The sequence below is a fragment of the Glandiceps talaboti genome, chromosome 7 (assembly GCF_964340395.1).
Source record: "Glandiceps talaboti chromosome 7, keGlaTala1.1, whole genome shotgun sequence".
NCBI lineage: Eukaryota > Metazoa > Hemichordata > Enteropneusta > Spengelidae > Glandiceps > Glandiceps talaboti.
Window position 1 is genome coordinate 5,594,622 of NC_135555.1, and position 72,089 is coordinate 5,666,710.

The 72,089-nt window shown below is 33.6% G+C and overlaps 3 protein-coding genes across 3 annotated transcripts; 1 reads left to right on the forward strand and 2 right to left on the reverse strand.

Annotated features, from left to right (window-relative positions):
• Positions 1–200: 200 nt before the first annotated feature.
• LOC144437426 (transmembrane protein 276-like) lies at positions 201–887 on the forward strand. Its single transcript, XM_078126367.1, has one exon. It carries the CDS (start codon positions 201–203, stop codon positions 885–887), a length of 687 nt encoding a protein of 228 aa, XP_077982493.1.
• A 1,391-nt stretch (positions 888–2,278) lies between these two features.
• On the reverse strand, positions 2,279–31,893 carry LOC144437141 (zinc finger TRAF-type-containing protein 1-B-like). The gene is made up of 4 exons (XM_078126002.1): positions 31,687–31,893; positions 29,538–29,776; positions 17,697–17,908; positions 2,279–6,466 (listed from the first exon to the last, which is right to left on the reverse strand). The coding sequence occupies exons 1-4, from the start codon at positions 31,891–31,893 to the stop codon at positions 6,069–6,071; spliced, it is 1,056 nt and encodes a 351-aa protein (XP_077982128.1). The 3' UTR covers positions 2,279–6,068.
• Positions 31,894–33,961: 2,068 nt separating this feature from the next.
• Positions 33,962–42,911, reverse strand: LOC144437641 (translocon-associated protein subunit alpha-like). Its single transcript, XM_078126626.1, has 8 exons — positions 42,728–42,911; positions 40,567–40,818; positions 39,691–39,818; positions 38,903–39,034; positions 38,181–38,260; positions 36,881–36,959; positions 36,274–36,370; positions 33,962–35,787 (listed from the first exon to the last, which is right to left on the reverse strand). Exons 1-8 carry the CDS (start codon positions 42,798–42,800, stop codon positions 35,723–35,725), a joined length of 906 nt encoding a protein of 301 aa, XP_077982752.1. The 5' UTR covers positions 42,801–42,911; the 3' UTR covers positions 33,962–35,722.
• Positions 42,912–72,089: the final 29,178 nt, after the last annotated feature.

Genomic DNA, 72,089 nt, shown 5'->3' on the forward strand with positions numbered 1-72,089 from the left:
ATAGTTTATTATTACCCGCCTAAGGGAGCCTATTTAGGTCAAGGTTCGATCAAAATGGTCAAAGTATGGTGTCAAAGTCTTTCTGTTAACCGTCTTTTCAGTCATAGTTTGATCGTTTTACCCCGTTTTAGATGATACCAAGGAAGAGTAAACTCCTTATTGCTGTCCTATCCATTTTTATGATACTTAATGTAGCAAAGATGGACAGCAATGCACATAAATTCACGTCGGAAGAGGGGCATACAGCGGACGAACAGTCAACGCGTTCGGACAGCGATGTCGACAAGAAGTTGAGTGAACGACAGCTAAGTGTGGCGATTTCTGACTTTGCACTTGCTGTTACATCGTTAAATGCAGCATTCGTTATTCTGAGCGTAACGAAACTTGGATCTTTCGGATTTTTGTTAATTGGTACGGCGGCATCATGTGGTGTTGTACGGTTCGCCTCCTCTTCGCCACCACAGCATTTGATCGGGTTACATGCCATGTTTTCATGGCTTGCTGGTACAGTTGGACTATCATGCATAGCATCGGCTTTGTACAGGTCACACGGTCAATACATGGTCTCCAGTGCGCACTTGGCTGCTTCTTTGGCACTTACAGCAGTTACAAGGATTCTTGCACCAGAAGTACAAGATGTAGCAAGTCAGGCTGTTAGTGGGGCTGCCGTCATCTCAATCTTGATGTTCAGTTTATTCAAATTTAACCCGTATGGTCTTGTTGGTGCATCAATGTACGTGTTGTCTGGTATTGTAGGAACTAAAGGTTTGCTACTTGGTATAAAATGTGTGGATTGGTTTCACTACATCCTGGCATTTGCCAACGTGGCGTTGATGAAAGCATTGCAGAAATATGAACCGTTGGTATTCTACAGACCTAAAACATAATACAGGTGTTGTCATGGTGATTAGAACTGGATGAACAAGGATATCGACATTCCATCATTACCAAGAATGTATGGAACAGTAACAAATATGGTATGAATGACTAAATCACAAGCAGACAAAATCAGTCTCCCAACAAAAACTTTCAGACAGTGACCAGTGGAACATGAACCATATCAAACAGTGGCAGAACTGAAGGGTAATTGTACAAAGTGCAAGGAATGGGATATGTATATATTACGAAGAAAAGTGTGACATCATTGGCCTGGAAATATTGTAAACTGCATCCACCAATATGTGCCTGACAATAATAAGTAGGAAGAAAATAGTACTATATAAACTTCATAATTTATGGCCACAGGAAACATGAAATTAGATTTACATGTATAACATGTGGGTTAAGTGTGCTGATTATTAGGATCTGTGAATCTTCATAAATTCACTCCAGTGGCTTGGCTAAACCACAATCCCCTGACACAGGATAATTTATATGAAATATGCTGACTTTGACAAATCAAGGGCATAACAGCAGTATACTGGGACCATTATGAACTCTAGTGTGTATCCTCTGGTACAAACACCTTCATGTCACAAGACTTATGACCAAAGTGTGGCTTTTGATCACCATTTCCAATATCACATACAAGAATAGTGAATACTATCATGTTTGTATATGATAGTGAAACATACGTTTGTATACAATGTAGAAGGAAATATACCAGTATATTTGTAGAAATGTAGGAATTATCAGAAAATGAATGTGTAGACAGGGTTGGACAATATAATGACAACAGCTACAGTAGGTAATGAAGAGAACTGTTTGTTAAACAACTATCATGTAGAGACCATTTCTGGTGGAAATCGGGACTTGGTTTAGTGTAGTATAGGGAGTATCACAAAGTGAAGTTACAAGTGTCACCCAACAAAGATACCAGAGAACATGTGATATCACAAAGTACATTGTAAATCATAATCTTGGAAAAATTGGACCAATACAGTTGTAACAATGAGTAAATGACCAAAACTGGGACATTATCAATATCGCACTAACACCTTTTGTGTAAAGGAATGATACTGTGGATGATGGAACTGTGATAACATATAAATACTGATAGAATTAGATGCAACAAACAATGCTTCAACTGATGAAATAAGTCTTTCTACCTTTGAAGGCAATACAGCCTGTCGTGTTCCATGTACAGGACTTTAGGTACACTGAACTTTGTGAGTTGTAATTTGACAGTAAAAGTTAGTGTGTTTTCTTGTATACTGTGTATGTGTATGTGTATCATGTATATGGTCGGGTAACAACTTTGGTATGTAATTGTGTGGTACGGTACAAATCAACAGAGGAAGGCAACGAAGTTGATTATAATAATGCTTTTTATTCAGCAATTTAATCAAATATCATGCCTAACATGCAAATTGCAAATTATGTTGTGGAATTTTCTCAATGGCAAGTAAACTGGACTTGGGGGTCACCATGCAGTGTTGGACTTCTGAATAATGTTGTCAATGGTATTACGTACAGTCAAACTTACAAATCAAACTGTGCACAATGATATTATCCAATCATGTCAATGCATTGTGTTATCCAATCATATTACTGTATAAGATCACCATAGCAACATTTGGTGTCCATAACATCATTTTGACATAAATCGTAAACTAGTATATCGATAGCCTGCCATGTACTGCTACTGATACAAGCATTCAAAATACAATCAACTGGTAATCATTCATATTATTCCCTAATACATTCCTACAGTTTCTCAATCTATTTCTACAACAGCCAACTTAGACTGTAAGATACACCATATCGTTCCGCCCTCACTGGCTGGAGGAGTTGACTGATGTGTGAGGGCGCCCCATACCTTACAGACTACAGCCAACTTTATTTACCGTACAATTTCTCTGCATGGCTGTTGAACTTTGCATATATTTTCAGAATGAAAACAAAAATAGCAAGATAAAGTAGATGTAATCAAAGCAACATTTATGTGGAAAAAGTGTTGAAAGAAAAGATTAATACAATATTTTTTATTGTATTATGTATGACAAATAAAGGAAAGGAAACTGACAGCAATACTAGTAATAGAATGGTCTAATAAGGTAGAGAATTAAAATTGAAAAACATTTTTAGAAGGTTTAAATTTGAAAATAGTCAAACGTTGTATCAGTGACAAAATTCACTTGCTACAAATTACTAAGCATTGGAAAAGTCAAAACCAGGAAAATTATTGAATCGATACTCATGGACAAACATTTCCTGAAATGCATTTAAATACTTGTATCAGTGTGTTTTTATGCTCATCACTGTAAAAGGATGAAGACAGGCTGAATATCAGGTTGTCTGACAAAACTGTCATTTTACTTTGTGGATTGGCTAGCAATAGAATTTGCTAAAACTTCTTATTAGCCTCATGAGGCTTTTATTCTTACGTGAGAGAAGTGAAATTCCAAACTTGTCGTTGAATCAGTGACTTAACAGTACAAGTTTAGAATGACAACTTCCTGTTTGCATGAAACTATTTCTAATGCTTTAACAATACATTTTTAATGACAAATATCTGTTTGCATGGACTTATTTTCACTTTTTCCTGACAGTGGAGTGTTGTTATAAATTGTCTACATTTCCGTATGGAATGTGATTTGTGAATAAAATATTCTTAAATACTTTTAACAACTTACAAAGATATAACAATAAAATATTCAAACTTTCAGTTGGTGTAAAAATTAACATGCGCAAAAGAAAACACTAGCTAAAACCCTAAAATTCTCTATAAAATATGATTCCTCAGAAAGCTACGCATACAAAGTCCAAATTGACCAACCTATAAATGGTTAATTTAGCAATAAAAAATAATAAACAACATACACTGGCCAAAGTTTGAAGTTTCTAAAATAAAATACATTTTTTTTGTAACCTGCTACATAATTTGAAACATCATTCATAACTTATTTACCTCTTTAAAAATAAATAGTGCCAATGGCTCTGAAGCTCAACTGATCAGAATGCGATACTTTCTTTGTTATGTAATGAATACAATTATGTACATATGTAGAGATAAGTTCAAAGTCGTTTCAACTAAGTACAACTACATAATAATCTGTATTTCTTACGATACATATCACTATACAGTGGTTCACAGATGTGTTCATAGGTGTTTTGTACCAAGCCCCATATGTAGACTTAATTTCATTTACATATCACACACATACTGCAATACAGACAGACAATTATATACCACTGTTCATCAGCTGTGCTAACAATTTGATAAACTTTTTTTTATCTTTTACAAAGTGCTACACAAAATAAACTGGAGGTTAGAGCGATAATTATATACTTCTTTTGTTGTGTTCGAGAATATATAAGATACATAGTTTGGGAGATGTGCTTTGAAGACGATGTTGCTTATGACACGAAAATGTCAATGAAATGAACATACATATCTATCACAACTGACTCAGGGCTGTCAACACATCACAAGACAGACTGTAAGTTACTTCATGCCGCTCTGCCCTCACCGGCCTACTGAAGTGGTTGACTGATGTGTGAGGGCGCCCTGTCATGGCTTACCTTACAGACTTAAATCAGAAGTGTTTTCAATGATAATATTCACATTGTTATTTGTTCAAAAGTAGCACAAATGAGCGTTAGTAGGGACACACATATTAAGAATTAAACTTCACAATTAATACAAATACCGTTCAAATAATTTTTGTACAATCAGTATGTAAATATATTATTGATAAATATTACTCTCAGTATGCTGACAAGTAGTTTTGAAAATATAATCTAACACTTCTTTGTCTTGTATCGCTAGTCATCCATAGATGTATATGTCCATAATGGAATAGGGAAAATGCCCATCTAATCTCTGCAGTACACATTTCAATTGCAACCCTGTGCGTTATTTTGAGGTTTAGAATCCATGTAAAAGTTTTAATGAAACTAGCATTATCTTGTTCTTTCAAAACTGATATATAGAAACGACTATCCCCATAAACTACTTTCAAAAGTCATTTCAGTTTGAATAGTATGGCAAGTTTTGGATGTGTTTGTAATCTTTAACGTTTCAATGGACATCATACGCTGACATTTATAAATGATATTTCTGGAGAGATTCTACAACTTTTACAGCATTTCTGTCATAATTAATAGATTATATCATGTTGTCTGCTAAATGACTATAGCAGTCACTGCTTTGTAATATGTTGCCTCATTATAACAGCTTGGCGACCAAACTCTCCATGGAAAGACCTTGCGTCATGAAATGGAATATGGTCCCAGACTATCACTATGGCAACATCACAACAAAAACAAATATACATACAATTACTAGGACTTTCAAGCTATCACTACTGGTACATGCTAAAATATGTTCTAACTAATTCTGTACACTTTGCAATTAATTGTAAATGTTTTAACACACCATCTCAGGAACTTATGTGTAAGTGTCAATATGATATATTTATGCTGTTTCAATAAATCAATTTCACTCACATCAAATGTCCTGCAGTATTGAGAAGCTAAAATAATAAATGAATTATTGAGATTTTCCAATTTTGAAATTTTGAATTTTGATTTCAGTACCATGATGTACTTGTATTTTAAGTATCCTTCTTTTGAACACAAGAAAAAGCTTTTTCCATTGATTCATTTTCTTCTTTTTTTAGTAAAGATTCTCAGGGACAACTTTCATGCCTTTTTAATTTGCCAAAGTTTTCAGTAATTTATTTTTTTTTCTTGAAGGTTCATGACAGACTTCACTGATACTGATGACAGACCATTATTTCAAAATAAGCATTTTCTTTCCAGATTTAAACATTTATATCTCCTATCCCAACTATTTTCAGTTACAGAGACTTCTGAAATCACCCCGATAAAAAAGTTTCTTGAAGACTTTGACAACACGACCAAAACATAATTCTATTGAGAATAATGATTGTGTCATATGTCTCCATTACAATTTTTCAATTTAATGGTTCCATACTTTTCTGACTAAACTACAGACACTTAAATGATGTATACATATCATATGGGCATTTAGTCATTTTTAATAACATATATCTCTGTACGATGTACATTTTATAACAAGTTATTAGAAACCATAAATTTGCTAATACAACATGACAGAACAATTTTGAGGTTACATGTGAACTAAAAAAGCCAAGCTAACATTATTTCTGAACGAGAAATAAAATGATACGCAAGTTGATGGTTTTGGCTGCTAACAACTTGTTGGCTTCACCGTAGCTGACCAATGGAAGCTCTTGGTAGTCACTCTCATAGTTGTCGTTGTTGAACTCGTAGCGATAGATCTTGGGATCCACTTTCATCTCACCAAACGGACCCTTCAAGACGATGAAATGAATATCAAGACTACTGGTGGTGGTCAATCTACTCTTCAACACCAGCTGGTAACTCAATGATCGACTGTAGCTCTGAGTGGGGTCACGTTGGTTGTCATTGACTCGTGCCTTCACAACCCACTGCTGGTCTAAGGCAGAGAATCGAGAGGTCTCATGGTAGAGTCGTGGAATGAAGTCATCGGATCGGTATGGTCTCATCTGTAAATCTGTAAACAGAAAGTAACCATCAGAAGTGTACATACATGTAATGGACTTCTTTGGTTTGTTGACATGAATTTCAGATCCTCGCTGCAAACATTTTCCCCAGGGAAGTTACATCCTTTATTGGCAATAACATGGTTTCCCCCACCCCCTCCCCTCTCCTCCTCCCCCTGCTGTCTATTTTCACAGCCATTTGGTCTAAAGGGGGATACGATTTTTAAAAGTGTCATAATTTTCACCAAAGCATTTCTCTGGCAGGTTTGCAGCTTGGAATTCTTAATTTTTCTTTGGTACCTCACAATAAATTTGGGATTGATCATAGAACCCTTCAGTCTAAAATTTTGGCATATACATTTTGTTGTAGGAGATATGTAAAATTGGGTTTGCTATTTTGGCTACACATCCCACTACATCATTTGGCATCATTGGTATTTTTAGGAAATCTGTCCACTTGATAAAATGTTATACACAAACCTTTTACATTAAGTTTTTACTACTTGATACATTACATCATATAGATGGCATTAAGTACTGCTTCCCACAAGCTAATCAATGATTCTAGTTTTGCCATTTCATTAGGGCAATATCCTAGGATGGGGATAAACACTGCCATTGAAAAACTACACAGATGTGTACCACCCAATGAGGTCTCTACTACTTTGTGAGTGTACCCAAGTCTGAAATGAGGTGTGTTTCTGCATTTGTTTGGTCTGACAGGGGGTTCCATTAAAGAGGTTCATAGCTTCTTATTGTTTTTGCATCTTGATTCATATATAACTGCAACAACAGCCTGAATCCTGTCTGAAAATAGGTTGCAATTTGGATATGCAGATATTTTCCCATTGAAAAATTACAGTAACAAAGGCATGTGCCACCTAAAGGCATCTACTTTTTGGGTGTCCCTGAGTCTGAACTGGGTGTGTTTCTGCATTTGTGTTGCTTGAAAGGGATCCCATGATATGAAATAGGTTTATATTGAAGAATCTTATTATTGTTGTATGCTGAATCATAACTATAACAATTACCTTATTCTCGTATGACAAGATGTTGGAAATTTGTTATCATTCATATCTGAAAGGGGTAAAGACCCCCCCCCCCCCCCATCACTTTCCTAAGCGAGTACCCCTAACCCCCTGGGAGCATAAGTATACATAGCCAAAATGTCAGAATCAATCAATACTTATAAAGTACCAATAGCTGATTATTAATAATTGAAGTCTATAAGATATAGTATGGGTAGCTAACACTGGGATGCAGGCAAAATATCCATGATATTGACAATTATTTGATAAGGCAATACCCAATACCCAACTATTTTTTTCTTCTTTTTTTATCAATTTAACTTACCTTGCATAATTTATTTCACAACACATCTCAGAATTATATATGATCATGACAATATTTTATAATTCAAATATTTCAATATTGACAGTTTGTTATAGTTATTTCAACTATCAAATTTCATACTTCTATAGTTTTTATTGTCTTATAAAAAAAGTATCATGAATCAATACCACATATATCAGTGTACAAATATGAATGCATACAATGTTATAAATAAAAAATTGAGACATTAGAAAGTGAAGTAAAATTGTAGCAATATAGTAAACATGATTGTGAATGCAGCAGAGTTTTTTGTTTGAAAGAAGACAAACTCCAACCAAAACCAGGCAAAAGATGGCCAGTATCTTGTATTTATACCGGCAAATATTTTAAGACAATATCAGTTATAATGCAGCACATCTCCTGATTTAAACACTTACTTTAAATCTTTAAATAAGAACAATCAAGAATTTACCTTTTACTTTGGATGTCTTTTAGTTATTATGATTATTATTATTGTTGTTGTTTCATTTATTTCCTAAAAGTTATAATTTTATTTGTTTAAAATGTATCATTGAATTAGTCAAAATTTATCATATGATTCTATGGTATATGTTATACATTATGAACTGCCATGGCATGCAAAGTGTGAATGTACTGTACCGTTCAACATGTCAAATATATATAGATAGAACTTAGAACCAATTTTCACCCAACAGAAACTGTTATTTCAATGTTTCAGGGATGGTCAATCTTTCTCACCTATGCGCAACATTATATTATACTAATTTTGAAAATAGGTTGGTTTTTGACACAAATATTGGTACTCATTCTTTTTGCCTATGATTTCATTCAGGGAATGTAAGCACATTTCTGTTTGTGATCGTGGCCAAAGTTCAATATGCCAAAAAAAAAAATTAAATTTGTTTTTATTTTTATTTATTTAAATTGAAATAACAACAGTGTTTTCCCCTACAGAATTTAAGTCCATATGTTTTGTAAGTGTTGATAACCATTGAAACCTCGAGATGACAAGTTTCTGTTAGTGCTGATGGTCTAGGAACTTTGAGTAAAACAACTTTGATTTTGTGTGAATTGTTATATTGTTGATACAACATAATCTGATACAGTATATTCACATTTTGTTATCACAAGACATCTTTACATGTTGTCTAAGTGTTGGTGTGATTTTAGTTAGTGATGATATATATAGGTAACATTTTGATTTTAAAAGGCATATCTTTTATCACATTTAATTTCTACAATTATTCTTTATCAGTCTGAATAAACAACAGACAGAATCATCAAATAGGAATCATACAATGATAAGTTCAATAAGAACTGATTCTCTTTCCAAGAACAAATCAACAAAACTTAAATTATTGCAGTGTTTGGGAAAGCAACATTTCGAACTTAAAAAATTCCAATTCATTTATCTTACACTTGAACTGGCCATTTTTAGGAAAGCAATATTTGAACTTAAAGAAATGTCAAAGTCAGGTCTTAAACTTGAACTGACCATTTTTAGCTTAAATACTGTTAGGACATAAAAGTCAACTACAAAATGTACTAATATACAGGCATACACGAATCTCAAGAATTAAAGGTTTTCATGAAACGTTAGTAGGGACTTTATTCTTTGTAATAAGTAGTTCTAAATATTTACTGGCAATCTTTATTCATAGTGTTTTCACATTTGTTATATTGGAAATATGGATGAGTATACAATATTTGTTTTTATTATAAAAAGTACCATGGTTTATAAGGAGCAAAAGTGTGAATACTGAGTTCTAGAATTTCAACACAGAATGAGTTAGGGTGCCATGTCCGTCAGACAAGATCAGCCCTCAATGGTACACTTCACACTACTTTTGTTTTTACTCCTGCATGGCTAGCAAACATGCAAATGAATAGGGATTACACCATCTGGGACATAAATTTGTAAATTCAATTTTTAGTGTAAAGTTGCTTGTTTGCTGAATTTCCTTGCTGATAGGCAATCATTGATAATATGCCTACCATCTTCTTGTCCACTCCTTACAGAGTGAAGGCATATGTTCATTGTTCAAGAACGAAACATTAAAGTCAAACTGAGATGTTTTTGAAATTGATACAACTTACAGTAAAAGGAAAGGTGACATTTTTAACATACAAATGTATCACAATTACTTTGTTGTACAAACTCTACAAATCCATAGAAAAACTGTATTTGTTTCTATTGATCCATTAGCAATGGCATATAAAACTCATCACATGTATTATGCAAATGAGAGCTGCTTTAGAGTTGGTATACAATCATTCTCTGTATAGAGATACAGTGGTGTAACTTTGCTACTGACAACCATGGTACTTGAGGTCATGCTATCTTCATTTTGTACCATGATGATTCATCGTGACAATCAGACAGTGTTCTCTCAATCTGATCTGAATACAAGAGTTCATGAACTGTGAAAGGGCATTCACTTCTACAGTTCAGTCAACAATTTTCAGCTCTTGATTTTTTAGAAAGAATTGTATATATAATACATTTTAAATACATTCCAGGAAAATATATACAGTGGTCAAAATTATATTCTCATCCATATTGTACATTGGACTTTTTGGACTGGACTAGGGGTGGGGTTGAGATGGGGTGGGGGGTTATAAAATATCCATTCTATTGATGTAGACGTATTTGTATCAAGTAAACAAGTGTTGGGGACTTGTGGCATTTTCATCATTGCCTAATTGTTGACATGAATGAGTTTTGTGTTTTGCTTGCATATATGCATATGGCATATCTTATTGAGTTTTATTTTATGTTGTTTCATTCATTTATTTATACTAACTAAATTTAAAATAGAACAAGTTACAAAATCAAAATTTCATTTAATTTGATAAGTACAACAAATAGTTCATTCAATATAATCCATATCTGTTAGACATTGTCTTTTTACATCTGTTTTCAGTTTATCTATAATTTTGTTATTTATGTACACAGAAATTTACTTATATTTACCCTGGTATAACATTTTTGTGGGAGCCACTTATACAGGTGAATTTCTAAATATCAAGAATTAGCAATGACTGAGAAAAATCCTGCACTTGTTTTAATATTTCAATTATTCAGAGTGAATACTTTTTAAAGAAATCAGAAACAAATAGCAAGTGATATTTGGTATCAATAGCAAATTACTAACTTGCTAAATGTGATTCTGGTCAGTTCATTTATCCGTAATATTGCTTTCCAAAACCGCATTTTCTTTCCTACACATAAACTATGATATTGTATGGGTTTTGTGGTTCATTTTTGTTCTTTTTGACCATGGCATGATTCCATTTTGATCACTCAGTTATGTGTTAACCTATATCATCAGTGACCTCTCTATTATCAATGTTACCTATATCAACAATTTACTTTTGATATTATAATTTATACAACATTACTCCAAACATCTGTACCATTCTGAAACAGTAGACACCAACATTTTAGAATGTTAATTCTGCATGGGAAAAAAGTATACTTATTACATTATTAATCTATCTACAACTGCACAGATAAGGATTATTCTGGGTTTGCACAAATATATTACGTGTGAAACATGATTGGCATACAGGTTGAAAATTCTCTTCTTAAATGTATCAATCTAAACATGTACCAGGTTTACACTGAAATTTACATGGTATGGGAATATTGACTAGACAGCAGATGGGAACAAATAACAGCTTGTCGATAATTACTCTAATCCTAACACTGTGACATACTATTTCATTCAGAATTTATTTTCAGTGGCATGGTTTTTGTCTCTACTATAATAAATTCTCATGGAAGATTCTTTTCATTCATAGTAACCATGCAGACCTTCCTAAATCATTGAAAATTTGGTCCAAGAAAAATAACCAATTTCTCCTTTCAATGAAAATTAAATCTCTTGACAAAATAGTATTCCACAGTTTACCCTAAAATTCAGACTTCTGTTTTATTGTGTGTGACAAAAAAGATGCTGAAATTCAATATGGCAGCCAGTAGTCACTCACATGATGTACTTTATTTACTTTTTATTTTTTCATGTTTATTATATTCTGAGTTCTAATTGTTACAATGGTGGGAACCTTAAATTATGACTGTGTTCTTGTCCTACAGTTACAATAAACCTAGGCAAGTGTGAATGTGAACTGTCCTGTTTTGTATGTTATTCTAAATTGACAAAACAGAATGGTTGATAGGTTACAACATAGACAGTGGTTTCTTCTCCACTGTCTATGGTTATATGTATAATTTATTTACAGCTGGCAAATGGACAATTATGTCATAGAAAATTCCTACCCTAATTTTCTGCTACAGTAGGTGGCAAGTAGGTGAGTATAGGTCTAAATTTACATCTAACAAAAAGACAAATGTCTTAGAAATATCATACTTCAATATTTCTTTATGTACATATTAGTATACACTTAGCGACTTCTTCATTGCTTGTCAATTTAAAGTAAACTCTATCACACTTTTTGTAAACAGAAATTAATTTTCAAAAAAGTTATATTTGAAGGAAAACAAAAGTCACTTTGAACGCATCTTGCATTTTAATTTCTATAGAAATACCAAATAAAAGGGAACTAAAAATCTCTCTGTGTAACTATTATCATTATTTATTATACACCATGACAATTATCTAACTTGAACATTTATGCAAATGATGTAATCAGTATAATAATCAGTCACTATATGAAAAGATTGTAAACCAGTTTTCTTGTTGCCTTACACCAGCCAGAATGGACATTAAAATGAAGTTACTAGTTAAAAGTGTATTATGTCACCCTAAATTCATTGTTAGGTGTATTATGTATGTATCCATGATAGTTATGAAAATAACTTTCCACTTTTGACAACAAATTACCTTATTGGTTTTCATAGTTAAATTTCATAGTTAAATTACCTCAATTATTAATTAGTAATATGTAAATGACAATGACCATCAATCATTTTATTGGTTTCAATATACATGTATATATGCAAATTACTTTGTAGTAAATAAATGCTAACTCATAAAAATCCAAAATTATGCAAATGACTATACAAGTATGGTAAGTTTATGAAAATAACAATTGAGCATATGCTGACATCCCATTTTACGTTAACATATCAAAAAAAAACCAAATGTTAATAAAGGGACTAAAGAACAAGAAAAGCAAATGAGTTTGCTACTGTAGCAGCGAGAGTTTATTAATAAAATCAGCATTAGGTTTGTTAAAAATGTTGAACTTATCACTGACTGCTTATTTTCAGCTCAGCTTAAATGTCAAAGCACCTTCTTTTGTCAATTATTGGCTTTATCATAAAGGTCATAGACTTCTTTGAATCATTGATAATTACATGGCTGTGTTGTACAATTGGGCAGTGGTGTCACCTGCAGTCTCAATATTTCTAATCCCTAAAGATTATTTTAGAAATTGATCATTATGGACCAATCTATATTAAACTCTTACACAATAATTTAGATAATTTTTAAATTATGCCTCACATAAGCTGCTTCTTGTTCCCTTACTGCTTGTTGCCATCTGATAATGCAGGGTAATACACATATATATCTGCCATATATGGGTATACATATTGTACCATATATGGGTATACACATTGTGCCATATATGGGTATACACATAAAGCAACCCCAGACTAATACAAATCATTGCAGTCATCTTAATATCATACATTAAAATGGTTATTTTATGTGTTACCTTATGCTTTTTATTTTTGTAAACTTAAGACAATTCATGGTAAGTGTTATTGACATTAAGTTATGTTCAAATAAGTTTATAATTAACTGTTAAACCTAAAAAGTCTGCATTTATTTGATATAATCAAATATCTTAAAATTCACTGTTATATTATAACATTTATAACTTAAACTTAATAATAATCATTTCAATCCTCCTACAACAGACATCGGTGTACACAATACACTGTACAAAGTGATTAATGGTATACATAGTTTGTTTTCCAAATAACTTTGTTGGACAATGTACATTTTATCTTATCAAATTTTCATGTATGCTTTGACCACTTCAAGTTAGTTTGACACATGTAAAATATAAACTTCAGCCTATACCTATCTCTGCACTACTATAAAGTTTAACTTGAGTTTGCAATTCAAAAATCCAATATGATGTAGTGTTCTATGGCATTGACAATTACTGTCATTTTAAAATGTTTTGAACGGATTATATTAGATAATCTTATTTTGGGGTGAAAGGAGGTGGGGTGATACTTTATCTCAATATCAATCTTGGCAGGTTGTTTTCCTCATATTGAAACAGAAAAATAAGAAACATAAACTGTTGCTTTTCAAAGAATGTTAAAAATCATTCTTTGGAAAGTAAAACAATGTCGCCCTAGGAGCTTTTTGGGAATACTTTTAAAATATTGCTATTTGTATTGACACTTTACTTCCTAATAGCCCTACTAATTGTGGGAGAAAAATAGGACATTGTTGGGAATTTCACAATGTATGATTAATATAATTATTATAGTGTCAGAATTCCCTGATGTCAGTATTTACATTATTTACCCATTCATACTTTCTACTTTCAATTTCCTACCAGATTATCTGATTTCAGTCTTAAATACTTCCTCTCTCAATTCATTTCTGTCGTGACAATTACATCAGACTATCTGATCAATACTTCAATAATCTATTTTCTGTTGCAAAAAATAGAAATACAATCACTTTGAGAATTAAAGTATTATTTCATATACAGGAGAGTTGCATCATTTCATCAATACATGATTCAAGTGGCACATGCCAACAAAACAAACACTAGCCCCATCTACACGTAGGTCGTCCTACCTGAGGCAGTCCCAAGTCCTACCTGAGGTAGGATAGATTTGTGTCTACACGTAGGAAGGTTACAGCATGGATGTCGCACCTTCCGTCCTGACAGTCATAGGACGAAGTCAGGAGGGTTTCAGGAAACCTCTCAAAGGTGTCCTAAGTCAGGACGCTTTCAGGACAGGTTCAGGACGCGTTTGCGTCTACACGGGCTTCAAACTATCCTGAATCCTACCTCAGGTAGGATTTTTAGTGCCATGTAGACGGGGCTAGTGTTAACTTGCTAACCTTTAGAAATGTGACAAAGTTGTAAAATATTCATAATATAAAGCTGCATGAAGGTGGGCGAATAGATGGGAAAACAAAATGCTTGAAATTTTGAAAGAAACTCACTGAATCATCTGGACAGCATATCATTTTACATATGGATGGTGACATTTCTGAACATTTAAAATGTCTCCACATTTTGTAAGTGATGTGATACTTTTTGTACCTTTTGAGATTTTTGATATCCTTTCTTAAAATCAAGATAGGGAGAAATTCAGGAAGATTTTTCATACATATTTTCCATAACATATCAACCAGGATTGATGGGAGAAGACAGAAATCAAATATAAATGACATGGAGGTTGATATCAACAGGTTGTACTTCAAACCGTAATGTCAATTATTAGAAGATGATCAAACAACTGACAATTTAGTGGTTTGCATCCTCCAGTACCATTCATCTTTACAAACCAAGTTTTTCCCTGAATGTAAGAATAAATTTTGTTCCCACACTATTGTTTTGCATGTAGATTTTTATTTGATATTATCAGATATTTATTTGATATTATCAGATATTACACTGGTATGCTGTAAACCTAGTGGCCAAAGCACTCATGAAATGGCTAATTATCATATGTACTTATTTTTCTCTCAAAATTGATCTAACATTTGCCATGTCTGTTGTAGAAGTATGAATGTATGTTTAAAATGGCTTATCAATTACTTAGATCACTAAATTGAAATTACTTTATGACATATAGGCTTTTAATTTCAATTAAATTTGCCAGTCAGCATCACCTTGATGTAAGTTAATTTAATAATAATATCAAAATTCTATGTTTGGAAATTTTATAATATTATTGATTGCTACTCTGGTAATGGTTGTCTGCATGAGAACTTAATACATCTGGTAATGGTTTGGGCAGGACACTGGTAATGGTTGTCTGTATAACATTATCAAACAATGCTATGCGAATCAAAATGTGTGGGCAAAACTTTTGGAAGGTAGACAAGGCTATCGAATGACCATCCCAATTCTTCCATTAGTTTGATTGGGAGTGATTGGAGTTTAAAACTTGTAGAGGTGAGAATTCAATAATATAAGTGTTTTATATCAATGCTATCATGAACATCATTTTAGATTGATCTCTATCTATTTAGTTGATTTGTCTTACACATTTGGATAAAATTGTTTACAAACAAAGATATGCTACTGCCATGCTGCTGCTGCTGAAGTTCATTTCTAGTATAGCAATAAATGGATTTAACATTTACAGAGCATAAATTGTCATATATCTGTCATTAGCAATTGTAGACCCTACCTTATAGAATCACGTAAACAGTGTTGTATGTATTTTTAAAAGAAATTTGTTGTTTTGGATGAACATATAACAGAATCCCATGATCAGTGAGTGTCAGTATGGGTACTTGTTGCACTCATGCTTGCAGTGTGTTCTGCTCCACATTCACATACTACGCTTGTGAAAGTACATCCACAGATAACGTCACAAACACTTGTGCATATATGCCAAGTACGCCAAACTGACACTCACTCGCCACAGAGTGTTCTATCATAGAATGGAATAAATAGGAAATCCAATTGTGGTGTTTCAGTTGAAGAGATATCAAACAAGAACAATACATATAAAACAAACCCCAGACTAATGGTTAATGGTTATTTTCATTTGAATGAAAAAAGACAAAGAATTATATTCATAGTATTTCCTACAAAATTAATTAATTAATCTCTCTGAGTTTTACTTTGAAAAAAATTCCAAACATACAGTAATTCACTGCAAGCAAGAATTGCAAGGGCAATAAGGATTTCCTAATGAGTGCAAGTTGGAAGGGTTCAATTATCATGAACATAAATATAAGTACAGATTGTATCTTTTGGATCTGGCATTAAACTATCTTTACATATTCTTAGGGTCATGGTTGATGGTATTTGTTTATTTGTACCCTTTACAGCTTCATTTTACATCATTTTTGTACTTTGATACAAATTGAAAATAATTATTCATAAGTATTTTTCCAGCATTCTCGCAAGGTAACTTCCAAATGACAACCATTTTTAACTTTGCTAAAAATCTTGTTTGTATAAAGAGAAAGCCATTATTTTTAAAAGTGTGTCCCCATTTAGTTAGAATGATCAAACTTAAACTTACTTTGATGTTTATGAATTATTGTTTTTGTTCTTTACAGGGAAGCTTCTATATAAAACTGTTAGTTCATCAAAGTATATTATGATTAACAGATGCAACCATTACCACAGGTTCCTTCAGTAAAAGTGACTTTCAACTACTACACTTTGTAAAGTTTGCTGGAGTATGAACTTTTGATACAAAATGACGCTGACTTGACATCATTACTGACAAAAAAAAGACTATTCATGTCTGTATTGGGTTGTAGAGTTGCTCTCCTTAATTTATAATACTCTATTTAGCTAAGTTTCACATTATTTTCTAGACTATATTCAGAATATTTTAGAGGATAAACTTACATTTCCTTACCTTTTGTTCTAATTTACTTACCAGATCAATTTTAAGATATTTAATGATCAGTGCTGCAAATTTCAGTGCAAAATATTTACACGTCCAAATAATCACAAATACAGACACAATTCCACAGATATGAAAAACAACTTAGCTTTGCCTGCTTAGGATGTAGTTTGTTTTCTATTGTTTGGAAGAATGTTTTGCCACTCTCACACACTCATGCACACATAAACAAGTACATTTTAACCTGACTCCTGAGTAGTAAAGTGGAATTTTCTCGTTGGTTCAGTCCAAAAAGGAAAAAAATCAAAATCAAAACAAAAGAGAGATCTCACTACAATATTAACCATTCAATGATATCTTCTCAAAGGACAGGAGGTTGAATATATTGCTGTATACTTTCATCTCCTCTGCACGATTTTGGTCTATGGTTTGCAGGGCATCCATGATTTCAGCCCCGCTCTTTTGAGGGCGACAGCAGTGCTGCTCATGTTCCTTTAGTTCATGATATGGTCCACACCAGGAACAGCCAATGCGCTGATACTTGCAATTTGTCAACCTATTACGGTAATTTCAGGTAGTCAATAATATACAGGATGGTAATGATTAGACCATTATCATCAACATTATCAGAGACAAATTACAAGTCAAGTGGAAATGGAAAAAAAATGACGCTACAGGGGAAAAATGCTTCTATCTACAGACGTATTTAAGGAATATTTGTGTAAACCCCTGTTTTTTTTCTCTCTAAAAATAAACACCTTTGAACATGACTCATCGTTGCCTCTATACTCCTGTATCAACCACAGATGCACGGTTGTGACGACATAAAAGGGAATAAACACCAACAATTTATGGAATTGATTTTAGGAAATGGGTGAATTACCCGGTATTGATGACTAAAGGGAAAGCTGACACACATCATTCTGTTATTTTATTATCATATAATCCTAGATAAATATCATTCTTAATAATTTTGGATATAAATGAAAAAAGACAGGAAATTATAAATATGTTTTAAAAATAAGATCTTATATTAAATTAAATGTTCCTTTTACGAAACTTGCAAAATACCTTTTATAACTATAACTACATAAATTATTTCATTTTATATCATGGTAAAATATTTAGTATTTGTGATGAGAGTAACATAATTTTACAGATGGATGAATGCTTTCAATGTTTTTAATTTGTAACTTTCATGCAAAGCTTCTCTGCAAAATTATTGTTAAAATTATGGAGTTATGTGGAAAAGTATAAAATCTTTTGTTTGGAGAGCATTCAAGATATACATTGTGCAAACAATTTTTCTTGTTCAGGTGTTTTTTGCAGCAGTGTTCCTTGAATCAAACAGTCCAAAATTATCAACTTCACATGATACAAAGCATCCATCCATTTGAAAGTCTACCTATCTGCCTTTCAAATTGAGCTGAGACTAAAAAATCAATGATCTATTCCTGTATATTTATGTCCAAATTCAAACTATTCATTTTACTTCTCTCTATAGCTGACAAAATCAATTGTTACTTATTTTTAGTTTCTCTAATTCTGTACATCATTTACTATAAGTACTTGAATGAATTAAATGACACCATTCTAACAAATTGAATTTGTAGACAAATGAAAAAGAAAATATTTCATCTGATGATAAAACAATTATTTATATTCAATAATTTTCATGGTCTCCACAAGTTTTTCTAGGAATTATCCACTTGTAAAATTATCAAATAATTTACTTCCTCAATAAATATATAATATTCATAACTGAGTCTGTATTTTCTATAGAAAATATTATTAAATAGATAGGGAAAACTGAATAGAAATTTCATACCAAGTACCTTGGTATGATACATATGTCTATTTATTCATTTTAATCTCTATATGTTGTATGCAAAGTACACAAGGCAAATCTGGTCAACAGCTTGCTAGTATTTTACAAAATAAGCAAGTCATTTTTTGTAATCTTCCTTCCACAGATGTTTCTCACCTATTTACAGACTAGTTGACCTGACGTAGAAACCAAAATTACACTGAAGATATATTTTACTTGTCTGGTATAAGCAATATATTAAATGTGCTCACGAGTTTTTGTATATACTATTAGACATTTAATGTATCTTTTAAATGTAAGATAACTGTGGACAGGTCAGAGCAAAATATTTCCAAAATAAAAGGAAATATTTCTCTTTTTGATGAAGGACTGATAAAAAGTATCAAAATGGTTTAAATTTTTAAGTTTTGGAGAAATTCAATTTGTTCTTTTCATGGTACTTATTTTTACTCATTCAAGTACTTAAAATAAATTCTACTAACAGATTAATCCCTACAGAAGAGGACATTGTGTGTAAGTATCCCTGTGTAATTAACACAGTCAATCATATTATATTAGTAACTCCAGATACTTTAAACTGAAATGGTTCAATTTTATTTTCAGTTTCCTAAAAAGTAACCACATAAATTAGAGACATTATTCAGTAACTTAGTGAGTTCATACCTATATTTTATTTACCAATGCAATTATGAGATGTTTATTTTTCTGACATACACTGTGCAAAACATGTGACTTTAAGAGTTGTGAAACTAAGGGACTGAGAAGAATTTTATATTTGTTCTCAATACTAACATTTTAAGCTGCTCTCTATAATAAACAAGTGAAATATCCATCATCAGTATAATATCATATAAATATAAATATCATTACTAAAAGATGTACTCTTTAATTTGTAAAAATTAGGTGTAAAGAATTTTGAAACCCATTTACATGTAATTACTATTTATCCATGTTCTATAAAACATTCTCTGATTTGCATACTTATCACTGGACATTGTATTTCTACATTATAATTTGCTAATTAGCATATTTCTAATATTGAGGGTTTTAAAAATTCTGTTTGAATCATACAAACATAATGATATACAACTTACATAAGCTGATACACCTAAATAATGAAATGCTATTTTCTTTGTTCCAGACTCTGAATCATTAACAGATTGAAATATCTTAAATATTTTAAAATTAATATTGTTCGAGTACAATAAATTCTTTTTGTTGTCATTTAAAACAAGAAATTAGGTTATACTGGTAACTTTACAATTTTAAAGAATTAATCGGTGTTGATGAAATATCCAAGTTAAATGACAATTTCATTTTCAGTTAAAATAACATCTATATACTGGATAAATATTCACATACCTTGCTAACACATACAGAAAATGTGGTTTATTTGAGTTTGAGCCATTTATTGTTCTGTTTGTTGTAGATATATGAACTCCTACAGTTACATGGTTTGCACAGTGTGTTGTCATAACAGTTATCTTCCATGTATATCACTCAGGTCATTGATACAGCCCTGGCCAACAAGAACCTACCAGTTGCTAAGTACCATAAAGATCATTCTCATGATATTCGGACTTTTGGGAATAGAATGATTTAAAGATTAGACAAGTAACATTGATTTGGAAACAGGTAGGCCTTGCTATGTATAAAATAAATGAGAATCCATAAATGGAGCCATTGTGACATAAAAATCGCTGTGTTTCACTTCACCAATATAAATGAGAGTTTTGTGATATAAAAGGTCCTCAGAAACATAAAAAGTACTTACTGCAGTGGTACACTTTATTGGCCAAGGCTGGACATTATCCTAAGTCTGTATTAAGTTGAATTATAATTTCCACCCAATTAGCATATTGAAAGGAACAGAAATTTACATTTCCTTGCATCTACTATTATGTTTTTCTCATTTTTATGAAGGGGTGTCATTTCATTTGTAATTATGTTTAATTGTAGTCTAGTTCCTATACTGTATCATTACGATTTACACATGGTTTAGTTAGAGATTATGTTGGCATCCAGACTAACCAAATGCAATTTAAGACATATCTATACATGTATATGTACATGACCTTTCACCTGAACAAAATGTACCAGTTTTATTACCTCTTAATTTAGTCCTCTTTCTCTGCTCAAATTACAAAGTTTCCTATTCAGTAAATTTTCTGGATTCAAAAGTAGTTTAGCAATCATTCATCAATCATCATATTACTTAAGTTTCTTTTTTTTTCTTCTTTTTTTTTTTACATATGATGTGTGTCTGCTTCCCATTTGATGAAGTTCATCTTCAGCACAAATATATTGGTTACCATTTGTTTTAATAAAAGCCATGACTTTGCCACCTTCACATTGTACATGTATACCGATGATGTGCAGCAAGCAAGGAAGAAAAAGCTAAAAGTATAATTAGCAGCTACTAACTGTGAACAAGCATGATCAACACAAATATCAGATAAAAATAACAATTATTAAGACGCTGAAAAACAAAACAAATGAATTGTTAAGGTTAATCTGGGTAATCTCTCAGACATACATATTTCATGGCCTATATGTTGTAGTAATACAAGATGTCACTTATGATTGGTTGGCTGGCTGCAAAAATATGATTGGTTGGCTGGCTGCAAAAATATCTAGAAAGTCTTTTTTTACAATTACCAAATTGTCATATTATAGCCGATAAATATTCTTATTTTTTTTCTTATTTCCTGAAGTAATAGTATCAAAAGTTATGAAACACAATGTTCATCATCAGAGAATATCACAGTATGTCTATGTATGAACTGGTTATACTGTTTATGAGCAATTAATATCTAAACTGACCTTAAATTTGCAATTTGCATTTATTGAAAATGTAGCAATATTATATCTTGACTCAATTTTGTTTTAACTGCAGTAACAAAACCTGAATTGCAACAATGTTATAATATGATATTGTTCACTGTATCTCTCTGTAGAAGTAAAGATTAACATTCAAGCATTGCTACACCAAAACAGATCATTAGAACTGAGTGCTATGAGACCATAATAATCCAACTAAGCCTCAATGATGGATAGAACAATTTAAATACTTTAACATTTTACATAAGTTGGTATATCAAGACTTTCTTTTTGGACAAAGGTTTTAATGTTTGAAATTCAAATCTTGATTCTTTGTTGACAAATTACAGCATAATGTATGTTGTAGACCTCCCCCCCCCCCCTCCAACAAACTCTACTGAAGCTATTGATAATCATTTCCATTGACTGAAAAATATTTCCATTTATGATAAAAAAAAACGTCGTTTACATAAAATCATGATATCATTATCTTACACTGCTCAAGCTAATAATTTCTGCTTTTTGAAACTATCAACATATATTCTCAATGAAATATGTATGTCACTCATGAAACTGTAGTTCACTTTATACTCTGCATGGTTGTGCTTCATATCTAATCTTTCTCAAGGTTCACCTTACACTACAATAAATAACAACTTGAGTAAGAACTTTGGTGCCCTGCTAGCCTTTCATAAGGTTTCCAAAAGATATAAGGTAGTATAGTATTTTGAATTTTGAGCATAAATGGTGGCAGGGTCTGTCTGTGGTTTGATTGAGCTGCAAAAGGAGATGGTTGATATATAGTTGACACAAACAATGACATTTCAAGTTTTAGCATAATTTTGATTTATTCATTCAAATGTTTTAGTATGAAATCAAAAATGATTGTAATTTTTCATGGTGTATTTGGAAAAATTCTGTTTTGACAATAGGGCTGCAAACAAGAGGTATCACTGACATTTTGATTTATTTTGATGGTGGTCTACATGCAGTATACTATTTTCATATATCAAACATGTAATTTGATTTTATATTCTGAGATCTTTAGCATGGTATTATGTAACAGGTATCTACCACCTGTAATACATTATCAAATGATATCATCAAAATCTATACTTGTATAAAGATACTTCAAACAACATCTGAGTCATCTATTTGCTTTAGATTTCTTAATGTGGAAAACACAAGCTCTTTGACAGCAAATCTGTAACTGAGTAACCTTAGAAAAGGATTGATTTCAGTCCTAATGGTTTCTCCGCATACTATAGTCAGAGATTACTTTTTTCACAGCACATTTCCATGCAGAGTATAAAATACAAAAATACTATGAATGGACAAGTTTTGAAATAACTTCCTGAGTGAAAGCTCAAACACAGTCTAGTCTACACATATTTGAGACACAAACATGCCTAAACAGGATGCTACATACATGGGCAGATTACGTTATTTTTACTTGAAAGTTATTTAACACTTGTCCATTGATGGTTTGTATTACATTAGCCTACTTTGTATTTGTATGGAGACTATCTTTATGATGCAACCCCCATACAAACACAGAGTATGCTAGACTTGGACAGATATACCCAGATTTACCTTAACTCTGAGTACAACGAAAACGATGAACTTGCTACAACTTGCATCAGAAGAGTCAGCCACTTAGCACCATAAAAGTGGAGAGAAAAATGGCAATGTAAGTAAATATAATTGTGATTCTACAAGAATGATTGTATGTTGTGTTAACATGCAACAAAACATAAAATGCAAAAAAAAACATACTACAATGGTAACGACTGAAGGGCAAAGTTTTCTTGGCTTGTAAAACTGTTGACAAACTGTGTAAATATATCCTTGTGGTGTTTATTCCCTGACACGGATTAGATAACATCATGACTCTCTCACACATCATGTGAAATGCTGCAAATTTTACTAGGAAGAGTTTTAATCATACAAATCTAATACACTTGAATGGTATTACAACAATTTTTATATGCAATAATTCAATTTGTAGTCTTCTGTTCTGGAACTTTGGACACGTAATGCATAAAATTTCATATTTTGTGTCTTTTTATACTTATCACCTTTGATGTTTCTAAATTGTGTATCTGATAATAAAAGGAGAAGACATATTTCTTTGGGAGCAATGATCTAGAAACCTGAATTAATTCTCAGAGACTCATGTAAGATTATGTATGTATACCTTAAGGCATGCATGTATACTGATAATGTTATGATTTCCAGGTCATGATGCCACCATATGCTGATACAGTATTTTCACCTCTTTCGCAGTTCTCAAGAATTCATCATTATAAAAATATGCTACATTAACTGCTTGAATTTAGAAATAAAATTAGCAAGTTTATAAAACAAATTCTTGAAAAGGCAGGGAAAACAGTGGCGTAACCCTGCCTAATGAAATAATTTCAAGTATTTTGAATTTTCTGTAATTTACATTTTGCAATTTTCCTAATGCATGACATATATATAAATGTCTGTGTCAATCATCATTCATATTACCATAACATTATCAGTGAAATCAATATGAAAATCGGAATATATGGTTTCTAGAACAAATCTCCCTTGTACAGCGATGGACATACAGTATCAAGTTTATAGCATCACCAACCCTCATCAATTTGTAAGATACATAACAGACTGACTCTACAGTCATGGCTTTGACTAGGCATCTCTCCCTATTCGCTGAGAGTCAGTATACATTGATAGGTCATACAGACTCACAATAGCCCGACACCAAAGGAGTCTGACTTAACATTTTATATTTTATCCCTCTCAATGAGAAGGGTTGCAAATGCCAAGTCAGAGCTTAACATTTCTACTGTAAGAATAACTATATTTGCTCATCTACAAGCATTGGCGTGGACGTGCCATCTGTTCTCCTTCAACAGGTACATGTAGCAGGCTACATGAAAGCAAGTGATAGCCAATGTTTTTAGATGAGCTATTCAAGACAAAGTTGATTTTCCAGTTCCAAGATGCATTTGGATGAGACAGTGTTGCTTATAAGTTATATTGTTACATTCAGGCTTGTTTTGTCCTAAATTACATTAAATTAGAAATAACATTTCCATCTTGAAATAATGGAAAGATGTGTTGACCTCGAGAATTGCAAATGGTTTTATAGAACAAACACTAATCATCACAGTCAATGACAGAGAAGGATTTTACTGGTGAACCCAGAGTATGGTCAGTTGACAACACTCTCCCTGAGTAGTGCATGCAAACCCCTGTGCCTGTACAGATCTGGCACTGCATGGGGAGACATGCAATGTATCTTGGAACCAGCAACACGTCTATTGTATTAAACTAACAATGGTGAACAAACTATCTTCCCATATTTGTGTATGACATAGTAGTCCTCAGTATCATCATCCATCAGATCACATGTAGATCTATGTACTATATACAGTATTTTATATGTGATCTGAAGGAGAATGATTAGGACTATTGCATATAACACATGGACAAATATTGTGTACACCATTGTTTAATAATTTATATACAATATGTCATACAGTCCTAATAACACGCCAGAATCTGATTTCTGAATCATGCACAGAGACTTTGGAGTTTGCCTAAGGTTACTCTCTTAATGTAGGAAAGTAATCATGCATTTGTTTATAATCTACATAGTTTGAAATCTGAGGAGCAGAAGAGAATAATATCATGCAATGACTATAGCTATTTGAACTGCACTGTAAAACAGATATTGTGAAATACCTTATTTTACAGGAAATTAATTTCCACATTAAGCACATATCAGTTGCCTTGTTTGGAGCTCAGTTTCATTTATTTATGGCGATATGAATAGAAAGTTTGGATTAATTTTCACAGAGAGTTCATTTTGTCCGAAAATGTTAAATTGGTATACCATAAATGTAAAAAATATAATTAAAAAAATACTTTACAGTATATTTTATACTAATTCAACTCAAATTTCTACACTAATATTTTAATTTTTGTGTCTTTCATTATATAATTCTAAATATTAATATTTTCACATTTTGTTAAGTCAAATGTCACTTGTTTCATAGATTTTCAAACTTAGAGGAAATGTTCAAAGCAAGGACATGATGATCAGAATGTTTGGATAAAATCACATACTGTTTGAAAAAAAAGCTTAAACATGTTTTGCAGTGTGAAAGGGTGATTACTCACAATTTGTAAATTTCTTTATATTAGTGACACCAAGTACATACCATACAAGTGTGAATGTACAATTGATGTTTTCAGCAAATGCATGAAACACTATGCTTGTGATAAATTTATCCAAAGAGATGACTTTTTGAAGTGAAATCAGGATTGCAAATATCACATTGTTATGGATGTTTGTTTTTTAGTCAAAAATCATTGCAGACATTTAAGTTAAGTATTTTCACCAGAAAGAAGAAAAAAGGAATCGTTACTTGACCTGTGTGATTTGCTGATCACATCCATAGTAGCCATATCATCGATATTTTCCTCTTTTCTTGTAAGAATCAAATTCATATTCTGAACATATTAATGTTTCCATGCTATCATGTCATCACAGTCCAGCATTTGGTGACTTTCAAATTTTTCTCTTTTCCTTCTTTACTCCAAAATGAATCTTTTGAATTTAGATGTATTAATAAGAATGTTAGACAAAGTAATATGGGGTAAATGATGTCCAATAAATTGAGAATGTCAACACAACATATAGATGTTAAAATATGCCCTGAATGAAAAAAATACACAAGATAAGACAGCTTGGAATTTATTATTTATCAAATTTGATTTTTCAAATGTGTCTATTTGATCATCATCTTGAAAAGTTGCTACATGTTATACTGAACTGTAATGGTGACATATGTGACATGTACTATAATGTACCATAGACAATAAAGAGAAGACCTCTGTACTGTCTACGATACTAAGTAGGTTTACACACATTACCTGCAGGGATGTAGATAAGGGCCGGGAGCTTGTAAAAAGAACTGACTACGCCGCAATGTTTTGTCAGCTAGTTTTGGGGGGAATTTCTTTAAAAATTCTTTCTCTCAACCTGTATATTTCCATCTTTGGGCAGATTCATAGATCAGAGTTCCTAGATATTACCACCTACTTTCACATTTTATTGGCTACCTTTTAAATTAGCTACATCCCTGAAGGACCGAGATAAAAAAAAAACCTGTGATAGCAGGCAAGAGTTCTGTTGATTTATTAACAATGAACTGTAGTTTGACATGTACTAGGACAGACAATAAATGGACGACCTCTGTACTGTCTGAAGTACTATATATATAACCTTGATAAGAAAATTGTGATAGCAGGCAAGAGTTGTTTTGACTGAACTCAAAACATCAAATATTTCTGATTTCATGCTCTGCAGTCGCAGAAGTCAGGAGATTACAATTTTGACTATAAAGCCATGTATAATTTAAATTACAATGATTATACAAAACCAGAATGTTATTTCTGTCTATAGAATAACCACATTTTCCAAGATTCGGCTAAATGAGTTTTGAAATTTGATAGCTCACGATTTTGTGTTTTATGTGTATTATTTGTTGTATAAGCTCCATCCTACAATCTAACATTATGTCTGACTGTCTTTGGCACCTGGAGAATTGGTGTATAACTTAGAATTGATATTTCAATCACAAATCAGAAATATTTGAGTTCTCAAAGTCTTAGGTTTTCAATTTACATAAAAAAAACCAGTAATTTAACATCTTCAGAATGCTGTGCACACACAATCTATATTGCCATCAGCAAATCGCCTAAAGATGCTAATGTTATGACTGGTCTAAATTTAGTCCTGCTTTCATTTTACATAGTGCATTTGTTGTTCTTAGCTAGTTCATGTCCTGAAATAGTAATCAAAGTAGTGCCATTCTCTTATTTAAATTTGATATAGGCTAAGATTTAGTGCAACTGTATTTTCCAAGGAAAAGGAAACTCCCAATCAAAAGCACAAAAGGTATGCACAGTAGAATTATGATTTTAATCAGATTGGTAGTCACATAGCTTCTTAAAATTAAAAAGACTTGATTTCCTTTACACTAAACATCTTCATGCAGCCATACATTTTGTAGCTGTAACTGAAATTACTATTTTTTGTAATTTTTGTTCTTATGTCAACTTACTTTATGTTGTTATACTTGGAACCTGTATGATTGCCTTGTGTTCAACTCCTATCAACACCCCCAAGGATTTACAATTTGCTGACAATCAAATAAATGCCTCTTTCACGATTGTGTTACACAGACATGGACATAAAGCCAGTGTGTACAATACTAATATTGTAGTGAGGAATTTCTGATCAGAATGACTGACCATTTCATGTAATGGTTTGATGTATTCCGTAACAGGCAAAAATTAACAAAAAAATACTAAACAATTACAGCTACCTTGGCTTAAAGTTTTCCTCTCTAAAATAGTTAGTACTTTATTGTCATGAAAAATGCTCACTATATACAGATATACATACAAAATATCCTTATATTGGGCATTTTTCAAATTTCATCCCAACACATTACAAGGCTAAGGAATATTCAAGTATTCATTCTTTTAATGTCATCACTGATTAGTGTATCCAAATTTCACAATCACTTAAAATGATGAGAAAACACAGGCTTCAGATTGTGCACTGTATAGTTAACAGTGTAGCTGATGACATGAATGATTGTACTGGTCTCTAATAGTAATACACACTGAGTGTACTCATAGGCCTCAGATCATGTACTCTATAGATGACTTGGAGAGGGAAAATGCCACTGACATTCATTTTAATGACGTCAGTTGAACATGAGCCTGTCTATTGCTGGTGCTTTGACTCTGCTATAGTAATTTTTAATTCGGATAAGAATGAGAATAGCGGAGTCATAAATCCAGCAAGCAGAAAGACTAGTAGAAGATATTCATTTAGCCTCACAATGTGCACTGTATTAACTTAGATACTGTCTGTCCATTATTCATATTGAGTTCTCCATCAAATTTTGGTATCTGGTTTGTATATGAGAAATCATCATTTTCGTGAAATATTTCAAATTTTCACAAAGGCAACTTTGCCATCAGTTTGTGAAAAACAGAGTAGTTTTTGAAATAGCTTGACAAAGTTGAATTTGGGCATCGTGTCACTGATAAGATATTTGTTAGTTTGGTTGATGCAATTTATCATTTCAATGTATATCCATGGGACTGTTATGGTCCTTATATATTTGTTGCGTTGCAACCACATATACTCAAATTGTATTAAAATGACAAAATGTGAACCTGCAGTTCCTTCATTTTTCAGGTGACTGTAATACCAAAGGAAGTATCTAAATACGACATGAATACCATTCAAGTGAATTACTTGTTTCTGATTATAACTCTACCTTAGCAAGCCTAGTACAAATGCACTTTGAGCAGTTTATCCATAAGCATTGACATACACAATGCATGGCCAAATATGGGTAAAGTGAAAATACAACCCATTTCTTTAATAATATGTGTGTGCATATGTATATGGTGTATTGTTGTTGTTTTTGTTAATGTCTGTGAGTGGGCGTGTCTTTACCTTTCTGGACACTGTTCTCTTTCATGCAGTTCTAGTGTACACCTTGGCAGGAAGTCGTTACAGTATTGACAGGCTGCAGGCAGCTCACACACTGCTTTCTCTACAGCAAGGTTCCGTGAACACAGACTTCTACTGATCTCACACCGACAGTTAGGACATGTTGCCTGTTCATTCTTTAACCGAGCATCAGCCAGTAAATGAGTGAAACAGCCAGCACACATTAAATGTCCATTGATACACTGTGTGAAAAATAACACTCAATGATGAGTATTTTAGTCAGCTGTTAACAAAATGGTCAAGTTTTTCAGTGATGGACTCACAATGTTAAAATTTCTCCCTAGCACAGATTGCTACTAGTATTAGTAATGGCTGATGTACAGTACTCAATGAGATCATGTTTACCAGCATAGGTAGACAGCAAATTTATTCAGATAAAATTTGTAAGAAGACTAATTTAGAAACATGGCCTTTAATATTAACAAAAAAGAAGGCATCTTCATGTTCAAGATTGCAAATTATTAATTTGTGTGTTAAAAGACAAGACCATATGATAATTTTGCTCATGATTGTCATACATATGATTTTTTAAAAACAAGTACGGACAAGTTTGTCAACAATTGATGTACATACTGCATGCAGCCTGAATTTTAAATGGCAAACACACCAAGGTCAAGTTTATAATTGATGCATAAATGTACCCTGAATTTTAAATCAAGTAATCGTATTAAAGGTTTCCATGATCTGAAATTTACTATTCATTTTATTCATAAACACAACAACCTTGACCCAATGCAATACCCTTGATAAAATGTACAGTATTAATGAGGACAATTGGACTGACTGACCCCATTCAGTAGTCAATGTACAATATGTATAAATTCATACATTCCTCAATATAACACATTACAATTATGGCAAAAATATCACTTCAAATTATTTTTAAATCTATAACCATTATAATTGTATTTTAAAAATTGTCTGACTCCAGCCATATTCATTTAGATGATAAATGTTTACAAAGATTACAAAGTCCTAAGTACAATAAGGTTGAAGACCGACCTCAACACACACACCCAGAGTTTATTTTGCCAAAGTTTACAGCCACCAGTGCCAGCATAATTCAGGTTTTTTCTATTGACTGATCTAATTCCATAATTTGTTTTGAACTGGGATTGACTTGATAGACAAATCGAGTAAAATTTCAATGCTTGCATCTGGGTATGTTTTAAAAACACATCTGCTACATATTTTAGCAAAATTATGCCTCTTTTCTTCAGAAGAATACATAAAATTCTTGTTTAAATGAAATAAATCATAATAGTACCACCATAACTTCAAATTCAAAGAAAACTGCACATTAAGTGTATTCTGAAAATAATTTGTTTATAACAAAATTGAGTCGTAGTATGTAAAATAAATAATTCACAGTCTTTTGTCAGTTCAGAGTGACCTGCTGCTGTGGCCTGCTAATTATAGTGTCCAATTAGAATGCAGGTGTGCAGGAAGAGCGGACTATTTCTGCCTACGTGGTACGTGATATGAATGTTAAAATGCCGGTAAAATGTACGTCAGACAGCCGTAGAAGTTGACAGCAATCATTTTAAAGCTACCATATACGAACACCGAAGAAAGGTTCGTTATTTAAAGAATGTCTACGGCGGAGGGTGAAAAATGCACGGAATTAAAATCGGGTGCGGCCATGGGAGGGGCCAAAATAATTTGAAAGCGACTTTGCGGTCGTCAGGGGCCAACCAGTCAACCACAGAATCGATCTGTCCGCTCTCAGCGACGAACTGCTGTGGGAGACACATATTGCTGTCAAAAACCCTTACTGTGCCCTATTTAAAATTTTTATAGAACTCTGAATGTTTGCCACCGAAGATTTTCTCGATTTGGTTCTGTAATGTAAGGCTCGACGATTCTGCAAAAGGGGCGTGTTGCGTCATCGTAAACAAACCTGTTTTTCGGTTTTTAAAAAAAAAGACTACCTTTTCTACAATGGCCCCACGATGAAATTTCACTCACAGTAGCTAATGGTATCAATCAGTGAACAGACATTTAAGAGCAACCCTTGTTCAAGCAGAACACCGATTAGTAAGGCGTTTGGAAGAAATTTTTTCGAACCCAAATTTGTGAAACCAAATCGAACCTGGAAGATGGTCGCCCGAGGCAGATCCAAACAAACCGCACAGCAAAGAATCCCGTTCAATCTTTGCTCCAGTTTTTCCTCTTCTTGGATTCTACAATCATCGACCTTCGCTTTCTTTTTCACCGGCTCTTCGATTTCCAATTTTTCTTCTTTTCTATCACGAATTTCTGCTATGGTCTCGGAGGTGGACATCGCAACGTCCGCCATATTTGTTGATGTTCTCTCAAAACCGTAGGGCGTGACGTCATCTACGTCCAATGAAATCGTTCGCGCATTCTTATTCTAACCAATGGGCGACCGTTTTCGTCACATAATTATTTAATTACATTTGTTATTGTATGGAAAAGGCAATCGTACTTACAGCTTTCAACATGTTTAATTTACTTACATATTCATGAGAAACTAAATTGAAGCCTTCCAACACAAATTAAAAAGAAGGTAAAAAAAGAAGATACATGATAGGCTGAGGTTTGCTCGTGTCAAAGAGGTTTCCACACATATATTTTGTGTAAAAAAAACAAAAACATGCGACATTTGATAATGACAGGTAAACACGATAAAGAATGTTTTTATATTGACATCATGTAAACAATATGTGTGATATAAATTTTGTACATAGACCCTCCACTCCACAGGCACGCGAATCAATTCTGTATGATTTGGGGAGGAAAAATGTACATGAACATTTTTTTTAAAATCATACACATTGATTCGAGTGCCTGTGCTCCATTCTATGATTCGTACACGTTTCAAGTGTACTCACATGTAATGAGAACATGTACACTTTTCAACATATATGATTTCTATACAAGACATATTTGGGCAAAATATCACACGGAAGGTCGAGAAGCAATGAAACATAAGAGCCCACAAATGAGTTTGTATCGATAGTGCAACGTTATTGTCAGAGGTTGTTGTCTCTATAAAAACAATGTTTTGACGTGGCAGATCATGTGACGGTAAAGCCCTCACCGGTGGTCAATCTTTCTTCTTTTGTTTCTTTCTTTCATAGCACTACACCATGGTCCAAAACTTTTAGTACACAGAGAACAAACTTATTCGAAAATGTAACACATCTACAATAAATTGGTAGCAGGTATTGTGGGATAATACTCAAATTTATGATGATCAACACGATTTGAAGAAGAAGAAGAAGTCACTTCACGAAGTCATCCATAAGTTAGTGTATTGTGGATTGAAAGTAATCCGCATATCCATGTATATCTAGCACCAGTGCATGGTCTATTGTATAAACCACTAACTAAACAACCATATCAAGTATCTCAACAATCTAAATTTACAAACAAATTTAATGCAACTTGCTAATTGCTGTTGATGGACTTTTATGTTGAGATAGGGTTATACTAGTATATTTCTGTTAGACAAAATCTGCATGTTGGCAAGGATTCTTAGATGTAGTCAATGGATATTGAGTAACCAGTACTACAAAACTACACCATACATGCCATATCTATGATGAAACAACTTGATATGAATGAAGGGCCATCTCTCTTGCACTTAAAATGTCAATATTAGCTTGGATTTTGTCATTCAGACAAGAAGAGATTCATAGTGTGTTCATCGTCTATTAGTACCCTTCATTATCAATGTAACCCCCCCCCCCCCCAACAAAATATGCATTTACAACCAATGCAGCAATAATTTAGAGATGCATGTAACCAGAATGTCATTTTTGTGGCACTGGTGGATAATCAAAACTGGCTTTGAAGGTGCTTCTCATCACTTACATAAATTCTCTTACATTGTAAAGTATGCACTTAATCACGGCAGGATGCATTCCCTAAAAATATATAATTACTTCAAATGTACAGACTGGAGTATGTGTTGCATGTATTATTGTGTGTTATATCCTGCTGTGTGCTGTGAGGGAATTTATGTTAGTGTGATTAAGATTTCTCTACACTGATAAAATGACATTCTGATCAAAGGCATCTCTAAATAATGGTTGCATTAGTGAGTAGTATATACAAATATAGTCTTGAAATTGTTAATTTTTCTTGTATAATTGTATAATTCCAAAATGCTGTTTAAACCAACTTGGTTTTTATAGTACTTATGTCGCACATAAACATGTGTATTGTACTGTATAGCATTGTCATGTAGATAAAAAAAGAAATAGTGTAATCATCTTATATTATCTCCATAAAAGTTGCTGTACACACTTCATTCCAAAGATGAGTAACGAGTCATTCACTTCTCTCTCAGAGATGACAAAACACTACAGTGAACATGAAAATCAATGAATATCTATTTATTCATCTGAATGATTGTACTGGTACTGTGTTCAAACAATGCTGCATAGTTCAAAGCTAATTTTCTGGGAAGTTTTCCAGTTTGTGAGAAATTGAGTTGTTAAAAGTAAAACATACATAAATCTCATTTGCATTCTTGTCATGGTGTTTGAATGATCTGCCAGTGCTACATGACTCAATTACAGAATGATGTACATATTCACTTCTGAAATACCTGAAAGAAGTTGTTGAATTCATTGCTTTAGTGTACTATAGAATTGCTATATCATATATATAGTATATTGAAAGCAACACACTCATTGTCTCTGTATCAATGGTAACGGTTTTTCCTGCTCTGCACAGCAACACTTATTCCACAGAGTTTGAATGCTTCATGCAGGTTCAAGTGACTGCATTCACCATTCAGAGAACTGATGTGTGCAAAGCAAGTGCAGTGTTTTTGCTAAGGGTGGTAAAAGTATATTGTAGGTACAATCTATCAGGATTTCCCAAACAAAACTATGACAGGTTATGTGGGAAACCACGTTTACTGGATTTCACCCTTTCTGTTGATGCGCTCTCCAAACTTTAGCAAAAACACTGAAGTATCACTGGTACACAGGCTTATTGTTTCTGCTAAAGTAACTTTACAAACTTTAAAGTTGACAGACTGCCTTTGAGGTCAAAGGCATTTGATAGGCCACAACAGTCATGAAATCAGTAAACAACTGACCCAAGGAAGGATATTGCAAGTACAACTTGATTAAGTTGAAAGTTGTCAATGATCTTCAATGATCTCAAAGGGAAGACAAATAAGTTATGTATTTGTTCAACAATATACACAGGTAGGATGCAAGTATCACACTCGGTAATGAAAGACTAAAGGTTTCGTATGACAAAAATGCTTAATTAAATGACACTACAAAAAAAAATGCAGTCAAAATATATTTCTGAACATTAATTTGGTTCTTCTTACTAGTTTCACTTTTCTACTATTTTAGCAATGGGTCAGCCTTACCCCCTTGTCATCCCATACTCTCTTGAGGGACTGATATGTTTTCTTATCTCGGCATGGGTAAAGGATCATAAAAGCAAATTCACTTCTTTTTTTAAAGTTAATCTTTTCTGTAGACATTTGGAATGTTAAAAGAACTGCTGAAATTTACTCTATAAATCTTTTAACCTTTAAATTTGACCCCAGCAATGACCAAAGTCAATATCTAACAATAATTTACAGAAATGTGCCCCTCATATGATTGACATTGCTGGAATAGAAATAAATGTGCATTAGCATGCATTAAATTTCCTTGAAAACACTCACAAAAGCTAGCCAATGCTTGAATTAATTACTTTGATCTGTAACCATTTTCTTCTTATGTGTTACATTGAGTGGCATTAGTAAAATTCATTCATAGGATTTTGTCATGGAAGGTTCCGAGTCAACTCTTTCAACATTGGAAATTGAACTAAATTATTATGTGTTAATTCACACACTGAATACAGTATACAATGTCTAGGGAATGACATTGATATAGAAAGCTTGTCAGTCCAATTTAACATGATTTAAACTCTAAAGTTATTATTAAGTTTAACATGATTTGGTTGAAAATAATCAAGACACTCGAGGCAATACTTTCTCTCACTGTTCTGTTTATTGAGTTTTCAATTTTCTTTTTCTTTTCCAAGCACCTTTTTCAAATTTGGAAAAAATCTCAGAAAACGTTAAAAAGAGCTGTTGCATGAAATTGGTTAACTTTTGATATCCTACTTGGTGCAAATTAGTTCTATTCATCAGAGCCAGTCCCTCTTTTTGCGCGCCTACGTGGTGATCTTCTTGGTGAACTTTTATCTGTGAATAGAAACAAATATATAGAGGTTAGATTGGAGGACTGTATCAGTAGCAATGGAGTACAAACATGGCTTCAATCTACAACCAGTTTCGAACCTCACCAGACTTTCAAAGAATGTTACACCACTAAAATGCTACTTTTTATACCAAAAAATCATCTTCTTAATATGCATGTACACTTACTAGTCAGTACATAAGAATCATGGTGATGTAATCTCTCTAGTAATAATTGTGTATGAAATTTGTGTGATGAAAGAATATTTCTTTGCATACTTCTCCCATAGTGATATATGAGATCAGCTGTAAACAACTATAATATTCTCATGTTTGTTGCTTATTCATTGTTAGATATTTACAGGAAAGTGCATATCTCGTTTTTGGGATATGTGTATGTTAATCCCGTTTTTTCTCAACTAGCAGTATTTTCGTGTCCAGACAAATAATCCCCTGGTAGAAATAAGATTTGATGCCATGTGCAAAACTTACTCATTCCAAGTGCTTCTTTTGGTATCCAATCATAATCTACATCTGAATGGTTTTGTGTTCCCATTTCAACCACTTGTTTACTAGATCTCTTCTTTTTCTAAAATAAACAAATACAAAATATCAATTTGTTGTTAATAATGATACCATGACGATATTTGTCACTATAACTGATATATGTATGTAATTGGTACTCAGTACATGCATGTAAACATCGTTCAGTTACCCCCATCATCAGCTTAACATCAAAACAAGCAAGTAAAGCATATTATGTTGATGCTGTAAGGCTATGTAACTATGGACTTTGAGATCTAATTATGCAAACCAAATTGCACCAAAAGAGGTGCCTGACCTGACCTCACCAATTTATTTATAATATACATTGAAGTTTAGTTGCTTCTAATATGTTTGTCTAAAGTTAACAGACACACATAATTTCACATTACATTAGTACCAGGAACAATGTTTGTTTACTAATATATTATATGAAATGTGCATGTGATTGTAAAGATCAGAATATCAGAACAAACTGTGGTAGACTAAATAGAACAGTTTCTCTGAACATTTTCACGGTCTGTTCCAGTATTTCTGATTTTAACACAGTACTCACCCCAAAACTTGAAAGGAATTGTTGTCCAGCAACTATTAGAAGCACAGCAACTGCTATTAGGAAAACATAGAGGAAGAACCTGCAAAGAAAGACAAAACAATACCTTAAGAATAATTGCAGATAACTTAATACCAGGTTAGCATTTAAGAAGAACTGTAAATATATTACAGAATTCAAGAAATATCTTCATTACACACCAGCATATCTGATAGCTTTGGACCAAGACAGGATGAGTATCAAAACAACAAAAGGATCAAAATTTACTTTGAAAACATTCAAAATAATGAATATACTTAGAATGAATAGACCTGGAAGTGTCAAGTACTATTTTAGTCATGTTTATAAAGATTTGCAAAGACAGCCTAGCCTGACAATTTTTCTACCCTTTATTTTGCACACGAAGTGTCCTCCTTCGCTAATATGACTGAAATTATATTCATCTGTGTGTTAAATCATTCTTTGCTAGCATATATCATGTCACTGTTCTCCCACATGAAAGTGATGCTGAAAATAGAACACCATTGCAGCAAAATACAGCCATTTTTGTTATCAGAGTCTCTGGTTTTATCATTTTTTCTTCACTTGTATCATGAACAATTATTTATGTTTTGCATACTTAAAAGAGAAATACATTGCTAAAACTGTTATATTACCTAAAAGACTTGCAATGTGCATCTACATGTAGTTGGCCATGGCCAATTGTGTAAATATAACACAGAAAGTTATGGCAACATTTTACTACATATCAAGTATGACATAAGTGAAGTAAATTAATAATCTCACTCTGAATAAGTCAAGTAAATTAATAATCTCACTCTGAATAAGTCAAGTAAATTATTAATCTCACTCTGTAAGACTGGTTGACTTTGAAAAAAGAAGTTCAGGTCCTGTACTGGTGTTTCTCAATGAAATGAATAACATAATATTGAACTTGACCATCTATGCTGAACTTTATGATTATATATTATATAGTGGTAACTGACACTGAAATTTACAATTGATAAAATTGTCCTCAGATCTAGAGTTATAATCAGCTGGCTGCCATTGAACAATGTTCTGTAAGTGTTCTAGGAACTGAGTAATTCAACAAATTAGCCAGTGATGACATGAGAAGAAATACTCCACCCAAACCAAAACTGTACTAATTGTTGCATACTCCTCACAGTAACAGTGTCTTGACAACTTCAGCCCAAATGCCTTGAAAATGCACATCATTGGACAGTGATAACTTGATGAAAACTTCATAATTAAAGAGGGGGCTAAAAATACCCATGCAATGTTGTGAGGATTAAAGACTTACGTTTCAGTATCTAGTCCTTCATCTAATTCAATGATATTGATAGTTTCATTGTGTACTGCATCTTGGAAAATTGTTCCTTCCTGGGAATATCAACACACAACATTGAAGTTAGTATGACATTATATGGTTCACATCTGATATTGATGCACTGTCAAGCTACCGGATGAGAAGAGGAAAGCACTTCCACAAATATATTTCAATTTGGTGACCAAATGTGTCCTGTGTCTGTGATGCCACATCAGATACATAGCAAGTTAGGTCACCCAAGAAAACCTATGCACAAAGTAAACCAGTTCATTGTTTGCCAATTCCAGTATCCACACTGTCATGAACTGACTGATTGCTTGGATCTTGATTGAGAAGAAAACTAGTTTAGAAACTGCAATAATGTTATCAGAAGAGACTTCACATTGATGAAACAGCTAGACAAAAATTGGTCATGAGATAGATTATATCATTTTGAGCAAGGTTAGTGAGTGACCAACAACTTCCATCACTACAGTGTACAGCTCACATACACTATGGATGACAAGTAAGTAAACTTGATCACTACAACACATGTATCACTATAGCACATGGACAACTGACATAATATACACTAAAATTGGCAAGTAACTCACCCAGTCACTACAACAAGGACTCGTTTAGAATGTAAATTTGACATACACTAAGGAAGGTCATTCATTATATATCAGTACACAAAACATAAAGCTATCACTTACAGCATCTCTGTAATTCAGATTAATTGTGAGTCCAAAGGGACGTCCAGCAAATGCTTCACTTGGAGTGAACACATATTCAAATGTTGCTTGTCTGTTTGGTTGAACCACTGTGTCATATCTGAATGCTGTGAACTGAAAAATAGAACATATTCAATTATACATGAAAAACAGAAGTTGCCACATAGTATCAATAACAACAGACTACAGAGGAAGTGACACCAAACACACATTAAACTTATGATCTATGAAATAACATGTTATGATCAGAGTTGTTAAAAGACTTTGAGGTAACCACACTGTATGACCTAAAGTTGACCTTGCCCAGAGACTTGGCTATCAGGCTTGAAAAAGTGTTCTAACTTTTATTTGCCAGAACATATACAAATGTACTATCAAGCCAGTATGTTGAGTCAGATAGCCAAGTTTGTAGGCTACCTCCACACCATTGCTACTCTAAGCCCATATCTCACCAGCCTGTCATTTTACTATTGTCGTCAAGAGGCCTAGTTGTTTATGCTGATTCTGAAAATACATAAGTATTTTGAGATGTTCAGTTGTCCCAATGGGGTGATCTAAATATACATCATCAATTACAAATGGAACATTAGTAATATCTCAAATGATCTGTCTTTCTATTTATATCAATAAAAGACCTGCATTATAAATTACTATAGCCAATTCTGTGCCGGCATAGTGAAACTTGAGCATTCAAAACTACTTCAATTTTAAATATAGAAAGAGAACTCTACGCTGACCTAGTGAAACTTTAAACATTCCAAATCACTTACATTTTGAATATAGAATGAGAAATCTTGTGGGTAACGGAAAGATGCTTCCATGTTCTCTACAGTGAAGTCTTGTTCTCCTTTGTTGGTGAACCCTACCAGCACTTTAACAAGTTTACCAGCTGGTATGTCTACAAAGAATGACGAAACAAATTAATATTGCAAGTACAATAAAATGAACAAACGCATACATCTATACAACATTTATATTTTATTAGCTGGTGTGTCTACAAAAGAACAAAATACACATGTACAAAGTCAGCACTGAATCAGTAATATCTAAACACACCTTTTGGGAATTCACAAATTATGTTGTAAAATTCCTGATCTAATTTGTATGCAAGCATTGTGTAAATCAAGCTAATAGCCTGTCTACACTTTGACTAGCAATATTCATTCAGAATGTCAATGTAGTAACATCATTTCAACATCTCTGAACACTAAATTTGTCTCAACACTCTCTACCCAGTTTGCTCTTTTATCAAATGTAAGCTGTCATGATTAAACTTGTAAATGTTAAGCCTGGCTTCACTTTCAAAATCAACATCTTAATCAACAGCACATTAGCAGTAATGAGACATCTACTATAAATGAGATAATGCTTCCATGGGTGACTGTACGAGGAACGAGTGCAAAGTGATGCAAACATAGGACTGTCAATAAATACATAAATATTTGTGGAGAAATATTGTCGACTGGTACTTGAGCTATGGGTTACACAATATGTAGCAAAAACAAACTTTGTAGCACCAGGTAACTTTTCAGACATAATATCACAAACCTATTATAGTCACCAGACTACAGCACTAAAAATATGTTTTTACAACATTACCAAAGATTGACAGGCTAACCCTTCATACATTACTGTCGGTAACTAACCTTGTTCTGAGCCTTTTGTGAAAAGAATTGTAGTATCAGCATATTCTGAAGGTTTCAAAGGTTCTTCTTCCTCTTCCTCCTCATCCTCTTCTTCATCTGTCTCCGCAGCAGCAGTTTTCGCTGCCTCTTCTGTATCTCTGTCGCCCTCCCCTTCTTCCTCTTCTATCTGAACTTCTACATCATCCTCATCTTCCTCTCCCTCTACTAAATCTTCAATGCCATCATCCTGTGCTTTCACCACCAAAGTACTGTCTGTATATCAAACAAATATATGTAGTACATAATATTAGCCATGATTTACATTACCAAGTATTTTCACCATCAAGAAACTGTCTACATTCTGTGTGTGTGTGTGTGTGTGTGTGTGTGTGTGTGTGTGTGTGTGTGTGTGTGTGTGTGTGTACAATACACATGTACTGTTACATGTAGTGTAAATGTACACATGTATAGCTTGTGCAGTATACTAACACAGTGATCATGTGTGATGAGCGAGTCATATCAAGTTTTACAAAGTGAATCTCCCAATCTGATGTAGAATGTACGCCGCAACTTCTTTTTGGTTGTTACGTTTACTGTCGTTTGTTCTTTTGTGAGCACTTGTTACATACATCTTACACAATACCATAGTTTTTCCAAAAACAAAAGACCATAGAGATTGTTGATATTACATACAAACTGCTGTGAAGACAGACCACTTGACTTCATTCTTTAAACTCAGCCAACATTATATTGAAATACATTCCATATTGCCATGCCAACAAAAATAAGTTCCTGTGCACATCCAAACAAACTCATTATGATTGTGTTGTTTTTACATTGACCCATGAGCTCCATTCCAAACTCCCAAACTGAAGTATTTTAATTGTACATATATTACAGGGTACAGAAAACATCATGAATATTGATACATGTGCATAAATTAGTACTACATCAATTATTGATTTTGTACAGCATGCAATTTTTTGTGGAGCTCCTGCATATTGGGGAAGTGACACCTGTTTTCAATCTAACAACAGCTTCAATAGAAATGATAAATCCACGCTTTCTCTCCTTTTCACTCCTCCTTTCTTGTCACATATTTAACTGATAACAAATTTCATCTTAAACATTTTTGAAGAGGAGATTGGAGCATTATGGTTTGCTTATGCTGTTGCAAATGCAAACTGGTTATTCCATATTTATGATCAGAACTGCTAATTTTTCACATGTAGTGACTTGCTATCTGATACTGAAATATATATGGTTATTTTTTAAGTGCACACCAATTTCATTTCACAATGGATGAGATAAACTCTGCATAATGCCTTGAAATACAAATATGTGTAATGAAACCATTCATCTTCATGTTAATTGATATACATGTAAAATATTGGCTTAACATCAAACACACTGGTAGCTGTAGTTAGTATATAAGTAGCAATGTAGCAATGCAATATTTGATGTGAATGTTCATAACAGCTGTTAGACTGCTGCCATATCACACTACACCATGTTGTTTTAACTTTAGCTACATTTGTATGTACCATACTTCACTATCTATCACAAGTTTAATTACGGACACAAACAGATGCACATCATCCACAGCCCTAACAATATTTCAATGTTAAATGTTAGACATCGTAAACAAGCCACAATTAAAGCTGGCTTGGATCTACAACTGCATTGACCTTATTACTACACGATAACCGATTGGACAACACGTTACTACGGTGCCATTGTATACAAATTACTATGTCCACGATGGACACCCATACGCATCAAAGTAAATGAATATTCCGTTTGATGTCTTATTTCACAAAAGTGATGTACTCTTTCTCTTGTGCAATGTCAAGAGCAAATTATTGTTTACTTCCACAGTAGAATCGCATCCACTTTCACCCCGGAAATGATATTTTTGTTCCCGGAAGAGGGGAAGAAGAATTACAGTTTACAGGAATAAACCTGTTGAGCAAATTCTTGCTTTAACTTCGAAGCTTAGATGATCCCTCTTGATTTTACTATACATTTCAATACAAATCACTGTTGGCTTGATTAATACTTAATTCTATGCATCACTCCAATACAACGTCTGCAGGTAGCCAAAGTTTCCACGTATGCACTTCCGTATGAACAATGCAATGCGCGTATGTTTACTGCAGAGAACTTTACTATGATTACTCACCATGTTCAGTAAACAGCACTGAAGTTGGCAAAACTAGCAGAAGGACAAGCAAAAGTCTGTTGAGAATCTTCATCTTGGGTTAAAATTTCACAAAACTGCTCTGCGAGAGCAGATGACGGCAGATATTTAGAGGGACTGCTGCTCAGATGAAACAGCCAATATGGCGATCAGGTAACGAAAGGACAGCGTATGTCAAAACGAGGCTGCATAACCTTGCGGAACGACACGAGACAGGCGATCATTGACCTGCATGAACAATAGCAAATTTACGTGACCCAATTATTTACTATGACAACCAAATAACTTTTTCATATATTCACATTGTTAAAGTATGGGATAACATTACATCAGACTCAATTGTGAGTTACTGTAACGGTCTAGATGTAAATATGCGGTTGTGCTTTTTATTTCTATTTGATGTCTGAGAAATTAAAGATATACTTAGTATAGTATGAGCATATATATTAACGGCCTACGTGTAAACACAGACAAGTAAGATGTAAAGTTATTCTCAAGTTCTCGATCTAGACCAGCTTTTATTATGTTATATTTTTATGTACACTTAATTTTTTCAGATTTTGGTGATTTTACTTTTTTTTAACCGAAAAACATACCGTCACATCTGCAAGGATCTATTTTCACTGATCTATTTCACTGGTCATGCTAAAAAGTGGTATATCCCATATCGTTTTGGGATTTGTATCGGGGGAGGGGCGACTTTTTTGGAAACCGTATTCAACACGTTAAAACTAAATATAGCTGAAAAAATAACGGTTGACAAAAAGGAGAAATAGAAAAATAGAATAGAATTTTTTTTTTAAGAATGTGATGTTTTGGTAATAATTTAAGTTCCGTCAGTAGGCCCATGGCTTCAAAGAGCCGTAATTGTTAACTTGAGTCTGTTTGGAAACCGCAGTACAACAGCAGCCTAATACCAACTCCAGGAAGTAGATAACCGTCTAGGTTTAGTGTACGTTTTGTCGTTTAGACCATAGTCTCCTCAGAGACCTCCACCCTAACTCACACAAAATAGATAACATACCGGGCTATGATACATACAAATGGCAGTTCGTATGGTAATAAAGCTAAAACCTGATCAAAATGATCAAAGTTATTGGTTTTGAGAAATGAAACCTTACTTTTAACAATTGTAAACATATTTTCGAAAATTATAGGAATATTCAGAGATAACATTGTTCAAAGCAAAATAAACGGAGCAGTTGGGGAGGTTTTTGAAAATCTTCCGTCACAGAAAAGTATACCCTTTCCCATAGCTTATAAGCACAAAACACCCAGCGGACCCTCCCCGTATGGTCTGTGAGATTCCCCCCATGGGGGGGGGTATATGTTTAACATCACAGTATTGCTGCAGCTGTAATGTTTAGTGTATATAGATTCGTACTAGTAGAAATAAACTGTCACATCCTAATCGAACTATCTCAGACCATGAAATTCTTATCTGTCGATCTTGTTCATGATTACTTTTTGCTCTTATACAGGAACCTGTAAGGAGAGGCTAGGCAGAGTTAGACAATTCAGGTGCGACCTAATAAATTGCTAAAGTCTCTAAGCAGTGTGAATGTGATTTTTTAGGGAAATACACAGCTTTCAGCAAAGCGCACTTTATTGCAATTACATGGTTGTTAGAGGAGATGTTTGCACATGAAAAACGAATAACCCCGAGTTCGACGCAAGTTCAGTAGACTGTAAGATACACCATGTTGTTCATCAACCCATCAGGGTGAAACCGTGATATCAGCTTGACATGAATGTCGTATCGATCTTTCAATTCAGAGGCCAGGAGGAAGTCAGTCTGTGTAATATTTTTGTTCAATTATTTTTGCTATCATCATATACCGGTCAACGTTATTGCTTATATCAAAATGTATATCGTCTAGCTTACAACATCACAAGACATTCTGGTTCAGCATGTAATGAAGTTATAATAACTTTTTTCTCCAACTTATCGTCTGTGGTCGAATTCAACGATGAACACAATCGAACTGGATGCAAAGTCGCATCCCCGGTCACTGGTGGCGTACTCACCATTCAGTAATGTTACAGTGCTACGGTACCAGAACTGTTTGAACTCAATTTGTTTATTAACTGTACATACATATATATATGTGTGTATGTATGTATGTGTGTGTGTGTGTGTGTGTGTGTGTGTGTGTGTGTGACTTTTATGAAATGATCTGTTGCAAGGAAATGTAGAACTGTTACAGTAGACGACGGAGAAATATGATTTGAAAAAGCTTAAAATTATTAAAATAATGCTCGTCGATACACAGTTTGTCCTGAGGAAGGCAACAGTCACGTAATTACCAAAATGTAGACATTGAAAAAGTAACTTGGTTGTGTATCAATGAACATTACATTTGTATTCTATAAAATATCAAACAGTGTATTTCTACAACGTAAATTTAATCAACTGGCATTTCTCAGTCGTATCATGTACTCAGAATGCCCCCCCCCCCCCTGCAAAACATGAATGTTGGTTTCGCTATCTTGCGATACGATATGGGTTTCCAAAATTCAAGTCCGACTTCCGTATCTAAGCTCTTCATCTGCCATCAGTATACCCTAAAACCAGCTTCATGGTTTTACTAGTAGAAAGCTAAGCAGAAAGCTTATATACCCCGGCAGATTTTCCTATTTTCCAAATCAATATCAAATCGAACAACCTAGAAAATTAAGAAATCGTAAAAAACGTAGCATTAACACATAAATACATATGTTTCATAAATTACGCATTCATTTATTGCCGTAACACTACAGCAAAAGTGACGTTACGGATTTTTTAAAGAGTACGTGCAACACACAATAAACACTTTTTTTGCTTTGGATTCCTGGGTACCTGTACTATATATACATGCAAGCTTGCAATTATTCGGCCCCGATTCTAGTTGATTTGAGATATTAGACAACTCACATGTCCCGGGTCATATGTACAGACCTCAGACCACTATATTTAGTGGTCTGAGGTATAAACATACAATCTGGGCTATATATAGCAATTCTTATAACCTCAGACCACAGAAAGTGGTCTGAGTTATAACCAGTTACAATAAGTATCGTGTGTCATATGTTTCTACTCAGACCACTGGGGTTTTCTTCCTTCTCTTTATAACTTACTATTTACTGCGAATAACAAATAAACTTGCTATGATAGTAGTGTTTCTATATCATAGTGCATAGTGATTAATACAGGCTGTAAGTTCAAATGCCCATCCATGCTATATGGGTATAATGTCACATCTCTGCAAACACGACGAACTTCGTGACAATAGCCTTTGTTTGCCGATGTCGGTATTACGATTATGGCTTGTTTTGTTTTGTCTTCAGACAGCAATTGTTGTCTTTCTGTATATTAAATCTTTTATATTAAAAGTGATAGTCTATATTGATTTATAAAGACTGTGCTTATACATCGCGTGTTCGCTAGTCCATATTGATTTGGTTGTCTGCCTGGAGCGTTGTCTGCTTTAAGATATTTTAAAAACAAGAAACTTCAAGCATTTCAACTTGATGCCTTTTTATTATGCATACAAATATAGTTGCAAAATCACCCCACTTTTTTGGGGTAAAATACGAATTCACGCCCCTGAATCAAAACATAACGAATTTGATCCTCAAACAGCGAGTCATTTTAAACAACAAGACCATATGCTCAAAATGTTATGATTCATCATCCGAAAGGTACGTAGAGTGAATTTGTACCTCCGAGAAGATGTAGGCCTGCAGCCAGCAAGTTTCGTGTCAAGATGGCCAGTTTTCAACGTCGGAAAGCTTCACGAAGTCACGAAATTCAACCAGGCATGTCGAAAGAAATAAAAAGAGTATATCGCAATAGCCACAATAAAAAGATCTCTGTATTGTATGGGTGTTGATTGAAGGATTGTGAGGGATTACTTGGTTCTCAATATCAATGCTTTTTTTCAATCGTCAAATAGTGCTTGCTTGAACGCTGTAAAGTGTTCCCTATTCAAAGTGGTTTCGGCCTTAGTGGCTTCCGTATTACCGTGAAAAAGCGAACATGTCATTGGTTAGCTTTTACACACGTACGGGCCGTGACCCAATCAGAATTCGGTTTTTATCTTACTCTTATGCAAATAAGCCGGCTGCAGATATTATTTAGTTCATTCGAGTTGCAAGATCAGCTCTCGGTTTTTTCGTGTACAGTTTGCCACCATTTTGTACAATCAAAATTGTGTCACTCCATATGGGTTGGTGAGTAGACTTCATTTTTATCTCAAATACCCGTAGTAACAAGGTCAGGGCCACTGAGCTCTGAATTCCGTCGCTTCACAGAAAAAATACTGACCGCAGTACGCCTATATGCACTGTGTACACACGATCTCCGTAGTCCAATATAATGGCAGTTCCTTCCCACACAATTCGATCGTAGTTTCAGTTTACACGGACAGTGTATTCATGCGACTGTGAGTCTGCAGAAGCGAAAGGCCGTAAGATTCCCCTTTTATAATGGAATTTGTTGTAGTTTGACTTTCGGTATGTTTATTGAAGCCGAATACAGTGAACTAGCGTACGCAAGATATCGAAATCCCGATCTGTACCGTACGATCGAAACGTCATTCCGATCATGGTACTATTACGCTAGGAGCTGACATACGCGAGTGTAAATCGAGTGATCGAAATACCATTAGAAAATGGCATGCCATTTGCAAAATTTACCTGAAATATGCATCTCATTTCATGGTGTTTTCTACCGTGACATTGTTGTCAGCATGACAGACACGTTAAAAGAGAGGTATGCGATGTTACAAAAATTCAGGACCGGTGTGCGGTCTGCTGGTCTACCACACAGGTGTTCGCTACAATAAGTCTTTTGTTAACAACTGACCAGGTTTCTACATAGCTGTAGTCATTGTATACATTGAGCCTTCATTTAGATAAAACAATTAATTCGTACAATACCGTTATATGCCTTGATCATAGATCCAGATCTACCTGTGGTAAGATCTACCGGATTAGTCTTCTGATTTTCACTGGTGACACTTCTACAACTTTTTTTATCCTTAGAAATATCAAGTAGGTACGTGACCAGCCCTCTCCATGTTCGCTCATGTGCAGCACCATAGTCAGTGTAAAGCCATTCCTTAGTGGTGTGTTAGAAAGAGTTTAGTAGCCATCATATATAGTATGTCATCATCACCCGAATTAACTCAACCCAGCCAGTCACCATTGACCATTACACAAGATTCACAACAATGTTTATCACCCTCCGCCTCGATTACTCCAGGGATGGGTTCATCTCAACACAGTTCGTCACAATCTATGTCAAGTCAGACATCAAGTTCACTTGGTAAGTGGCCATTAACCAATACATTTTATATAAATTTATTATGAAGTCTAGATAGACATGTCATCAAGGTGTGACCAAGGCTGAGTAAACTACTGTACAAAATATTGCTTTATCATAGTTTATGAATGATCACCTTTGTGATATGGGCTCTCTGCCATATTGTATAACTTAAATAATATGCAATCAACATATTTTCAGTTAGCCCTGCATTCTGTCAGCACACACACACACACACACACACACACACACACACACACACACACACACACACACACACACACACACACACACACACGCACATGCACGCGCACACACACACACACACACACACGCACACACACACGTGTACATGGTCGAAAGGAACTGTAGATAATACTGCATACTATCAACTCCAACTAAAACTGTCATAGTGATTACTTTGTGTAATATAAGGCAATTTACATGATAATGTCTATAAATAATGTCATTAGCATACTAGTAATTCTGTAGTGCTGATGCCAAGTGAAACCAAGGATACAAAGTGATTTCACTTCCTAGATATGACACATATATCCAGGATATATCTTGATAGACATGAAACTAAGCTCACTTTTTTGTTTCCGGAGCTTATAGAAATATTCTGAGAAATAGCTGAAATACACCCAAGTGCATATCTGTCTTTCTCTGTCTGTCTGTCTGTCTGTCTGTCTGTCTGTCTGTCTGTCTGTCTGTCTGTCTGTCTGTCTGTCTGTCTGTCTGTCTGTCTGTCTGTCATTCCATATTTCTACACACACATGTGTTGTATTCTAGTAAGGCTTATTATCAATAACGTTTCCTGCAGCTGATTATATACAGGTATACTAAATTACTATAAGTGCTATATGAGTTAGCTATGTTAGCATCAATGAATTCAAGTTTGATAAAAAGCAAGTCACTAGCTCAATTTAGTGACTGAAAATCAATGTGTTCAATTCTTTTAGAATTCCAGTTACTAAGTACACTCTACTACTATAAATTTTTTCCTGTAAGGTTCTGCTTCCTCTTCACATTGTAAATTCCTCTTCACCTATTAGTGTATTTGTAAAAAACGAACTATTTTGGGTTCACATGACCTTTGACCTTCAACTGTCACAATTTATTTCTTAGGTATAGTATATTCTTTCAGTTTCTATCTTCCCAATGGTTTGAAATCAAATTTGTAACCTTACAAATCGGGTGATATTCACCAAACTCTTCTGACGCCTACCACAACAAGAAAGATAATATCTAAGATAAATAACTCAATCTGAGACATTACAGACTTCATGAAATATGTATAGTTACCTTATCTCTTGCCCTCCCCCACATACACTGGACAGAAAGGGCAGAGGACATATTTGATAAGTATTAATCTAATGACAATAGCTACGGCTGTGACGTACTAATCAATATTGCCTCTGTGTCTTTATGGTGGAAAGGTTGGAATTTTTATCTTGTTGATTGTAGGAAATATTAAATTGCAGTATTGACATGGAGTTTTATCAAACTAATGATGCAGGTATTTACCTTAGATTGACTTTAATACATTGCAAAATAGTGTAGTTTTTACCATGTTAAACAAATTAGTAGTACTGTTCCAAATCTTACTTGGCAGTGAGAAATCTGTCAAAAACAGCTTTGTTTGTTGTAAGTCATTGTCGCTAGTATTCTGGGCATTGAATTAGAGTGTGAAAAATATTTCCTGTGAAAAACCAAGTTAAATATACAACAGAGATCTGCAGAGAAAACTGATATTATTTGAATTGAAATATTTGTAAAGTTGACATTCCCATGGCTTTCACCGTCAATTACCTATTGAGATTGTTGTATTTGTTGGTACCCAGTACAAAAAGATATAAAATGACCAAAGTTTAGCAGGAGATAACCTTTGTTGTACTCAGCAAGTTACTTAGTACAGCTGATGATGGCCGCAGTTTTCCCAGCCAAGCTGTACAGTGTATGTATATATTAAATATATTAGCTGTCTGCTGATGGAAATTGTGAATGGAGCAGACATAATGGAGGTGATAATGCCATTTGTATGAATGGAGAAACTAGGGGGCTTTAAATTCATGTACAGACATGCCTGGAAATTACACACATGTTGAACCATATGTATGTATAGTGTGGCTTCCTCTTCCAATTTAGTCACAAATTTATTACTACAACCATATTGAAAGTTGATGTCATATATCTCCATTGTGTTTTAATTGTGGTTTCTACCACAGATATTGTGTGGCCTGGCAGATATAGTGATTCTTCCTTCCCGATAAAGAATTTAGTTCAGTCGACATCAGGTACACCCACTTACATTCTGCACAAGGCCCACATGCGTATCCACTCACTACAGCAGGTGGAACAATAGGGGCTGTGCAGGGCTGCTGTAATAAACCCCACCCTTCCATTGTTATGTTGATCAGCGTAGAATGAAACATTAATCTGTTGAATGTTGGGTCAAAGGTCACCTGATTGGTGATAGAGACGCTATTATTATGTAAATTGTTCACCTATTCACCTCCATAGCTATTATGTTACATGTCGTTCATTGATCTACCACAGTGTATTATTGAACCCCAGATGAATGCAGACAGATTTGTCGTGTGCAATTCTTTCAATCCTTTGGACTTGAGTACTGAATGCCGACATAGCATGGCATATGATGTGTATTGTTAATCTGCAAGATATAACTAGAGTAGACATACCACTCTATGACCCCATTCATAAAACTGTGTGCCAGGAATCTAGTCAATTTATTGGTCTATATGTTACATAGTAACTAGTAAATACCATTGTTAAACATCATATATGGATTCCAAACATGATCATAATCATTTTATTCTCTCATTCTGCTTATTTTTTTTTTTAGAACTATTTATTTGTTGTTTTGGTTTGAAAAAAAAGGAATATTTTTCTTAATGAATTTAATAATTATAGATTATCATGATAGTAAATGTTGTCCATTTCTACAAGAAATGTAACAGTTTATTAATTTACAGGATTAAGAATTGATGTATTCGTTCAGACATAATATTGAGTAACCATAAATACTGTCTACCTTGTTATCCTCCAGATAGAGGCCATGAATAAATGATTATATATAACAATTGGATCATCATGGTAACATGATATATGTATCGTGTATACCTTGTTGGAAGTATTTTTCTTATTTACTGGAATTATAGCATAAAAAGTTATAATTCTAACGATCTCATTCCAGTGTGTTTCTATGGCAACTAAAGTACCTTTAGTGATAGTTTGGAATGACAAGATATAGCATTTGTTTACAGATGGTTGCCGTTGGTGATGTAGAAGTTCATTATACCCGCAGACAGTCCACAGAGGGTCAAGTTGGCGTAAAAAAATTAAATTAAAATACTGTTAAACTTGACATTGACTGACTGTTTAATATTTGGAAAATACAGTCACTTGCATAGATATAACATAATTTGTTTATTCATATGTACCCAGTTTAAAGGGCCATGTTTCAATCCCGGGTCATTTCATTAGTGTGATTTTAGGAGTCAATAAGGATTAAATGGGATCTTTGTTTTGTTGTGGACCAACTTTCCCTAAATAAAACTTTGCCACCTAGATTTTAATCCTAATCCGAAGTGGGCTTTCAAGGACAATAATCTACCTATGTTTTTATTTTCTTCCCTGTGATATTATCGCAGTATTCAAAATCTGATCTCCTGAAGCAATAGAATATTGTGAAAGACACTGCATTGTGATATACCAGTACTATAGAGCAATCAGTTATTCAGGGCAAATATTTTATATCAAACTACCCAAATCCACATTATAATATAAAGTTTGTGTTGATACTGACACATGTTATTGTAATGTAACCCCCAAAACAAAACAAAATGTTTTCATAACATTTTACAAAAGAATTGTATATTTAAAGCTGGGGCTGCTGTAATGTGGGTATTATTTTTTCGATAAGATAACAACAATATCTTTTCTGAAAATTGTTTAATACCAATAATTAGACATTGTAAATCATTATATATGTCAATTTTTGGATGCAGACCTCAAAATCAATTTGATTGGATTTATTTCACCATACTATGTGTACTGCTACACAAATATATTTACTCACAGGTGATTCAATACTGTGCAGGGTGTGCGATATTTTATGATTAAGTCATTATAATTGTAATAAAGGAGGTTCGGAAAACATTCCAGTTGCAGCTAGAGCAGCTTTGAATATCAAACTCAGAATTCAAATGATAGAACTAAATGTTGTTGTTTATGTTATATCATTACTGATATTGTGTACATATTTCAATTTCAGTAGGGTGTGTCTCACAGATTAGGATATGGTGTAAAAGAACATTTTAAGCCATTTTTTAGTCAGTACAAAGAGTAATAATAGCTTCTCCAATGCATTATGAGTGGTTGCAAATACTAAGTCTGCCTACTACATTATTCAAACACCATAGCAACATTGTGTAATTGCAGTGGTATGAGAAAATCACTCATCTGACATGGGTAAACCTTCTCACATTGTAAACAAGACACTATTTCTGTGACTGTTACTGTTAGGAATGGGGATTCAAGAAAGTTCAGCGTGTGACTTGATAAATCATTGCAGACAACATAACTAACAAGTTCTACACAAACTCAGCTATGTAGAACTCAAGTAGATGTACATGTAATAAGCAGTATCAAAGTAATCAAACATGTCTGTCATTGCTACTAAATACACATGTAAAATCCATGGCCTAAGCATTGCACTGCAGCTAAATCATGCACATGTGAAATTCATGACCAAAGCATGGAAGTATCATGGCCTAAGCATTGCAGGTCGTTGTTCATGTAATATCCATGGCATTTTACTATATTGCAGTTCAATACACGTGTAGTATCCATGGCCTAAGCATTGCAGCTAAATACACATGTGTAAAATCCATGGTGTAAGCATTGCAGCTAAATACACCTGTAATATCCATGGCCTAAGCATTGCAGCTAAATACACATGTAATTGTAATATCCATGGCCCAAGCATTGCAGCTAAATACACATGTAATATCCATGGCCTATAAGCATTGCAGCTAAATACAGAATCCATGCAAAATTTATGGCCTAAGCATTGTGGCTAAATACACTTGTAAAACCCATGGCCAAAGCATTGCAGCTCATTGCACATGTAAACTCCATGGCCTAACTAAAGAATAGAATGATATTGATGTGTTGATGGAGTGTTTTGTTACGTTAATTACTAGGCAGACAGTAGAAAATAGTCTGTGTCTGTAAACTAGCACTACTGACTAAAGCAAGCACTCAGTGTATTGAAGAACATCATGTCCTTGAATAGTAATTTATAGAGGTGTAGGAATGTTGTTGTGGTTTATCAATTGGTCAGCTGGAGTTTACACACACAATCATGTCAAGTGCTACCAAGATTGCAAGGTGTCATATTCCAATAACAAATATGTGTCTTCTACTATACTTTTGATATAGACCAGGTAGAGTAGACTTGTTTACCTTGCTAACCAGTCTGCAGTCTTCACACCTAACTGTTAATGATATGGTTTGTGAGAAATTTCTGTAAACAAATAAAGAAATAATATTTGTTCTATAATAATTGTTTTCCAGGCATTAAAAGATACAACTGTTGCATTGTAATAGTGTGGGGAGATTCATGGAAATTGTAGAAATTGACATACAGTGTATGAAGCTTAGAAGATGCCTCCTGCACATTTGGGTGATGCATTATGGGAAATAAACGAAATTAGGAGCTTTACATTGCTTTAACCCTCGCTCACACACTACTGAGGCTGTTGCTTCAAAAGGAGTAAATTTCCACTGTCTTGACTTTGTTTGCCTCCCATAATTCCATAATGCCTACCTCAGTGAACAGCAGGCCTCTTCTAAGCAAGATGTGGCAATTTTGATAACTCTGATTTTTTGAGAGATTGTGTGATGCAGAAGGGGTGAGAATATACTTTTCTGGGGTTGCATCAGTACGTGAAAAGTACAATTGTATAATACAAAACCTTAAAAATATTGTAGAACCCATTATCGGTAATACAAACTACAAATATAGTTCCCTAGGACAGCCCAACCTTGCTGGCCCAGGGATTTCTAGTCAAGCATGTAGATTGTAAAGGTTGCTGAATCAGCTGTAATTTCATGTTAAATACATTGTCTATGCCTATAATACGAAGACAATATGACAAGCTGTAAAGACACTTGCTACACTGGTTTGTTTACTTTTCAGCTTTTAAACAGAGTATGCAAAATAGCTAACTAAATATAGATATTCATGGAGTTAATAAAAACTGGAAAAATGTTCTATCAGTGTAGGAATAGTATAGAATTCATAATGACTCTATTTACAGGATATTTCAGAGCCAGTGAACGTCGCTATGTTAAACTGAATAACATTTTATTGCATTTCAGCAGAAGTGGACAGCTTGAAATCTATGCTTACTTCAATTATAGCATTTCATGTCAGAGTGGAGCATTAGCTTTCAATGAGTATCACCATGGGTTACATTGTAGATGATGAAACCAGAGCGATACTCAGTGAAGGTTACATTCTAACTTATAATATATTTCTAGATTGTAGAGAAGGACAACTTACACACACGCATTTCAGATGGTGATTAATATTACCATATTACTGTAATTTACAAAGCAATAAACAAACAGTCATTTTCTTCTGTTTCCTTAATCAGACTATATATCATTTATGATATTTTTACTAGACAGTTCATAATATTTCAATGTTTGGTTGTTTTAATTCACATAATAAGGAGTTGTGTACCAAATTTAGTAATCAGAAAAATCTAATATTTATGAACAAAATTTTGATACAAAAAAAAATGTGAACTTAATATTTTCAGGGGATTATTTTCTCACCGAGTATGAAACACTATGAAGCAATTGTTGTTGGAATTATATTTGCAGCAGATTTTATTCTATTCCGCAAGAGGCAATAATAAAAATATATTGATAAATTCTCTTGAGCATAATAGAACATTCATTATAGTGGTGACCAGCACAAAGTATATTGTGTACTTTTGAAATTTAGTGTCTATGGTTCAGATTCTGTGTATTATTCTCATACAAAATGAAAATGGAGTTCGTTGATTCACTTTCAATTTATGCAGTATTGATTGTATTGGATGACAAGGACATTTCTATAGCAAGGTAAAAAGAACACCCTGGGGGAGATTTTCAACTGGTGTGATTTAATTTCATACTATCAAACATCCAGGGTAACTTAAACACTGTCATCAGTTTGAATAATAACTGACTAGATATGACACTAGTTCTACATTTCCCATGTTGCTGCCATGATAAGGATTTAGTTATGATGGTGACACCTTTGAAAGTTAGACATCAGGGGAGTTGATTCCTCGAGGCTACAAACAATGTCTAACTTTGTAGCCTCTAGGAATCAACCCTTGATTTGAAGTGGTGATGTCAGTTTATAAATGCAGGTGTTTCATGAAAGAAATGTTGTAAGCACCACCTACATAACTGTCGGACAGTGTCAAAGGTATTAAAATACTGTCCTGGTGAATTTACAAGGACTTCAGAACACTGGCAACAGAGATAATAGGGAAATATCTGGTAAGACTGAATGCACCATTCTTTTAGTAGGAACTCTGGTTAAAAGGCTGCAGAACAAGTCTGGTATAAATTGTTATGACATTGACAAGCCAAGAGTTTAGCAAAACTACAAGCCTACTGTCTTCTGCTGTCTTAAAACAGTTGAGGATAATAAGATAAAAATAGATTAGGAAAGTGACAGGGAATGTTTATCAGAAGCCCCCACCCCACCCCACCAAATAAAACAAAACAAAACAAAACAAACTATGGTAAATATTGTCGAAAATAAGTGTAAAAGTTCTTTACATTTCCTCTCCTGTTACGGGTTGCCCTGAAATTTTGTTGAATTGTGTGGAAAGCTATATTTTGTTATGTTTCCATGTACAATGTAAAATCCCAAGGATGTGAAACCATTGAAATATATTAAATCTGATTTATGGAATGATATCATCTCATATGACATATCATAATGGAGAAATTTGTCTACTAACTAACATTTGTAAGAGAACCTTCTCAGTCTTTACATTATTTCCATTGTTTTATATTCATATACAAATATGTTTTGTAATAAACTTATTATACCAAAGTTACTCAGTAGCATTACTGGAAACTGTCTTCCTTTATCGGCATCTTCTTTCAGTTGAACATTTTTAAGTAACACGTACTGCAATCAGTAGCAGCCATTTTGGATTTGTCACTGCTGTCGACAAACAAAAATATAATAATCATACATTTTACAGTTATCAGATAATCTAAAAGATACTCAGGACTAATGGATAAGGAATAAAATATCTATATCACCATGTTTATGGTTCACCCACGTACCATCTCTGATATAAAGGCCAAGTTTATGGAAAAAAGAGGTGTTGCATATATTTATACTATGTTGTGAGACGGATGCATGTCGCCATCTTGTTTACAAGTTTACAAGCAACCAATCAGAAATGAAATATAGCCACTTCTTATGGGTAGCAATGCAAAGGAGCTATTATTGTACATGTAGGATGTCAATACAATAATCATTGATCAGTATGGAGGACTATGTCATTATCATTTTGTGTCACTGAAATTTTATTGAATAACTTGACTTGAATTTAAGTTAACTCACCAGTTTATTTGAATGTCCATGAATAATTGTCAGTGTTGTAATGAAAGGCAACAGTGTTCTGAACTGCATAATCTAAGTTTTCTATAGCATGTTGTTGATACAGTATGGAAATATGGTATTATGTTATCACTTGACTGGTGATGAGTGGTAGGTCTTATGCAAGGCTATCATCACTAGTTGTTAGCGATATCAGACTGTGTTGAACAGCTGGTAAAAACCACTCAACAACACTATAGGACATATGCCAGGTTACCATGAAGAATATACAATTTGTTTATAAAGTTGATTGTGCATGACTTTGTCTGATGCCTAGTGCAAGTTCAAATAAATATTTGGTTATAAAACACTCGCCTAATGTTACATGATATATGCAAAACATAAGAAACAGTTCATGCCAATTATGATATCAATTCAGTAAATTTGTTATACAAAAATACAAAACTTGGCTGTCATTGGATGTGATGACATCATGAGAAGATAACTGGTCAAAATCCCAACAATACTTAAGTGTATATATTCCAGTAAGAACCACATAGCAATCACAATTTCACATATCGTCCAGCTGCCATTCATCCTCATTCAGTGATAATTTCATACTGAAAACGGGTCCTCAAAGAGTATCAATTCAAGTTAAGAAGGAAATGAAACAGTTTGTACTTCCATGGGGGAATGTTGACATATGCATGTTTGATGTGGGTTTCCATGGAAATCAGCTACTGGGACAATGAATGGTACTAAAATTATCAGTATCTTATAAAATCAGACAATAAGTGTTAATGTATACTGAATGTATAACATTTGTATATGATATTTAATAACTGTGTTGATTAGACCAGCCCCACTGTGACCAGCGTACAAGATTGTGATTTTCTGAAATATCATACATTGTATTCATATGATTGATGTATAGTATTATCAATTGAATTGCCGCAATTATAGGTAATATTGAAGTTTATGTGATTTGGGTCTCAACAGTGACCACTATCAGCTTAATAGTTATCCCTTTTGAGACGCAATGACCAGTTTTAAAGAGGCTGTATAAACAATAAGTTCTGATCTTGGTGATAGATGAATTGCATCTGTTCACTTGTTATCATCTTGCAAATGCTATTATACATTAGATTACACACATCATGTGAGGATGATGCATTTCTTTTGATACCCAGTATAATATATTAAGGAGAAATACTGCAATATGTCACTTTTTTTTTTAAACTTGTGTTGATTTCACTTAAGTTTAGGAGAACATTCTTCACCCTTTATACTTTGTAATAATAGGTTGCAACATGGGTCACTATACTTGTTTCCATGGTAACAACTCATGTAAAGAGGTCATCAAAACTCATAATATTGTGCTTAGTCAACTGAATATTGTAATAAATGGAATAAAATTTGGTTAAAGTTGATTAATTGTGATGTTTTTTCAATGAATTCAAAGTAAGAATCAGTAACACAAGTAATTTTTTGTAGTGGTTGCCATGGCAATAATATTTGCCTCTAGATTTGAAAAAGTACAGGCAACGAGAAAAAATCAACATCTGAATGTCTATAAAATATTTCTCTAGAGTGATGTTTATCATATGAAACTTTGCAGTTTGAGGACATTTTATGCAGAATTTGAAAATGCAAAGGAACTGATAGATTTTCAAAATACAGCAAAGAAAAGACATTAAAGTAGAAAGAATGATGAAGTTCAAATAGGATAAAGGGCATTTCAGTGAATTCTTCCCGGAGTCCAAAATATGTGCACATACAAGCCGCAATCATTCAATCATTAGTCAAATTTTCGGAGTGACAAAAATATTACATCTTAAGCTTAAAAAACCTTGGAACAGTATAAATAGTAACCAATAAAGCAAAATGCTGATTTTGAGTCATGTACAAATGAAATGCACAGATGAATTCACCATATTTCTGCTTACATGTCAGTCATTTCAATCTTAAAAATAAACATTCAATATTTTCATACTTTTCAGGTTTTATATAGCTGTATGTGAACTTCATTTTGACCGTGACCTTTTCTTTTTAACAAAATATGCAGTGTATGAGGCTGACTATGATGATGATCCAAAAGTGTGTGTGTATGTATGTGTGTGTGTGTGTGTGTGTGTGTGTGTGTGTGTGTGTGTGTGTGTGTGTGTCACAAGTGAACAGCACTTTACTGTCATTACTGTTGTTCTCAGACACTACTAATAGTAACCTTGATCCTGCATGTCAAGTAAAGTGTGAACAACATGTAATGCCCTTTCATTGCAAAAAACATCTATATATACATGTTGTATACATATTTCATTAACTGAGGTTCAAGTGTCACTTTACATGCATGCATTTTTCAAGTAATATTATCGGGTCATTAACCATTTTCTAATCAAACTGATCTGACCTTGACCTTGACCTTTCATGCCAAGGTCATTTGTTAATGTAACATATTTCCACGATTGAGATTTGAATTAGGTTTACCCAAACCACATAAATTGACTACATATCCGACATTTACATGCATTTATTTTTCAAATGACATTATGAGGTCATCAACCATTTTCTTATCAAACTGATCTGACCTTGACCTTTCACGCCAAGGTCATTTGTTAATGGTAACATATTTCGAGATTGAGAGATTTAAATTAGGTTTACCCAAACCACATAAATTGACTACATATCCGACATTTACATACATTTATTTTTCAAATGACATTATCAGGTCATCAACCATTTTCTTATCAAACTGATTTGACCTTGACCTTCCATTCAAGGTCACTTGCCAGTGTAACATATTTTCACTATTCTGATTTAAATAGGCTTACCTAGACCATATAAATTGACTATAGTTTTATCAATTATAGAATAAAATGTTAACTTTGCTATTCAAGGTAGTTCTTCCATTTGAAGTATTAAAATGTAGTCATTTTTAGCCAACCTTTGAACTCTTTTGTCAATGATTGTTGCTTGCCTTATGAATTATACTTCCAAATGTATACAGTCATGCAAACAAAGCAATATATACTACTTTAATTGTGTTTTGCATTTCATGTTTTATGATAAAAGTCAACATCTCTTTCTGTATTTTTTTTACATATAAGCTGTCAGGAAAGATCTGAAATCAGTAAAAAAAAATATTTTAAAACATTATTCATATTTTTTCTCAATTTTTGTTATGTATGTCTGATTTCACTCTACATACATTGTATTACCACTGACCTAAAAGATGTGATAAATGAATGAATAAATGAATAATAAATAATTCAATATATTATAATTAAAGAGAAGTAACTTAAAATAAGTAAGAAATAAATGAAATTTAAACAAGAAGCAAAAAAGAGAAATGTAAAATACAGAGTTTTAACCATTCAGTTATTTCTGTGTACATATGACATTCTGTTATCAGTGTTTAGCAATCAAAAGATGCTGACTCTAGACCTAAGACGTATTTGGATCAATCACAAAGCAATTGAAGGATGTTATAACCGCATTGATGGGTTATCTCCTATGATCTTGTGTAACATACAACCTGCTGCATGCCACAATAAATATCTCTTTGCCACTGACACTCAGGTCGGCATGGTTACTTGAAAATTGCAGCTACTGTGGTATTGAAAACACTGTTATCAACTGTAGACTGTTACCTAACGATTCATCCATCAATATTGTCTGTCATAGTCAATATTTTACTGCTATTTCATACAATTCATAACTTAATTCAATAGATTGGACTGATAACGTTGACAAGTAATGCAAAAGTTATGTAATTTCAGACCCATAAATATTATTATTCAGCCAATTTCAAACTCATATTACCAATAATGAGCTCATTTCAAAGCCACTTTTCTGACAATTAAGCCTATTCAAAACGTACATAGCCAATATTTAGTACTTTAATGGTAGCTTATATGCTGTGTTCTCAAATGATTCAACAGAGATTAAATTTTCTCGTGTTAAAATATTTATGAACACTAACAAGACCATACTTGCTCATATTACACATTAACATAATTTTTTGAGTGAGTAGAGATTTTCTTATGTGCCAGTTCTGAGCTGAGGTTAATCTGTTGTTGTACATTCTTGTTTACTCCTTAGTCCTTGGGGTGGGGTGGGGTGGGGTGGGGTGGGGTGGGGGGCATGCAACTCTATCTAAAATGATATGAAGGACTCCGCTAAGACCTCCAAACCCAAACTGTTGACATACCCATACCCCAAAAAAGGAGCCCCTTTCTCATACCAACTATATCACACAAAATAGATACTTTACGGGTCTATGATATATGCAGACAGCATTTCATATGATGAAATAGCAGGAATAATATGAGATAAAATTGTAGTAAAAATGACGGGTCCAGTTGTGGGCAGATTTTTCCAACATCTTCCAGCCCAGAAATGTACATGTACATTGCTGTATACTTTCACACCTTACAAATACCAAAAACAACCCTTACCAGGAGACCATCCCTGTATGGTCATCTATGGGAGTTTCCCCCCCCCCCCCCACCCGCCTTATTTTAACACCCGCTAAAAGTAAACTTTTCACTGTGTATAAACATTTTACCATGTTTTAGACAGATGACTGCACTTTGCGAGAATAATTTCATTTTGATACTAGTAATTTTTGAAAATCTGTTGTTAACTTTTCAAATGTTCAAAATATGATATAATTTACACATGATTGTACTTTAAAAAGATTATGTGATATTAATCAATATTTGAATATAATCCGCTTTGAACTTTTTTGTAATATCAAAAGTGTGACACTAAGAAGTGATAACATATTCAAAAACTGATTTGTATGTGATTAAAATGTGAAAAGAATTAATTTTGACCTTTTTTACTTAAAGATAGTAATTTAAAAAAAAAAAAAACTGTAGCACTACTTCAACATTTATGTAAAAGTAATCCATGATCTTCCCTAAGTCTGCTGAGAATCACGTCAGGTGACAGGAAATGACCTTTATGCAAGGTCATAGGAGATCACCTGACATTCAGGTGAACCATCACCTTTTCCATAGTCTAGACCTATTAATCTGTACTGTCTGTGTTTCTCCTGAATGGTAGTACAGCTTTGACATGGTACAGATGTAGGTAGCTGGTGTATACAGTATATCTGAACATTTGATTTGAAATTTTTCATATTTGGTAATGGAAAACAGATATAAATAGGAACTGGTATTAGTGATGTAACTGCAAACTGTAAGTACATGTAATAATATTAAGTTAAGAAAACCAGTATCGCAATATATGACCTTTACATCATGTAGTTACGTGCAGATGCTGATACCACAAGAGGTCCATGTGAAATAATCATACTATCATAGTCTGTGGAACTTACTTTAGAATATACAGCATTTTCTATCAGGGAAACAGATGTTGATTCTTTAAAGCATAGATTTTAAGCCATGTTCACAGTATAGATTCTAAACTACCTTTGTTATCAAAAATTATGTGTTGCTTTATTTGTGTCACAATTTGACTGTGAATGATGTGGAATTTCAATTCTGGGACAAAATATTAATATTTCAAATAATCAAGTTGATGATCAAAGTTCATAGTTGGCTGTTTATACATACATGTTTTGACAGAAGATATTGAAAGAATCATGTACAAATATTAGAACCCACCCCTTCCCCATTCCTGTCATGATAAATAAAATGTATGTTATAGTCTGCTTGACTAAAAAAACAAAAATTTGCAAATTGATATTATGTGACTAGGATAATCCACTGTGTAGCTAGTGACAATGATAGCTAGCGTTTATATGCTCCTTGGGGAGTTAACAAGATACAACAGGTTGTTCCAATATGGGTTGGCATCAGGGCTAATATGTAAATGTAACATATAGTGCCAACAGCACAACACTGTTAGGGAAAAGTGTCATATCAAAATAGGTCTCATTTTAGCCACTACTATTATCATACACAAATTCTGCCATAATCTCTTACACAAAGGTGAAATTGTGGCCAGAAAATCAATTCATTTAATAAGAAAACATATCTAATTATTTGCATATGTCATTCAGTGTTTTGAAAGAAGTGATAGTATTTAAATAATAAACTGTATATGTCAAGTATATTTGATAAGAAACGTGACAGCGATCCATTTCCGTGTTCTCATGTGCTACTTACTAAAATACATGTTAGACAGAATGTTATATTTGTGTGCATGAGAATATGTCTTCTTGAGCAAACTGGAAGTATAAAAAAAAATTGTCAAATAATTTTGTTGGCATAGGAAAGTAAAGACAATATTATCACTAAATCACAGATAAGTGTATTATTTTTATGAGTCCAGGCTAAAATAAAGTTGAGATGTGACAAACTGTTTCAGAAAAACTATAATTTTTTATCAGATAGTTTTGGCGGGAAAGTAACATACTTCAGATATTATTTTCCCTGTAAAACGACATTGAGATTTGACCAAAAGTTACATTACAACAAGAACTTTGAAATATCCAGTATATTAAATTTTCAAATTGGTAACATAGTATTTGGGAATTCTTTCTGTTTATTTTAGACTTTGATAGATAGTGTGAAGTGTTGCCGGTTTTTGTAGGTAGAAACAGCTTTGTAGAGAGTGAAATTATTAGCAGTGCTACAGTGTGAAAGAAAATCCTGCTGTTGTATTCATGTATGAAAGAAAGCCATTTAAAACTGTCCTTGTAATAACATCTATTGCTACATAGAGAAGTGTGCACTGAATTACTTACCATTGTTTGCATTGAATGACAACAGTGAAAGACGTCAATGCCGGTGTAACACATACCTGATCACATTTACTACCAATCACAGTCAGTAGTGTAGAAACAGATATTTATCTAGTCAACCAGTCTCACCTTTGAACTATTCCTGGAAAAGGAGAAATATAAATTATTTATAAAGTGAGAAGAAAATTTTTATTGTTATTCTTAAACAGTGTACCATGTTGTTGTACACATATGTCAATGAATATCAGAATGCTGTAAAAGATGAATGAAATAAATCAGAACCTTTGATCCCTAAAGCCTATTTTGAAAAGGTATTCTTCCAAGTGGTTTATTTATGGTTTTTAATCAATCACTATTAAATTGTAAATAAAGTCCATATTTTAGTTGTATCATTTACTTGTTTACATGTGAGGTACCAGACAGTATTCTAATAAATTTTGTTCATATTAGAATTCATATTTACACATTGTATGTATGTTTCACACACAGTTGTGTGCAGGTGTCATGTTGTTGTTCTTGTATTACCACACTCGTGGAACACTTTTACTTGCCATATGGTGTACACTAGCTGTCACTTGCCATGGTTACTGTACACTAGCTGTCATTTGCCATGGTTACTGCACACTGTCACTTGCCATGGTGTACTGTACACTGTCACTTGCTATGGTGTACTGTACACTGTCACTTGCTATGGTGTACTGTACACTGTCACTTGCCATGGTGTACTGTACACTGTCACTTGTCATGGTGTACTGTACACTGTCACTTGCCATGGTGTACTGCACACTGTCACTTGCCATGGTGTACACTAGCTGTCACTTGCCATGGTTAATGTACACTAGCTGTCACTTGCCATGGTTACTGTACACTAGCTGTCACTTGCCATGGTTACTGTACACTAGCTGTCACTTGCCATGGTGTACTGTATTGGGTGTTGTTATGCAATACACAATCATAATATATTACAAGTGAAGTCATGTCATTAACCCAAGTAATGTCATTATCCTGTGTCTGTCTAACGTTACCATTTCAACACTGAGTGATAATTTCTACTCTTTATGACTATACCTGTATGACTATAGATGTATTTGGAAGAATACGAGTGTCTATATGAAGTCTTGAACTAATAAAGATAAGAAGGGAGCCCTCTTTTGTTGTCAAAATACCAGCCAATCAAATGACCCTTCTTAAGGGTGCAAGGTTCAAAGTTCAAGCTATAACTCTAAAAGAGTATCATTTACCAACATTACAACTGCAGGCTAGTACATGATAGTGTATAACTTACTTTTCCAGACTTTTTGTTGCCTTAAGTTTACTGTTAAAGAGACAGGAAGATGTACCACACATAGTGGTAGATCACTCATCTTGAATAGACCTGTAATTATACAATGATTAAGATTCTTCAAATGGTTGATGATATATACTTACTGATGGTGGCATGCAGCCAACTTGGATTCTGAGAGAGAGAGAGAGAGAGAGAGAGAGAGAGAGAGAGAGAGAGAGAGAGAGAGAGAGAGAGAGAGAGAGAGAGAGAGAGAGAGAGAGAGAGAGAGAGAGAGAGAGAGAGAGAGAGAGAGAGAGAGAGAGAGAGAGAGAGAGAGAGAGAGAGAGAGAGAGAGAGAGAGAGAGAGAGAGAGAGAGAGAGAGAGAGAGAGAGGGGAGAGAGGGGGAGGGAGGGATACTGTGATGTATATGACTGCAACTCTATTACACAGCTATAATATCTCTATTTCGTTCTAAGTATAAAGTTAAGTAAATGACAACGTAAGGTACTCATAAACACAAAACAAATGCAAATTAGAATATAAACCAATACAAAACTGTCTGTGAATATATATTAAAAGAGAAAAGTTCTCTTGTGTGTTATATTTTGAAAAAAAAAGAAAGAAGCAAATTCAGTTTTAGATTATGATGATAAGCATATGTATGAGATGGCAAGTTTGACTAAGGACATCAATTCCATATTGAAATGATAAAGTGCTGCTTTGTGTGATGGTGACAACTGATGATTATTTCAGCTGGTTTGCAGGATGTTCATACATGTGATGATCCCTACATGTTACATACAGACAGTATTATCTGCCTCTAGGTTGAAATTGTTGGAATTACTCTAGAGATAACTAGAAGAGGACGTTCTTTGACCTTGTACCATATAATATTGCAGGTGTTGAGGGAAGACTGAATAAAGTAATGACATTGATTATATAATTTTATTACCTTCAGATTGAAACCTGGATTTTTTTAATTTTTTTTTTGCATGTCAGTGAGGAGTTTAATACATGGTACTGTTGATGTAGAATGACAACTGTATCACTCACATAGTTTGTATCATGTTCTCTTTGCTATCAGACACTTGATTCAATTAGAGTCAGTCAGCTTTTGTTCATGGCCAGCCATCCTCTAAGGTTACACATTGTATGTTGTGTGATGGGTGGTCTGCCTACAGAATAAAACATACCAGCTAACGGTATATGTTACAATATGAGCTGCTGAAAATAAAACTGCAACTCACCGGGACTCTACATATACTACTATTCACTGCCTGTATCTTTTCATCTTGATCATATCAATATTTCCAAACAGCGGGAAGTTGACTTTTGTTTCACTTACTACCAAGAATATACTGAATATAGATGTATACAGTGCAAATGTTATCAGTTAGTAAGTAGGAATAAAAGAAGGTAAAAAAAACCTGGGTTATGATAGAATGCCATAATTGCAATAACATGGCTGTGATTTTGTTCAGGGCAATATTCAGGTAAATCTACCAGGGCTTTCCAATCATTTCACCAGGGTTTCTAACTATACTATTTTTGGTATGCAACATTTATATGAAAAACTAGACAAATTTTACTTGATTTTCCTTTCTCTGTTAACAAGGTAATGAAACCTTTTGCAAAAATACCCCACTATATTTATTTCAGCCCATTTGAGTCCTTTTATGCAATAACTGGGGTTTGAAATTGAAATTGTGCATTCTGAAGATATATGCTGAATTATTGAAAGTTGTTAATTATGTATTATTTTCATTCACCTGATGATAATAACATATTCAGGCAACCAGAACATTATTCAATTTAAATCCATGTATTGTATCCACAATATTTTTCTTTTTACTCAGCTTAGGGAAAATTCAGGAGCTTCACTTCAAAATAATAATTATTTTTAATTTGAATAAGAAAGGATATATTGAAGAAACAACTTCTGAAATTTGAATGAAATATTGAATAATACACATATTTCATTGTTTTTGTCTTTTCAGGAATATCATGAAATAGATAATTAATCAAACTCATTAAAAATAACATACATGTAGCCAGGTTTGCTTGCTTACAAAATGTACATTGAACAAACTTAAGGTATAATTTCTGATGAGTACACTCCTTGGAAAAGACTGCCCATATGGATGAGGTTTGGATATTTAGTTTGGATTATTAATTTTTAAAACAATTTTATTTTGGCTTCCCTCTTGAAAACTCAATGAGAAACAACATAGACCAAGTCTTTGTTTGTAACTCAATAATGTACAAAAGATTAATAAATGTGTAAAATGTTTGTTTTTGTACGTACAATGAGAAAGATTGCACACATCATTTTAGCTTTTTGCAATTAGTGTTTCATGCACAGACGTTGTCAGTGTTGTTTCACATTGATTTTTCAAGCAGGAAGCCATGATAAAATTGTTTTATATAAAAGTAAAAAATCTGAAATAAATACCCAATCCTCATCCATATGGCCACTTTAAAGTCACCATTGCTTTGAGTTACTATCTTTTACAAGGTGGTTGGAGGATTACCACATGTGTACAATACAAGGGATGCTTGTGAAAAAAATTGTATGACTCATACCATATTGAACAGTTAGAATACAACAGTAACATACACATTGAAAGAGCTAAATATCACACAGACACACACACACACACACACAAACACACACACAGAGACACACACACACACAAACACACACACACACACACACAGACACACACACACACATCCATACACACACACACTGACACACCCACATGCTAGAATAATACAGGTGGTTTGGATAATTCATGCCAATTGGTTCATGTCTTGAGGCAGTATAAATTCGTTCTGTGTTTTCAGTTCAAATGAAACAGTTTAACTATTTTGTATCTTTAATGATGTGAAGGCTGTCAATACAACTATATGCACATGAATAGGTCTTCTACTCGATAATTTGTTTTCTGCTGCATCAGTCTTTCTGCAAGCTATACAGTTGTCATTAAAATTTCACATTTTGATGTTGGGCATATTTCTTGCACCATTGAATACTATATTTATCTCAACTCACTGGGATGTGCCAATGGTGCCATTGCAAAGACTTTAATGTACTGTGTGCAGCCAGGCATATAATTGACTACATTTATTAGTCTACAGCCAGGTCTGCATGTACATGCGCTGAATTGACCCCGGGTCAAAGGTCAACATGGGGTCAGCAATGTAGGACATATGATATGGCCAAACAGTAATACTGTGTTTTGAAATATTGTCATCATAGGTCATGCTATGTTTCATTAATTATCATTGATATGATGGTATCAGTGTCTGTGTCAAGGTGAAATTCTTGTCTCCTCACCAGGAAATCGTTGTCTTAGGTTACATTGCCAAGTTGTGATAAATTGGGAAGTGTTAGATATCAATAATAGTACAGAAGTAATAATACTGATGGTGTTTTTTTCCTCAAGGTGTGCATAAAGAAAAAGTTATTATCATGGTTTCCAGGTCAAATACCTAAGTTACAGAAAATATTTTTTTTTTCCAAATTGGCATTTTTATCTCTTTGTCAGACTGAAATAGAATTCAGAAAGTGTACATCTTATGTCAATATTTAGGAAACCTCAGCTTTATCTTCTATACCTGGGTTTACATTTATTCCACAAAGATAAAGACTACAGGTGGCAGGCGATAATATGATACTGTCATACAGCTAAAATAGTTGGAATTGAGATTTTGAATTTGAGACATGATAACAAATGTGAAATAGAAAGATGAAGATAGAAAGATCCATTTCAGTCATGAAATACCATACTTACCTTCATATATACATTTCTTTATGTCTGATAATAATTTGCTTTAATAGTTTTGAAGTAACGTTATTTTTTATTACAAATCCACAGTCCTATCTGATGGAAGGACTGTGACAAATCCAAATAGAATAATCGTGATAACTTGTCGATCTTGATGGTGACTAATGACAGACTCTACATATAGTTTGGATAAAATGGAGATATACATGATGATTTAGAGGCAGAACATTTCAATGGCTAAATTTATGATTTTTAAGTATATCGTATAATATAGTTACCAGTTTTACATCTATATACAGTATATGTAGTAAGTGAATACGACTATTGCTTGACTCTTAGTTTCACACCTCAATGGGCTTGTGAAAAAAAGTTTGAATTGAATTGAATTATATTGAAGAGGTAGAGTATATGTATATAACATTATAGTATACATATTTACTCCATGTTTTACAGTTGAGAGTGGTTGATGGTGTTGTTTGCTGGAATTTAGAACTACATGTAGTGCAAGTCATTGCTCCAATACAAACATATCTCTATAATAATATACATGTAGTGTCTAAAAAAATCATTCATTCAGATTTGGTCACCTTAGCTTGGCCTCTTTGTAAACTTGTTTTCAGCACTGCCTTACAAGTTGTTGATTTGATCATTATATTTTAATATCATATCTAGCAGCTATGAGTTAAATTGCATCTACTTTCTGTGTACTCATGGAGGGTCAAGGGTATGTCGTCTCATTCCTGGCAGTAAATTATTATGTGAAAGTTACTTGTAGTGGCGTCATGTTGTAAATTTGCCAAGAAAGAAAAAGATTATATGTAAGTAGAGTACGACGTATATGTTTGCCAGATGAACGGTTTGTTGTAAGTGTTAATTAGTTAGTCAGTGTTAGGAATCAGCCAACTACAAAATATGTACACTGCTGGTTACAACTTACTGCCAGGTTAATGTTGATGCAGTGTACAGTCATGTATTATGGCTGCAACTGGCTGCAAGGTGCTGCAATGTTGACGTAGTGTACGATGGCCAAGGGCTGCAACTGACTGCAAGGTGTTGTAATGTTGATGTAGTGTACGATGGCCAAGGGCTGCAACTGGCTGCAAGGTGTTGCAATGTTGATGCAGTGTAAAATGTCCAAGGGCTGCAACTGGCTGCAAGGTGCTGCAATGTTGACTTAGTGTACAATGGCCAAGGGCTGCAACTGGCTGCAAGGTGTTGTAATGTTGATGCAATACATGTAAAATGGCCAAGGGCTGCAAACTGCAAGTTGTTGCAATGTTGATGCATTACACAAAATGTGGTTTTAATAAGCTGCTATTGGTGCATTTTCCAAGGGCTGCAAACTGGCTGCAAGGTGTTGTAATATTGATGCAATACATGTAAAATGGCCAAGGGCTGCAAACTGGCTGTGATAATATTGATGCATTGAAAAAGCATACCTGCAGGGCTGATTTAAGTAAAACTTAATAAAACTGCTAGGTGTATGTTAATAGATGCAGTGTTATACATCCAAGGACTGCAAATTGGTTATGAGGGGTAAGTAGTGTTGATGTAGTATAAAACATCTGGCCAAAGACTGGTTTTAGTAAATTGTAAAACTAAAAGCTACTGCATGTGCGAATGTAGGAGTCTACTGGTCTAATTTGAAAAGAGATGAGATGGTTTTTGAGGATTAGAAGTGGAGAGTTGACATTCTGTGATACCATGGGATTATAACATAAATGTATTTGTATTACATGATGTAGATATCAAACACAGAGAGATTTATGATGAAGACTTGTGTGCAGGTGAATAGTACGAAAAATATCCACTGCTTGCCAGCTTTGAATCTCGGTAACTTGGAAGAGCTGCATTATGGGATATCACTGCAAGTAGTACATTTAAGACCAAGCATAAATGATTTTAACAAAATGCATATCACTAGTTAAGCCTAGCATAACAGATTAATTATCCTCCGAGTATACCCCGGTACTTGTATATAGTTGATGAAGAAAGTTACTAATTATCAATTATTACAATTTTATATCTATTTCACTAAACTGTCAAAACTAAAACACTTCCCATTGTGAAATTTATAACTCATTTAAAATGACACCATGTCATCAAATAAAAACAGTTTCATTTCTGCAAATACAAAATATGTTTATCATTTCATGACACTTGCCAAGTTTCGTCTGCTTTATTTGATGAGCCCTATAGTATAACTGAAAAGAAATTAGTTTAATCGGAATGTGTATTAATAAAAAAAGTAGGAGGTACTTGTATTTGTAGGTATTCATGGAGTGAAATTATAGAATGACTATTGCATCAGTAACACCTCAATAAAAACCATGATTGATACTACCAAGGTAATTACATTATAGATTAATTTTGCAGAGCTTTACTCTTGTCTTTTTTTCCTGGGTCTGCTTTGCTGAACTTTTCTTAGTTCAAGGTTACTGTATGTAGACATGCATATAGACACCATTAATCTTACATTAGTGTTCAGTTCTGTGTGGCAGTTTACAACGATCTGTGAGTACTATGTTAGTGTTCAGTTCTGTGTGGTACAGTTTACAATGGTCTGAGCGTACTATGTTAGTGTTCAGTTCTGTGTGGTGCAGTTTACAACAATCTGTGAGTACTATGTTAGTGTTCAGTGCTGTGTGATGCAGTTTACAATGGTCTGAGAGTACTATGTTAGTGTTCAGTTCTGTGTGATGCAGTTTACTACGGTCTGAGACTTAGAGTACTGATACTTAAAAATAAGTTGATACTCTGGTGTCCCGCATTGCGATGTGCGACAGTCAAAGATCTTAGCAGGACAGTTCAAGTAAGCCGATAATATTACTGACATACTGTTACAATGCAAGGTGTGGCAGTCTAAAGATCACATTCAGTAATAAACACACTTAAGTAACCTAATAATAATCTTTAATTGGCAATTCAAGCCAGCTTTCCTATATGATTAGTAAAGAATTGTCAGTTGAATGTATTGAGGACAGTATGAAAACATACACCCTACCCTTAGAATTAAGTTTCTACATTGTACTGTTCTGCTTTGACCTGAATAAGACAAAATCACAATGAACTTAGCTGTAAAACAGAATTTGACACAGCACAATGTACTATTTTATATTGTAATTTTTACATAAGTAGAATGTATTTCTAAATTTATGAATTGCTTTGAACCACAAATTATTACTTATGACACTATACAACACTACAGGTAGTGTACTACATAAACACTGCACTACTAAAGTACAGTACAGTACATGCCAATATTAGATGTACACTACACTATATAACAGCAAACTACACTATACTACACTGCAGTAAACTACACTACACTACATTAAACTACACTACACTACACCATTAAAATTACATGTACAATACACAATACTGCACAATACATTACATTACAATACAGTACAATACAATACAATACAATACAATACAATACAATACACCGTGCACAAACCACTACAAATAGGCTGGTAAACTTAAGTATACTATGTTACATTGCTTGCAACTTTTCATAACTAAGTTTATTTTGTACTCAAGTATAGCCTAGAGACTTGTCATTGGTTTTCAAATCAGTTCTGAAAACCAACAACAAGTCTCTGAGCTATAATAAAC

What these genes read in the sequence shown, in the direction of transcription:
- LOC144437641 (XM_078126626.1), bottom strand. Translation starts at nt 42,800, where the DNA reads ATGAAGATTCTCAACAGACTTTTGCTTGTCCTTCTGCTAGTTTTGCCA. An exon ending in CACAAAAGGCTCAGAACAAG is followed by an intron (nt 39,819 to 40,566) that starts GTTAGTTACCGA and finishes CATTCTTTGTAG; the next exon opens with ACATACCAGCTGGTAAACTT. An exon ending in ATCTGAATTACAGAGATGCT is followed by an intron (nt 38,261 to 38,902) that starts GTAAGTGATAGC and finishes TGATATTCCCAG; the next exon opens with GAAGGAACAATTTTCCAAGA.
- LOC144437426 (XM_078126367.1), top strand. Translation starts at nt 201, where the DNA reads ATGGACAGCAATGCACATAAATTCACGTCGGAAGAGGGGCATACAGCG.
- LOC144437141 (XM_078126002.1), bottom strand. Translation starts at nt 31,893, where the DNA reads ATGGCGGACGTTGCGATGTCCACCTCCGAGACCATAGCAGAAATTCGT. An exon ending in CTCGGGCGACCATCTTCCAG is followed by an intron (nt 29,777 to 31,686) that starts GTTCGATTTGGT and finishes TTTTTCACACAG; the next exon opens with TGTATCAATGGACATTTAAT. An exon ending in TGAGAAGATATCATTGAATG is followed by an intron (nt 6,467 to 17,696) that starts GTTAATATTGTA and finishes TTCTGTTTACAG; the next exon opens with ATTTACAGATGAGACCATAC.